Source organism: Podarcis cretensis (assembly GCF_951804945.1).
Source record: "Podarcis cretensis genome assembly, chromosome: Z".
NCBI lineage: Eukaryota > Metazoa > Chordata > Lepidosauria > Squamata > Lacertidae > Podarcis > Podarcis cretensis.
Genome location: NC_137184.1, coordinates 32450304 through 32521464, shown reverse-complemented (window position 1 = coordinate 32521464; position 71161 = coordinate 32450304). Strand labels below are relative to the sequence as shown.

The following is a 71161-nucleotide window of genomic DNA, read 5'->3' as shown; positions in this document are numbered from 1 at the left end:
CTGGACCTAATGGTCAGGGGTCCTTTACCTTTACATTTAGTTCAGGATTGCAGCCAGAGAGAGAGAGAGAGAGAGAGAGTTATTCAACACTTCTGTTTTCTCATAAGTGTTATTAGCACAAAGTGGGGTCAGGAATGCAGCCTGAGAAAGTGTGTGTTTGTTGCTCAATTTTGCTGTTGTTCTTTCATGATTCAATGCCCCATTTACTTTGCAGGAGGCGTTACAGTTGCTGCCATCTGTCTGTCTCGAGGCACAACTGAGTGTGCCTCTGGGGGTGAAGTAGATGGCTGTGTTACCAGCTCCTACTGCAAAAAAAACTTTTGCGCGGACAGGCGGAGACCCCCGACCCTGGGCGACACCTGCATGTGTTATGTACGGAGTTGAATAGGATCCAAAATGCAGCAGTCTGATTGGTCCTAGAGCAATGCAGCAGTATGATTGGTCCGCAGTTCCCAATCCAGCTCCAGGTGGAAGTGAGTCCACAACCTGATTGGCCTACAGGAGAATCCCGGAATTAGCCAATCACGTGCAGCCCATTGTGTAAATAATGTATATAAAGCAAATATTTTGGGGGAACATTCATTTCTCCTCACCACAATAAGCTGAATAAATAGCATGAAATCCACTCTCAACTCCGAGTATATTTCACTGGCGACGAAGGTGGGATCCCGCTGAGCTGACTGCCACACACAGCACCGCAGCCACGCCACCTGCCGCACCGCTGCCTCACACTGTGTATCCAGGCTTTAGCTCTGGGACCCAAGGAACTCAGAATGGCAACTGACAGCAGCTTCTGGCTGTTCAACCCAGCATCAGGAGACTGGGAAGCATGCGCCTCCCATTTCACCTTCCTCCTAGAAGCCAAAGGGGTCACCAACGACACTAAGAAGAGGGCAATATTCTTCAGCGTCTGCGGAGAGGAGGCATTCCAGTGGCTGCTGCTGCCACCGTGAGTGACCGTTGTTTTATTTTGGTTTGGGGTGGGATGGATGTTAAGTGGGGTGGGAATTGGTTTTGTTTTGGTATAATTGTTTTTGGTTTGTTTTGCTTTTCTATTTTGTAAAAGGAGGTTGGTATGAGGCTTGGGATTGCTACCGTGGTGGGGCGAGGGAGGTATGGCAGTGGGGGCAGATGTCATAGGCGAAGGGGATCGAGATACGGATATGCTCGTACCCCTTCCAATCTGTGCCCCATCCCGAGAGACGAGGGTAGGGTGAGCAAGGATTACTCACCTCCGTCACTGGTGTTGTGCAATGCCAGGTCTATAGGCAACAAAACCGCTACCCTGCGAGATTTCTTTACCTCGCAGGGGGTCGACCTGGCTTGTGTGACGGAGACCTGGGTGCGTGAAGGGGAAACTGTTACCTTACGAGAGATGGCGCCCCCGGGTTTCTCCGTCCTCCACCAGTCGCAGACTGTGGGCCAGGGGGGGAGGGGTGGCATTATTAATCTGGTAAGATTGTTCTTTCAGGGCTCTACCATCGCCATCGATCCCTGGCATTGAATGTGTTGGCCTAGTGTGGGGCTCCGAGGTGAGCTTGGCTGTCTGGCTGGTGTACCGGCCACCTGTCAGGCCACCCTGTCAGGCCTGCTGGAGGCGGTGGCCGGCTGGGCCTTGGAGTTCCCTAACCTATTGGTATTGGGGGACTTCAACATCCATGCTGATGCCACTCCCTCCTCACAGGCTCTGGACCTGGTGTCTTCCATGGCGACACTTGGGTTCTCCCAGTTTGTTTCGGGCCCCACCCATCAAGCAGGCCACACACTGGATTTGATCTTTGGCGTCGGTATAGATGTGATCATGTCTCCTTTGATGAAGGTGCCATGGTCTGATCACTACGCTCTGAAAGCCAGGATTGACTTTCCACCCCCACCCTGCTTAGGTGGCAAGCCGATTTGGGCTCGCCCGCAGAGGCTGATGGACCCTGATAGATTCCACCAAGCCTTGTGGGACCTTGCCCCCCCTGGCGACTCATTGACTGAGCTTGTTGAGGGCTGGAATATCCAGCTCCTGGCAGCCATTGATGAGATTGCACCTAAGCGCCCTCTGCGACCCCGCAGAAACCGGGCTCCCTGGTTTACCGAGGAGCTTCGGAAAATGAAGCGGGACCTCAGACGGCTAGAGCGAGTATGGCGGGTGCCCGTGACGGAGCCTCAAGAACATCTTATAGGGTTTTAATGAAAACCTACGAGATGGCAGTGAAGGCCGCTAAGAAGTCTTACTTCTTGGCCTCCATTGCATCCGCTAGCTCTCACCCGGCGCAATTACTTAGTATAATTAGGTCTTTAACGTATCTCGAGGGACAGCCAAATTTAAATAACAATTTGACACACAGCTGTGAGGCATCTGCGAGCTTTTTTGCGGAGAAGTCCTGTTGCTCCGCCATGACCTCCCTGCCAATTTGGATACAATAAAGGAACTGGAGGCCCCTCAACTGTCCTCAGGTCCAGTATTGGACCAGTTTGACCGGATATCCCCAGCCGATGTGGACAGACTCCTCCGAGCTGGAAAGTCCACCACCTGTCCTCTCGACCCGTGCCTGTCTTGGCTGATTAGAGCATGTCCAGATGAGGTGCGGGGCCCCCTGGGGGATATCATCAATTTGTCCCTTGGCACCGGGACATGCCCAGGAGAACTGAAGAAGGCAGTGGTGTGCCTGCTCTTAAAGAAAACATCATTAGATCCCTTAGATCTATCCAATTACCACCCAGTTTCGAATCTTCCATTCCTGGGTAAGGTGATTGAGAGAGTGGTTACTGAACAGCTTGGTGGGTTTCTGGATGAAACATCAGTTCTGGATCCATTCCAGTCTGGCTTCTGCGCTGGTTATGGGACCAAGACGGCTCTGGTTGCCCTAACAGATGATCTCTGCAGGCAGCTGGATCGAGGCGGGTCGGGGCTGCTGATTCTTCTAGATCTGTCAGCAGCCTTCGACATGGTCGATCACGAACTCCTGGACCACCGCCTTGCCGACGTGGGGATCCAGGGCACAGTCCTTCAATGACTGTGCTCATTTCTCTCTGGTCAGGGACAGAGGGTGGTGCTTGGGGGGGGGGAATTGTCATTGCGCCACTCCTTGGTGTGTGGAGTGCCTCAGGGTGCAATACTCTCCCCGATGCTTTTTAACATCTTTATGTGCCCCCTCGCCCAACTTGTCCGGAGTTTTGGGCTGGGCTGCCATCAGTATGCTGATGACACTCAACTCTATCTGTTGATGGATGGCCATCCTGACTTGGCCCCAGACACACTGATCAGATGTTTGGAAGCTGTGGCTGGATGGTTAAGTGGGAGCCGGTTGAAGTTAAATCCTTCGAAGACAGAGGTCCTCTGGCTGGGACGGGACGATATGGGATTGAGGGGGCAACTCCCATCTCTTGCGGGGGTGCAATTAGTGCCAGCACCGTCCGTTAAGAGTTTGGGTGTAATCTTCGATACCTCCCTCTCCATGGAGGTGCAGATTACAGCTATAACAAAGGCGGCATTTTTTCATCTCCGCCAAGCTAAGCAGTTGGCTCCTTACCTCTCTCACCCTGATCTAGCCACTGTGTTCCACGCGACGGTCACCTCCAGACTGGATTATTGTAACTCGCTCTACGTGGGGCTGCCCTTGAGACTAACTCAAAAACTCCAGCGGGTGCAGAATGCCGCGGAGAGACTCCTTATGGCATCTTCGCTGTGAGATCACATTCACTCAGTTCTATACCAGCTGCACTGGCTCCCGGTGGAGTACAGGATCAGGTTTAAGGTGCTGGTTTTAACCTTTAAAGCCCTATATGGCTTAGGACCCTCGTACCTATGGGACCGCCTCTCCTGGTATGTCCCACAGAGGAACTTACGGTCTTCAAATAAAAACATCCTGAAGGTCCCAGGCCTCAGAGAGGTTAGGCTGGCCTCAACTAGAGCCAAGGCTTTTTCGGCTGAGGCTCCAATCTGGTGGAACGCTCTGTCACAAGAGACTAGGGCCCTGCAGGACTTGACATCTTTCCGCAGGGCCTGCAAGACAGAGCTGTTCCACCAGGCCTTTGGTCAGGGCGCAGCCTGACTCCCTCCTTTGGCAGTCTTTACAGAACTTTAGCCTAATGGTAGCCATCAATTTGATTTTAATTAATTTTTACAATGAAATATTTTTAGAATGTTGCACTATTTTATTGTTGTTAGTCGCCCTGAGCCCGACTTCGGCTGGGGAGGGCGGGATATAAATAAAATTTATTATTATCATTATTATTATATTTGAAATCGCCCAGGCTCTCCTTGCACCTGAAGACATTGCTACTGTTCCTTACAAAACAATAATGGAACGGCTGAAGGGGCACTTCTTGCCGCAGCCCTCAGTGATGGCTCGTCGAAATGCCTTCTACGCAAAGCGGCAAGCCCCTGGGGAAACCATAGCTGGGTTTGTGACCTCTCTCCGCCAAGCCGCCCGGTTCTGCAACTTCTCAGAGTTGGAGATCATGCTTCGTGACCGTCTCATCGGTGCCTGAAGGATGAGAAGCTGCAACGACGCCTCTATGCCAAGAAGGACCTAACGTTCCAGGTCGCTCTGGAGGAGGCCCTGGCAACGGAAGCTGCCGAGAGGTCGACGCAAGAGGCACGGCCAAGCCTGCCGTCCTAACTGAGGGTCCACCACGAAGACCTCGCCAACAACTCAGGATCTGACAGGGAGGAGGTGCACCGAGTTCAGTGGCGCACTCAAGCAGCACACACACCATAGCTGCCTCGATGAGAAGCAGGGAACTGCACAAGCTGCGGGGAGAGTCATGAGAGAAGGACCTGCCGTTTCCGCAACGCAGAGTGCAGGCAGTGCAGAAAATCGGGACACATCGTTTGGGTGTGTCGGGCTCAGCCCACCCAACGCCGGGCATCGGGTGACCGATCCAAGAGCCCCAGGTCCCGGGGCCCAACGCACCAAGGCAACTCGACGAAGATCACGGACTCCCAGGTATACCAGTTGCCCCACCCCAACATAGAGAAAATTTATGTAGAGGTACAGATAGAGGGGGCCCCGTGCCGCATGGAGCTGGACACGGGTTCAACTCTATCCATAATCTCGGCAAGGACCTTAAGGAAACTGTGTCCTAGTGGGGGTCTCAAACTCAGGCCGGCCCCATTCACCCTCTGAGACTTCCAGAAACGTAAGGTCCCCACAATGGGGACGTCTCAAACTCAGTCTTGGCACACTTCGACGAGAGACTGCCGGTGGTGCCAGCATGCGACGCCTCGCCCTATGGCATTGGTGCTGTCCTGGGACACCAACTCCCGGATGGAAGAGAGGTGCCGGTGGCATACTTTTCCCAGACACTCAAAGCAACCGAGCGGAACTGCTCGCAAATCGACAAGGAGGGTCTGGCAATTGTGAAGGGAGTAAAAAATATTCCATGATTTCTTGTACGGGCAGCCCTTTACCATGGTGACTGACCACAAGCCGTTGCAGACCCCCCAAGTGCTATCTCCTTGCATCCTCAGATGGTCAATTTTCCTTGCCAGCTACCAGTATGCACTGATTCACCGCCCTGGGAAGGCGATGGGCCACGCGGACGCCCACAGCAGGCTACCACTACCGGAAACAGGCCCCGACCCAGCACCTGCACAAGAGGTTATGAGCCTGGAGCTGCTTCCTGACCGCCCCATACAGGCACAAGAAGTTGCACACCATTCCAAGAAAGATAGGGTCATCTCCCGGGTCCTGGACTGGGTGTGGAGGGGATGGCCCAGCAGCAGCCCTGGGCCAGAATTTGTGTGCTACACAACCCGCAAACATGAACTGTCGGCCCACAAGGGGTGCCTGTTATGGGGAAGCAGGGTCGTTGTTCCCCAGCCCCTCCGCAAAAGGGTCCTCACAGCCCTACACGAGACACACCCAGGGGTAGTGAGAATGAAGGCCCTTGCCAGGAGTTATGTGTGGTGGCTGGGGATCGACGGAGAGATAGAGGCCTGGGTCAAACACTGCCAGGCCTGCCAAGAATCCTGTCCAGATCTCCCAAGGGCCCCAGTCTAGTCCTGGGAGTCTGCCCAAGCACCATGGTCACGCCTGCACGTGGACTTCACTGGCTCCTTTCAGGGGAAAACATTCTTCATAGTGGTGGATTCCTACACCAAATGGCTGGAAGTCACACTGGTACTGTCCACTTCCACATCCGCAGCCATCCGGGTACTATGCAGACTGTTTGCAACCCACGGGCTCTCTGACACTCTCGTCTCAGACAACGGAACCGCATTTACATCAGGAGAATTCAAAACCTTCACAGCACAGACGCCACCCGCCACATCCGCTTGGTGCCATTCCATGGCATGGCCAAGCAGAGCGCATGGAGCGGACCACCAAGGACATCCTCTGCTGCATGACGCAAGGGGATTGGGAGTACCGCCTTGTCACAATCCTTCTAGAACAGCACCCCCAGCTCAACGACTGGCTGGAGCCCCGCTGAACTATTATTATTATTATTATTATTATTATTATTATTATTATTATTATTAATACCCTGCCCATCTGGCTGGGCCTCCCCAGCCACTCTGGATGGCTTCCAAAAAAATATTAAAATACTGTAATACATCAAACATTAAAAGCTTCCCTAAACAGGGCTGCCTTCAGATGTCTACTAAAAGTCTGGTAGTTATTGTTCTCTTTGACATCTGGTGGGAGGGCGTTCCACAGGGAGGGTGCCACTACCGAGAAGGCCCTCTGCCTGGTTCCCTGTAACTTGGCTTCTTGCAGTGAGGGAACCGCCAGAAGGCCCTCGGTGCTGGACCTCAGTGTCCGGGTAGAATGATGGGGGTGGAGACGCTCCTTCAGATATACTGGACCAAGGCCATTTAGGGCTTTAAAGGTCAGCACCAACACTTTGAATTGTGCTCAGAAACGTACTGGGAGCCAATGTAGGTCCTTCAAGACCGGTGTTATATGGTCTCGGCGGCCGCTCCCAGTCACCAGTCTAGCTGCCGCATTCTGGATTAGTTGTAGTTTCCGGGGCACTTTCAAAGGTAGCCCCACGTAGAGCGCATTACAGTAGTCCAAGCAGGAGATAACCAGAGCATGCACCACTCTGGCGAGGCAGTCCGCAGGCAGATAGGGTCTCAGTCTGCTTACCAGATGGAGCTGGTAAACAGCTGCCCTGGACACAGATTTGACCTGTGCCTCCATGGACAGCTGTGAGTCCAAAATGACTCCCAGGCTGTGCACCTGGTCCTTCAGGGACACAGTTACCCCATTCAGGACCAGGGAATTCTCCACACCTGCCCGCCTCCTGTCCCCCCAAAAACAGTACTTCTGTCTTGTCAGGATTCAACCTCAATCTGTTAGCCACCATCCATCCTCCAACCTACTAATGGGCCGGCACCTCGCAATCAGATTGGACCGCCTTCACCCCAACAGAGCTCAGGATGATGTAGTGGGGCGGGGAGGCAGGAACCCCTGGACCTTTGTGGCCCAGGACCCAATGTACACAAAGAATTTTGGGGCAGGCCCGGCATAGGTACCCGCCACAGTTACCAGGGTCCCTGGCCCCATGTCGTACACAGTGCTAATGGATGGGGGGCAATGCTGGCGCTGCCACTGCGACCAGATACGGCGATGATTCCTGGGGGAAAACCAGGAGGAGGACAGGTCAGGGAACAGTGGGGCAGTGAGGCCCATAGAGCAGGCGGGGCCAGCAGGGGAGGCAGAATCAGTAAGTACAGAGATGACCTGCGAGGCTGAAAGGACACCAGAACCAGAGCCACGACTGAGTAAGCTGGTTGAGGCAGACCAAATCACAGCCAGCATCCTCGGAACACGAGCCAGAACCCGGACCCCAGACCAGTGAACACCCCAGGCCGCAACGCACACATAGGCGGCTGGCGTACCTTGAGGACTATGAATGCGACCTCCCGGGCAGGACTGGAACTTGGAGGGGTGTTATGTACGGAGTTGAATAGGGTCCAAAATGCAGCAGTCTGATTGGTCCTAGAACAATAGGATCCAAAATGCAGCAATCTGATTGGTCCTAGAACAATAGGATTCAGAATGCAGCAGTCTGATTGGTCCTAGAACAATAGGATTCAGAATGCAGCAGTCTGATTGGTCCTAGAACAATGCAGCAGTATGATTGGTCCGCAGGAGCCACCCAATCCAGCTCCAGGTGGAAGTGAATCCACAACCTGATTGGCCTACAGGAGCATTCCGGAATTAGCCAATCACGTGAAGCCCATTGTGTAAATAATGTATATAAAGCAGATATTTTGGGGGAACATTCATTCCTCCTCACCACTATGAGCTCAATAAAGAGCATGAAATCCACTCTCGACTCCGAGTATATTTCAGAGTGGAATAATGACTCAAGACAACGTGTTATGGGATTAAAATTTGGCCACAACTTTATTAAAACTTCAGATATAGGGAGACCTTGGCTTAGGCATTGGGTGTTTATCCCTCCCAGTCCCCGGCCAGGGATCTGGGGAACATCAGGGTTATCCAGAATGTGTGGAGATTGGGCTGGCTCTGGAGAACATCTGTTCAAGCAGAGAGCCCGCCCCATGTTTTGCCAATGACAACCTAATGGTGTATGGCCAATGCCTCCCCTCAAAAAAACCCCTTTAATGGGGAACCCTGGGATCACTGCTGCGGGGGGGGGGGATGGGTCACCACTTCAGGCCTCCCCCCCCCCATTTAGGGAACATAGACTAAAGGATTCCGCCCAAGGCCTGAAACTGCCTAAGTTGTGACGTTTTGCTACGGGGAAGGCAAAACATGCCAATGCAGGAAAATTCATTTCCAGCCCTTCAACAGCAACTGTAATGTAGCTGCGCCCGCGTACCTGCGAAGAAGAGGTTAACCTGCAAAAGAAGGCTTAACTGAGGGAGGGCAGGGTGGGAGAAGCTCTGAAGCCAACTGAGAACAAACAAGATGAATTTTAACAGGGAGAAATGTAAAGTATTGCACTTGGGCAAAAAAAATGAGAGGCACAAATACAAGATGGGTGACACCTGGCTTGAGAGCAGTACATGTGAAAAGGATCTAGGAGTCTTGGTTGACCACAAACTTAACATGAGCCAACAGTGTGACGCGGCAGCTAAAAAAGCCAATGCAATTCTGGGCTGCATCAATAGGAGTATAGCATCTAGATCAAGGGAAGTAATAGTGCCACTGTATTCTGCTCTGGTCAGACCTCACCTGGAGTACTGTGTCCAGTTCTGGGCACCACAGTTCAAGAAGGACACTGACAAACTGGAACGTGTCCAGAGGAGGGCAACCAAAATGGTCAAAGGCCTGGAAACGATGCCTTATGAGGAACGGCTAAGGGAGCTGGGCATGTTTAGCCTGGAGAAGAGGAGGTTAAGGGGTGATATGATAGCCATGTTCAAATATATAAAAGGATGTCACATAGAGGAGGGAGAAAGGTTGTTTTCTGCTGCTCCAGAGAAGCGGACACGGAGCAATGGTTCCAAACTACAAGAAAGAAGATTCCACCTAAACATTAGGAAGAACTTCCTGACAGTAAGAGCTGTTCGACAGTGGAATTTGCTGCCAAGGAGTGTAGTGGAGTCTCCTTCTTTGGAGGTCTTTAAGCAGAGGCTTGACAACCATATGTCAGGAGTGCTCTGATGGTGTTTCCTGCTTGGCAGGGGGTTGGACTCGATGGCCCTTGTGGTCTCTTCCAACTCTATGATTCTATGATTCCCAGGTAAGTTCCGCCCACTATTGTGTGAGCTGGGCGATCCCTCCACTTAGCTGGCCAACTCTCTCCTGCCAACACCTCCCCAGCTGGGATTGGGTAACTGGCAGAGGTAGGCGGCTACCTTCAGGTGTCTAGCCTGAGGGGGGGGGGGGGCAAATTCAGGCTGTAGTGCCAGAAGCTGCATGGGATGGGGGGGGGGGGGCTGTGCCTGACCGTGCACAAGGTGCCCCCCCCCCCCCGCTTGATGTGGGGAGCGGTTATTCTCTTCCTCTGTGTGTTTGCATTTGCATGTGCATGTGTGCACACAACGAAGGAACGTACCTCCTGCATCTCCCCACCCCACACCTGTGGTGTCATCTCCTCTGGACTCTACTCAGTGTGCACCCCTGTCTCTGAAAGGACCTCATTTCTTAACTTTTTAAGAGCCAAGTGGCTGACTGAGGAAAAGCTCTTACAAGCAAAAGGAAGCTAAGTCCTCTTGCAAAAATAGGAGACCTAAACCAAGTGTGTGGCCTGCAGACTGCTATGCTGGAACTGACTCTCTGTATCACTAGAACTCAAGACTGAAAATCTGAAAGCCTTTCTGAAGTCTGCAAAGAAGAACAGGGCATTTGACTTCACCTAGCAACATCGTTGCCTGTGTATGATTGGAATCGTAATTGAATTCCTATTGAACTGTGTGTCATATTGATGGCATCAACCAGTTGTGAGTTGTGAAGGCCGCTTCCTGCAAGTCCCTTTCCACCTGGCCTAGGGGGCGGGGCCCAGACTCACCAGCTCTACTAAAGAGGCTCTTGGTGAGACCAGAAGGAGATCGCTAGGCCTGACAACAAACCCTAACTATTGGATTCTCTTTTTTTTTTTTTAATAAATATTTATTAAGATTTTTTTAGAATACAAAATGCAAAAATAATAAACAATGTAACATGAATCATAACACATTTTTCAGAACTTCTTTGGACTCCCTCGCATCTCCCACTCCCACTTACATCGTTATAAATTTTTTCCAGCAATTTATCATCTTGTTTATATTCTTAAATTTTGTTCAGTTAATTTAATCTATTCTCCACAAATTTTATGTTTCCCTCAATCTCGCTTATCGTCAAATTCAATCTAATTCAGTGGTAGGCGATTATTTATGATCTAGCATCCTTCTTAGCATTCAACCAAATTACAATACTTTTGTAGATAAATCTTGAATTTCTTCCAGTCTTCTTCAACCCTCTCTTCTCCCAGGTCTCGGATTCTGCCAGTCATCTCGGCCAGTTGCATATAGTCCATCAGCTGCATCTGCCATTCTTCCAGTGTGGGTAGATCTTGAGTTTTCCAGCTCTTGGCAATGAGTATCCTTGCTGCCGTTGTTGCATACATAAAAAATGTTCGGTCCTTCTTTAACACCTTCTGGCCGACAATGCCCAGAAGGAAGGCCTCTGGTTTCTTAGTAAAGGTATACTTAAATACCTTTTTCAACTCATTATAAATCATTTCCCAGAAGGCCTTCACTCTAGGGCAAGTCCACCAGAGGTGAAAGAATGTTCCTTCATGTTCTTTACATTTCCAACATTTATTATCAGACAAATGGTATATTTTGGCAAGTTTAACTGGGGTCATGTACCATCTATATATCATTTTCATTACATTTTCCTTCAAAGCATTACATGCAGTGAAGTTCAGCCCAGTGGTCCACAACCTTTCCCAGTCCTCAAACATAATATTATGCCCAATATCCTGAGCCCACTTTATCATAACCGATTTAACCATTTCGTCTTGTGTATTCCATTTCAGCAGCAAGTTATACATTCTTGATAAAACCTTAGTTTTTGGCTCTAACAATTCTGTTTCCAACTTCGATTTCTCCACCTGGAACCCTAGCTTTTTGTCATTTTTAAAAACTTCTTTAATCTGAGCGTAATGTAACCAGTCTCGCACTTTATCCTTCATTTTCTCCAAACTCTGCAATTTCCAATTGTCTCCATCTTTTTCTAATATTTCCCAATATTTTGGCCAGTTGGCCTCCATATTGAGTCTTTTTCGGGCCTTAGCTTCCAGAGGTGAAAGCCACCTCGGAGTTTTATTTTCCAATAAGTCTTTGTATTTTGTCCAGACTTTAAAAACTGCTTTCCTGACAATATGGTTCTTAAAGACCTTATTAATCTTAACCTTATCGTACCATAGATATGCATGCCAACCGAAGGCACTAACTATTGGATTCTCTTGCCCCATCTTTTTGTGCCTGCTAAACAGCCGTGTCATGCTTATGATAATATTCTATTCTCTTGTTTTAAATGTGCGTTTTATATTTGATTAGCAATGTTGGTTTTTTGCAGGGGGGGGGGAATGCTTAAGTTTTTTGTTTTGTTTTTGTTAACTCTGTGTTAAATATGTATTCTGTAGTTGACTTCCTTTGTAATGTTTTATTTTGAAATCTTTAATATTTTAGTTTTTTGTTAACTATGTTGCTTTAACTGTATACTCGATATTTGACTTTCTTCAGATTGTTTTATTTCTGTTTTAATATGCTGTAAACTGCTTCGAGATTTTCCTTAAAAATATAAAGTGGTATAGAAATAAATAATAATAATAACAATAATGTTCATTGAAATGTTGTGTCCAAAGACTGCAGCTGATGGAGAGATCACCCATCCCTCAACTTTCTATCAGATTATTTAGATTTGGTAAATAATTCTTATTGCTATTCTTATTGTATTGATTATTATAATTGATTTACGTAGTTCTGACGGTTTAGCTCCCATGAAAATAGAAAGGCAGGATACATCGAATAAAGGACCCTCCTCCTCCTCCTGAGCCTGGGGCCAGGTCTGTAGCCTGTGAGAGAGAGGGGGTTGCACAGTTCCCCAATTATTTTGGAGGAATTCCACACCACACATTTAAAGCTCTTACACCACTTTAAAGAGTCCAGGCTTTCTCTGAAGAATCCTGGGTACTGTAGTTTGCTAAGTGTGCTGAGAGATGTTAGATCTTTAACAAACAGAGGTTCCCAGGATGTGTTGGGTGAATCTGTGACTCTTAGTGCAACGGTTCTTTAAATATGTGGTTGTGACCACTGTCCTCAGAACAGTACTGGGGTTCGGATTGCAGTGTGTGTGTGTGTGTGTGTGTGTGTTGTTGCAGAATGGTTTAATCATCTCATTCTCATCCTAGCACATCGTCTTCATTCAACTCTGGCTGTTGAATGAATGTTTTGTTATAATCATTATTAAGTTTAAGTGGGCTTTGGCCTCCTTCCAGACAGCAGCTTGAAAGGGAAACAGAGGAAAACTCAAATGATGACAGAAGGCAGGGGCATCTAGCAACCAAGAGTTTTGGTTTGGATGTGATACTTTTAAAATTCCCCAAGCCATCCAGAAGCCCCAAAGGCTCGGCCCCATTTCACTCTGGTCCATCTGAGTGTCTCCTTTCCACCTATGCCTCCCCTTCCCAAAAAAATTCCCAATTAAGAAATCAGAAAACAACCCCCACCTCCCTTTTGACAGAACTAGATGGAATGATTAGGCATAGCAACTCCTGCAGAGACCAAAATGTTTTAAAGGGACAATTTATCAAAAAATATATCTGCCCATAGCTCAGTCAGTAGAGTGTGAGACTCTTAATCTCAGGGTCGTGGGTTCAAGCCCCACGTTGGGCAAAATATTCCTGCATTGCAGGGGGTTGGACTAGATGACCCTTGTGGCCCCTTCCAACTCTACAATTCCATGCTCTCCTGTGAGTAGTAGTCAACTGAGTTTTATACAGAACAGATGCATCAAAATCAACACATCCACATAATTTGTGCTCATCAATTTAAATAGGTCTGCTGTGGAAAGGACTAATGTTGACTAATACAACCCTGATGTTTTCTGGTTACCATATTTTATAAAGCGTTTCCCTCGATACCAAAAAATGGAGGCAGAGACAATTTACTGAATTGCAAAATCACCAAAGCTTTATTGAATGAATTGATTTATTACAGTCACAAACCAGAATATGGACTTATACAGAGATAGAGAACATGTAGATATATATGAAGGTTAATACTGAAATCTATAAGCTAAAGGTAAAGGTAAAGGGGCCCCTGACCATTGGATCAAGTCATGGCTGACTCTGGGGTTGCGGCGCTCATCTTGCTTTATTGGCCGAGGGAGCCAGTGTACAGCTTCCGAGTTATGTTGCCAGCATGCCTAAGCCACTTCTGGTGAACCAGAGCAGCACACGGAAACGCCGTTTACCTTCCTGCCGGAGCGGTACCTATTTATCTACTTGCACTTGGTGTGCTTTTGAACTGCTAGGTTGGCAGGAGCTGGGACCGAGCAACGGGAGCTCACCCCGTTGCGGGGATGCGAACTGCCGACCTTCTGATCGGCAAGTCCTAGGCTCTGTGGTTTAACCCACAGCGCTACCCGCGTCCTGATCTATAGAACACAGTAAATAACACAAATGTAAAACAATTAAAATATGTAGTTTAAGACCTTAACCACTAAGTTAAAATATGCATATCAATGCTTTATTATAATTAAGGCAGGTAAAATACTTATTACTCTTAATATTATTCATTGCTATGAGGCTTCTTGAAGCAATTCAGAATACAATCAACATTAGCAGAACACTTTCCTTTACAAGGACAATTTAAAAAGCAACAATTGAAAAGCAATTAAAAAGTGCAGTGGTACCTCATGTTACAGAAGCTTCAGGTTACAGACGCTTCAGGTTACAGACTCCGCTAACCCAGAAATAGTACCTTGGGTTAAGAACTTTATCTCAGGATGAGAACTGCAATCGTGCTGCGGCAGCAGCAGGAGGCCCCATTAGCTAAAGTGATGCTTCTGGTTAAGAACAGATTCAGGTTAAGAACGGACCTCCAGATCGAATTAAATTCTTACCTTATGCATTATATCTTGCACTGTCCGTTATATAATGATGCAAGAAAAAGATTTTTGGTACCTATAATGACAGGGTCCCCTGGCTAGAACCCCCTTGACATGATTTTATATCTCCTTGCAGACACAGATAAGTATGTGACCTGGCGGGTAGCACTTTTTGCAACTGCTGCTAGGAAAATTAGAGCAAATTATATAGCCAAGGTAGCCATTAACTGTAAAGGAGATGAATTTATTTGATCCTATCTATCTACCTCAGGCTATGCTCTATCTTTGTCACCAAACTCTGAGTATAAAGTGTACACTGTATTAATTGATATTGTTTTTAACATTAGTGACCATGTGATGATTTTAGCTTATGAATTTTATTGTTTAATGTTTTTATTTGTACATTGGGGTACTTTTATAGCTTTGTTTAGAGTACGTAATGTTTTAATAATATAAATGTTTTATGTCTTTTTTATCAATTCAGTATATTTTCTTTTAATTGTCAAATAATTTTGTGTACATTGCGGCAGCCTTTCGCTATGTGCAATAAAACTGACTGAGACTGAGAATTAAATACTTAACCTGAGGTACCACTGTACTATTGCATAGGAAATAATTCTAAAACAACAGCAATGATCACAATTAGCAACAACACACACAATTAAACAGTAAGCAAAAATTGCCACTCCATAATTGCTGAGCCTCGAAACTTAGACTTCGGTCTTATCTCCGTAATTGAAATCAACACTAAGCATTATGTCATCTGGAAGAGAATGAAGGAGAAAAGAGATTAATTTATGTCACATTTACTGATTCACCAAATTTACCTGGTACCCATTCAACCATGAAGGGCTGGGGTTCTGTTTATGGATCCTGTCTTTGGTGGCAATGACTCCTTCCAAGCCTGCAGTTTGGCCCTGGAGGGAAATAACCACGTTTGTCCTGTGGCAGAATTTCATAGCCATATGACCCAGGTCTGCATCAAGCAAGGATGCTGCAGCTACTGAGTGGGCCCTCGTTAGTCTGGAAAGGGAGTCCCATGTCCCCAGGCTGTGGGTCTTACCTTCTTTGGGGCAGAAGTGAGCCAGCTCCAGAGGGACGAGAACATTCTGTAGAGAAAAGAAAACACAGTACTGGATCAGATGACTGATCTGATACTAAATGCTCCACAAATAATGGGTACAAGAGAACATGGAAGCAGACCCAAGCCAGGGAAGACTTGCTTCCATCATGGGATGAGTGAGTTCTATTGCCTGGCCCAAATCCCTTGCCCCAGGTGACTTCAATGGGTCCTGCAGCCTACTAGGCAGAGGTGGAAGTGTAACACCAAGGAAGAAGGCAGGAAATGTCTCCAGAATTGTCTGGCATCCCAGGGACACACGTTGTGTTGTGTGCCTGATACCAGACTGTGGGAATCCTTTTGTAAGCCACTCTGGGAGCCTCTTGGGGCTGTTGAGGTGAGATGTAAGTGTGCCAAAGGAATTAATAAATAAAGGTGAGGTACTTACCTTCAGGCGACGGAGCGCCTTGGCATAGGACATCAGCGAGCCAATGCCACTGGCTGCCAGCTGCCTCTCCGCTGCAACTGGACTTTTGGTGTAACCTCTCAGTTCCTGTGGGAGGAAAGAAGACCTCAGAATCAGGGGCTGGTCTAGGTGAAAGAGACAGACCACTGTGAAGCCCCTTACACACTCAGAGAGAGATCCGTTTCTCACTGTCCTCAACTGTTCTAAAATGGCAATGTCGTCCAGCCCCAAATTGTAGCTCTGCGTTAAAGGCCCTCCTTTAGCTGTTTGGGCAAGTGGGCCTTTGCTGGCTATTCCATGTGGCCAGCTTGCCTTCCAAGAGGGGGAAGGGCCCAAGAGGTGCAATGCTGAGAAAGTGTATGCTAGGTGGCGGCTTCTTCATGAAAGCTTTTTAGGTAAAACAGCCACTAATGCCATCAATATACTTACATTCATCAGCAAGTTCAGGAGCTTAGTGCTTGGGGCTTCCCACAGGAGGCCTCCCAGCATCAGAGTATAACGTTCATCCAGCTCCTGTAGACAATGGCAGTTTTCGTTCACGTGGGTCCGTTGAGGGAGGGAGAGGATGCGCCAAGCAGAGGAAAGAGAGATCAGATGTTGAGCAATGGGTGCAATGCGTAAAGTGTGTGAAGAAGAAATAACCATAGAAGTCAAATTTAAAAACTAATAACTTACATGTCTGTCGGCCTCAGTTTTCACCTCAACGACAGCCGCAAAGGCTGCATGCACAATCAGGCTGTGGAGCTTCAGTGGCAATTTGGGCTTCATGAGGCTGGAGAGAAGGAGGGAAACCTTTTAAGACTCTGTCTCCTTGGAGTCTTCCTCATATTGAGGGGTGTGTGCATCAAATACTTTACATTCTCTTGAACTTCTAGTGAATGCATGTGTTAGCTTAAACCACTTTTTACAATCAAGCAGTGTATGAATTTTACAGGATAAAATGAATAAAGGTAAAATTAAAATAAACATACAAGGGCACTGTTTATGTGGCAGTCTACCTGGCACTTTGTATGCAAGCCTCTAGGTCTTAGTTAATTTTCTCTTTCACATCTCCACCCATACTGTAAATAGTTGCTGCATAAATAAAGCTTTTTGAACGCAGAAAACTCAAGAAATTGTAAGCAATTATTCCATCTAATTCCAATCTAAGTGGCAAGGTCTGGTAACACCTTTCCACATTCTCCCCCCCCCCCCCCACCCAGCTCGTTGTCAAGCTCAAAGAACCCAGCATACCTCAGTTGGTAAAGAGCCTCCAGTGCCATAGCAAGAACCAATTCAGGGTGCGTAAAGCACGGAATCCGTCCCATGATTTCCTGATAGAGAACAGAGGGCAGAGTGGGGGGAAGTCAGTTCCCTACGGACATCAGGTGCACCAAACTCAGGGCAGGAATTGGCAATGTAATGCCAAATGCCTGCACAACCCTTCTCTTGGCCTGACCGGGCCAAGCCTTCCTTCTGCCCAACATCCCCCAAATCCCACCCCAGCTCTCCTGCCCACCTCACCCCTGGATACCTCATGCAACCTCTCACTCACCGCAATTGACTTGACGGCCAGATTTTTGGAGTACCTCAACGTGTCCTTTTCTCTCATGCGGGCCTCCGAGCAAGTGGCCAGCACGCAAGAGAGGAACGACTCATCCTTTTCCTGTTGCTGAAAAGGCAAGAGTAAGGCTGTCAATTCATGGCAGGAGGGCTTCTCTGCATCTGAGACCACCTAAATGGGGGTATAAACAGCATTGGTGGATGGGGGTGGGTGGGTGAGGGATTTAGTATGTACTGTGCTGTTTTCTCAAATACTAACCGCACGTGATACCACAGGCCTGACAGTCACTGAATCATCTGCAACAAGAGAAGAAGGAAAGGACATGGGGGCACGTTAGTTCATTTCTACTTATTTTCCACAGTTGAGTATTAAAGCATTAAGGCCACTCCTCCTTATGCTCCAAAATGAAAATGAAGCATTTGTTCACCTGGGCGCACAGCAGCCCTGGACTTCTTGGGCTCAGGCCTCTCGCCGAATACCATGTCCCTCAGTCTCCTGAACCTAGAAGACAAGGAGAGGAGCAGACCTTGTTGTTGTTGTTGTTGTTGTTGTTGTTGTTGTTGTTGTTGCGTGTCAAGGGCCCCCAAGACACCGTTCACACATCATTTTTGTTTTGGTTTTTGGCATAATTTTGGCCACAACGTTATTGAATTACAGTAAGTGAGTGGTTCCTTAGGCATTGGTTGGCTATTATCTGTTCCCACTTGGAGGTAGGAACAGAACTGACAACCACACCTGTACGGAAGTCAGTAATGGTAAACAATTTTGGGGAAAGAATAAAGCTGGGAACCAGGCTCACACCTCTCCCCAAATGCTCCCTGGGGCTCTTGTGTGGCCCTAGACCTTTGTCAGGGATACGGACGAAAGCATGGCAAGCCCCTGAATTCCTTTAACGGAATACCCTTGCTGCAGCAGCATTGGAGGGGCAGGCACAGCCAACCACATCCCCTCCACCAACCAAAAAATTAACAAATGAACAGCCACACCCTAGGCCAACCCCAGCCTCTCTCACCACCAAAGAAATACAAATGAACAGCAGGAGCAACGCTGACATCAAACCCTACATACGTTAAGCAAAATAGAAACATCGCCACTGGACCCCACCCCCACCCATCTTTCCCGCCTCCCCCCTTCCTCCCCCCCAATGTCTCAACAAATGAAACTGATTTGTAAAAATGTTACATGGAAAAATACAAGAGCCATTACACATACTTCTGTAAAACAAGAAAATCTTTAATAAACAAAAAAACACAAAAACACCAATGCCTAACTGCAACCTTACAAGTTGTGACGATTTGCTATGCAGTAGGCAAACCCAAATGGCCCCAGCCAATCAGCCCAATAGCAAAATTCCTACCAGGCCCCTGCTCCAAAGCAGACGACCCCATGACAGGCATAGAAAGGTCAGCGCAAACAAATCCTAATTAAAGGGACAGTGGGCGGGTAATCTGATGTGCGCAGCGAAAAGAGGAAGTTCAACGCTGTGCACAGGGACCTATATAGCACCCCCATCAATCAAATAAAATTGCAACCATCAATTTTCCCAAGCAACATTGGGGTGCCCAATCCAATTTTTGGCCACCCAAACTAGCCCGCCCACAACAGGGGATGTCATGGTTGCTCCCACCGCAACATATGCTCTCCATGAAGGAGAACCCGCTTTGTTATACCGCCCTATACCAGCAGGTCTCAGTTAAAACCAGTGCTTTTTTTCTTGGGGATGCAGGGGTACGCATACCCCTAAACATTTTTTGAATCTTTGCATTTACTGTACTGCATTTATTTCCCCCGATTTGAACTATAAAATGGTGATTTACCCCTAAACATTTTTTTTTTAGAAAAAAAGCACTGGTTGCAATACAAAAATCACAATATAAAAACACAAAATGCATAATAAAGGTTAAAAACAACCCAGTAAACCCCCCTCCCCAACACATCTCAAAAGCTGAGACAGAAGCCTACAACCAAAATGGTGTGTGTGTGTGTGTGTGTGTGTGTAAGAGAAGACCGAGTCTTTGCAGCATAGCAATAACACAAACACGCTACTTCGGCTGCAGGACATCGTATCAACAAGGAAATTTGGTGTTGTAGCATCTCCTCAGGTATTTGTTGATTTGTTACCACGAGGAGTTGTTGTAGGTATAGTTTGAGGAGGTTTCTGGTTATTTGTACCCTAGGTGCCCACTCACGCACAAAAACAAATCTCCCTGCAGCAAACCAAAGACCACCACCAACACCCTAGATCACTCCCCCCAACCTCTCACCACCAAGGAAATGCAACAAGTGAATAATAAGTGAACCCACACATACACAAAGTAGAAGAGAAGCATTGCCATCCGACCCCCCTCTCTTCCCCTCTTCCCCCACCTCTTTTCTTCCTAATCTAACGCTGCATGCAACACTAATGTCTCACAACAAATGAAACTGATCCGTAGAAAACACAACTTGAAAAAAGAGACAATGCCCTTTTTTTTGTAAAATACTCACAACCAAGGAAATGCAACAAGTGAATAGTAAGTGAACCCACAAATACACTAAGCAGAATAGAAGCATTGCCACCCGACCCCCCTCTTCCCCCGACCCCCCCTCTTTTCTTCCAAACCTAACACTGCAGGCAGCACTAATGTCTCACAGCAAATGAAACTGATCCGTAGAAAACACAACTTGAAAAAAGAGACAATCCATTTTTTTTTGTAAACTACTCACAACCAAGGAAATGCGACAAGTGAACCCACAAATACACTAAGCAGAAGAGAAGCGTTGCCACCCGACCCCCCTCTTCCCCGACCCCCTTTTCTTCCAAACCTAACACTGCACGCAACACTAATGTCTCACAACAAATGAAACTGATCCGTAGAAAACACAACTTGAAAAAAGAGACAATCCATATTTTTTTTTTTTGTAAACCAAGAAATATTTAACAATTTATTTATTATTATTTAAAAAACCAACAAGGAAAGGAGCAGGAAGGAGTTATCCAAGATGATCATGGACTCGGAGTGAAAGGAGAGAGAGCGAGAGCTTTGAATCATCTGATTTCAGAACGCTGGTGGGAACTTAATCAGTTTCTGAAATTTGCCGGCACCTGATGCTCAAAGGACAAGTAGCCTGCCGGGCTGGGAAGCAGATTACACCAATTGTTGGAGGAGAAAAACAGCATCTTTTACCATTACCGAACATCGCTATATAGAGCTTCCATGAACAGAGGCACTCTACCTCTGGAGCCAACTGCTAGAGGACAAGCCGCAGGAGCGGGCTACTGCTTGTGAGTTTTACAGGACATATCTGTTTGGACTAGGTGGGCTTTCCCTCTAATCCAGCAACAGGGCTCTCTCCGTGTTTTTACGCACCCACAGACCCCAAACGGCTCTCCACAGGAACACAGTAGTGCACCTCATGTTTTTTTTTTGGGGGGGGGGATTCCAACACTCCCCACCACCACCCCACCACCCCGGCAAAGCAAAGAGAAGGGGAAGATTTCCCGCGTTTAAAAGAACCCTCAGCATAATGCTTTTAGGAAAACCCTGCCCAGCCTGGAGAACTAAGGGGGCTTCTAGGAGGGTCGTCAAAGCATCGAGACATAGACGAGCCGAAGAATGCGATTAAAACTCTCTTAGTGCCAGAGGAAGACTGACAGAGCGTCCGAAGAGTTGAGAAACGGAGAAGGGGTAGAGCGAGGGCGGGGGGTGTATAGTGGTTAGAATTCTGGACTAGGAGATCCGAGTGCAAGTCCCCACTCAGTCACGAAGTGCGCTGTTTGATATTGGGTCCAGTCACTCCCATCCTAGCCTGCCGAACAGGTTTGTTGTGAGGGGGAACACAGGGGGAAAGGCAAGCCATAAAGACCACCTTAAACTGCTTGGATGCAAAGTGGGCTATGAATGTAATAAAAAGCATCCAAAAAAATAATAATCATGGAAGGTACCCTGGGGATCATCTAGTTCAACCCCCTTCAATGCAGGAATATGCAGCTGTACCTTATGGGTATCGAACCTGCATCCTTGGCGCTAACGGCAGCTCACTCTAAGCAGAGGAGCTACAATGAGATTTGACGGGACGGCAGGGAAAGGGGGGGGGGCGCGCGCGAAGAGAAGTTAAGCTCTTCGGGAAAATGTTAAATTCCATGGGGATGCTGGCCGTGTGGGGGACCCCAAGCCCTTGCTCCAGAAGACTAAAAAGAAGAGGCAGAAGAAATCCCACTTACATATTGAGGATGCTGGCCATCTCTTCAGGTAAAATCCCCTCCGGTTTAAAATAAACTCCTTAAAAATCCTCACGCAACAGTAACTCCGAACCTTGCCTCTAACCCTACTGCTACTCCTCTCTGTCAAAAATGTCCAGGAAAATATGTGCACAAAATATCCAAATGAAAAATGAAATGATAAAGTTGAAGCAAATAAAATAAAAGTTGAAGCAAATAAAGGAAAAGTCTACACCTATCTCCCCTGTTGGCCGCTCGCTCGGTAGCTAGCAAGATCGCTTGCTCCTCCGTCCCACTTCTATCTCAGCCAACTCCTCCCAACTAACTCGCGAAGGAGATGTGGAACTGCTGTCTTTTATGCAAGCAGCAATAGATGTCACAGAGATGGGCAGGACACTGTTTCCATGGCAACCCACCCACCTTGACCCTGAACAAATCTCCCCCCTCTTTAGTTCCGATGTTTTCTCCCTCACTTTGGGACACTTGCTGTTTGCAGCTTTACAGATCCCTTTTTATCACAAACCAGCTCATACATTTTCTTGCAACTTTTCTAAAGAGAGCCCAAATATTTTTTGAAATACAGTAGAGAACTCATGCCTCCTGGTCCTAGTGAGGCCTTGGTTTGCATGCAGGAGATCCCAGGTTCACTCCAGGCTCTTCTCCACCAGACAGGGCTGGAAATGCCCCCCTGTTTGAAAACCCTGCAGAGCTGCTGCCAGTCAGTGTAGGCAGTGCTAGGCTAGATTGACTCTGCAAAGTGCAACTTCCCAAGAATGCTCCTCTTATACTATTTATCGAAACACAAGCAAGTTCCCTTATCAACAAGTTGTGAGAGTTCATTCATGACTTTTAACAAACAGCATAAACAATTTTATTATTTTTATATAAGTACAGAAATCCTGAATATTAAAGGAAGGAAACTTTCCGCCTCTGCAATAAAGCTAGCTGCCCTGCCAGTTGAGCTGTCCCGATGTCAATTGAAACAGACCCTCCAAAGTTTCAAAGGTGAAAAGGGAATTTTGAGCATCTGAGCACAACTGTGCCATCTTCTGCATTAACGTGAAGTGCAGAAAGTTGCAAGACGAGGAATCGGACTTCCTGTTTCAAAGGTGAAAAGGGAATTTTGAGCATCTGAGCACAACTGGGCTGTCTTCTGAGTTAATGTGAAGTGCAGAAAGTTATTTCCTTGAGCAGGGGTAGGCAACCTAAGGCCCGGGGGCCGGATCCGGCCCAATTGCCTTCTAAATCCGGTCCGAGGATGGTCAGGGAATCAGTGTGTTTTTACATGGGTAGAATGTGTGCTTTTATTTAAAATGCATCTCTGGGTTATCTGTGGGGCATAGGAATTAGTTCATTCCTCCCCCCTCCAAAATATAGTCCGCCCCCCCACAAGGTCTGAGGGAGAGTGGACCAGCCCCCTGCTGAAAAAGTTTGCTGACCCCTGACTTACATTCTAAGCTTCATGAGTGCAACTTATGCACAAAGTTTAGACATAGGAATATGCCTTACACTGCATCAGACCATTGTGAAAATCCAACTTAGCACTGACTACATTGACTCACTGGCAGAGGAAGAGGAGTGCGGGGGGAGCGCACTGCCCCCGGCAGTGCGATCCTGGTGGGGTTTCATGACGGCTGTCCCCCCCTGCCCGCGCTGGGTGCCCCGCCCCCGCGGGCAACGTGCCCCGCCCCCAGGACGCATGCCCTGAACCCTTGGGGGCATTTGTGGGGCATAGGAATTAGTTCATTCCCCCCCCCCAAAAAAAAATATACAGTCGTACCTCGGGTTAAGAACTTAATTTGTTCCGGAGGTCTGTTCTTAATCTGAAACTGTTCTTAACCTGAAGCACCACTTCAGGTTAACCTGAAGTACCACTGAGGTGCCACTGTAGTCTGCCCCCCCCCCCCACGGCTGAAAAAGGTTGCTGACCTCTGGCCTTGAGCCTCCTCAGTCTTCAGGACTGGTGCAGGGGCTGTGCATTTCAGGGTACCAGCCAAGGACCGTGCCCCAATATTTATTGCTGATTCTATTGAATCCATCAGTATATTGTTGTGAAGTGACCTGGCATTTTTTTAAAAATAATATTTATTCAAATTTTAAAGATTACAAAGAAAAAATTAGAAAAAACAAAAAAAGGAATATAAAAAAATACAAAAAATACAATACAAAAATACAAACAATTCAAAGAAAGAAAAAAAGAGGGGGGGGAAACAGCTCAAACTTTTACATAGCTTTCTTTCCTTTGCTTATTTCCTTGACCTCCTCACACCTTCTTTTTTTGTATTCTAGTTCAATTAGATATTTCAGCAAATCCTTTCTAGCTTTGTTTTTATCCTAATAATTTCTCTTAATGTACTGTAATTTTACATTCTCGTCTTTCTCCAATTAAAAAATCAATTTTTACCTAATCCTTTATATCATTTCTGCTAAAACCACATTACTTCATTCCAACATCCTTCTAACATTCCTTAATTTTGCAATATTTCTGTAAATAAACTTTAAATTTTTTCCAATCTTCTTCCACCAACTCTTCACCTTGGTCTCGGATTCTGCAAGTCATTTCCGCCAGTTCCATATAGTCCATCACTTTCATCTGCCATTCTTCCCGGGTGGGTAAATCTTGTGTCTTCCAATACTTTGCGATAAGTATTCTTGCTGCTGTTGTTGCATACATTAAAAAAGTTCTATCCTTCTTTGGCACCAATTGGCCGACCATGCCCAGGAGAAAGGCCTCTGGTTTCTTCAGAAAGGTATATTTAAATACCTTTTTCATTTCATTATAGATCATCTCCCAGAAGGTCTTAATCCTTGGGCACGTCCACCAAAGGTGAAAGAATGTACCTTCAGTCTCTTTACATTTCCAACATTTATTATCGGGCAAATGATAGATTTTTGCAAGCTTGATTGGTGTTATGTACCACCTGTATATCATTTTCATTATATTCTCTCTTAAGGCATTACATGCCGTGAACTTGATACCTGTGGTCCATAACTGTTCCCAGTCAGCTATCATAATGTTATGTCCAACATATTGTGCCCATTTTATCATAGCAGATTTCACCATTTCATCTTGAGTATTCCATTTCAACAGCAAGTTATACATTCTTGACAAGTTCTTAGTTTTAGGATCTAACAATTCTGTTTCCAATTTTGATTTCTCCACCTGAAAACCAATTTTCTTATCCAAATTATAAGCCTCCATTATTTGGTAATAATGAAGCCAATCCCGTACTTTGTTTTTTAGTTTTTCAAAACTCTGCAGCTTTAATCTGTCTCCTTCTTGTTCCAATATTTCCCAATATTTCGGCCAATTGGCCTCCATATTGAGCTTTTTCTGAGCCTTTGCTTCCATTGGTGATAACCACCATGACCTGGCATTTTTAATGAGGTGCAATATAGGCTCGCCTTACATCTTTACAGTGGTGCCTCGGGTTAAGTACTTAATTCGTTCCAGAGATCTATTCTTAACCTGAAACTGTTCTTAATCTGAAGCACCACTTTAGCTAATGGGGCCTCCTGCTGCTGCCGCGCCGCCAGAGCCTGATTTCTGTTCTTATCCTGAAGCAAAGTTCTTAACTTGAAGCACTATTTCTGGGTTAGCGGAGTGTGTAACCTGAAGCATATGTAACCTGAAGCGTATGTAACCCGAGGTACCACTGTATTATTATTATTATTAACAATAACAATAATAACAATAATAATAATACAGTGGTACCTCAGGTTACAGACGCTTCAGGTTACAGACTCCGCTAACCCAGAAATACAATCATACCTCGGGTTATGGATGCTTCATGTTGCGTTTTTTTGGGTTGTGCACCGCCGAAACCCGGAAGTACAGGAACGGGTTACATCTGAGTTTCAGTGGTTGCGCATGCGCAAAAGTGCCAGGTCGCAACCCGCGCGTGCACAGACACGCCGCTGCGAGTTTTGGCTGCCGCAGGTTGCGAATGTGCATCCCGCACGGATCATGTTTGCAACCTGAGCGTCCACTGTAGTACCTTGGGTTAAGAATTTTGCTTCAGGATGAGAACAGAAATTGTGCGGCGGCGGAGCAGCGGCAGCAGCAGGAGGCCCCATTAGCTAAAGTGGTACTTCAGGTTAAGAACAGTTTCAGGTTAAGAACGGACCTCCGGAACGAATTAAGTTCTTGACCCGAGGTACCACTGTAAATTGCACAGAAGAATTCCATGTTGCCTGTGGGAGCGGCTGGGTAGAACTCTTTGCGGCTGCATGATCCATGCATTTGATCTATAACCAACTGGTAAAGCTTCATAATTGGTTCTGGCTTCGTGTAGGAGATTGAATGCATTCTTCTATTTCTTCAACCCTGTCTTCCACCCCTCACCCCCCTCCTCCTATACTTGGATGGTGCTGACTGCTCATCTCCAAAGAGTGAAATGTTTATGAGTACTGCAGATCTAGTCTCAGATGTCAAACCTTTCCCCAGACAGTGTGCTTAACTGAATAACCCTGAAAGACAATGTGACCCTCTAGATTGGACATTTATTTTGACTAATATGTGCTTTTCATTCACACTCCCTTCTCATACAATTTTTGCTGCACGGCAGAATTCCATTGCTTCTTGTTTGGGGTAGCACAGATTAGGCAAGTTTTCTTTTAAAGACCAACAGAATCAAATCTCTCCTGGATCTCTAGGTTTTTGTAAATAGTTGCTTTCATATTGGCTTCTGAAGTGAAAAAATGTTTTTAGTGCTCAGTTTGTGTGTGAAGAGGCATATTGTTTCAAAATCTGCTCCCCCCTCCCCTTCCCTGTCCTTTTTCATTTTTGTGTGTTGTGTTGTTAACACTGTAAGATTCCAGCAGGTACTGTCTTGTTTTACTTGACAGTATGCAAGCCAGTCTAGGAGCCTTCTTTGACTGACAAGCAGGGTGCAAATGCTCCAAATAAGAAAATAAAATATATAAATACCAATTCGCTTATCAATCTTATTTCAAGACGTAGCAAGAGACTCCTTCTTGGGGTACGCACTTTAATAGTGAGGTTCTGATGGTGCTGGTTCATCTTAACACAGAACTCAACAATGCAGCCTTGGCGAAATACAAGCAGCTCATTAGCAAGGGTACTGGAGATTATCATGGTTTGTAGCAGATTTGGGAAACGGACCTGCAACTGCAAATCGATTTGCGCAAGTGGGATCAAACTCGGACCAAAAAGCTCTGTTGAAAACAATAGCAGCCAGGATTCAGGAGGCTATGCTTAATGTTCTCCTGACACGGCATCGGACAGGACTTTGGCTGCAGAGTCTGGATTTCTGCTCTTGGGTCTTAGTATATTATCTGCTATCAAAGTCGTGTCTTACAGACACCTTTGTCTCTCCTAAGTGCCTTGCATCCTGATATCAAACAAAAAGCATTAGTATCTGATACACACACCCTCACTCTGTGTGTGCTTTTTAAGTAAACCTGTGAGACTGTCTTGTTTTCAAGCCACTTTGTTTTATTCCAAGAGGCAGCAAGGGATGTGCACTCAAAGGTTAAGATGATGGTGATGATGATGATGATAGAATTTATATATCCCTAGTTAAACCAAAGACTGTGCATAGATAAGAAAGAAGGTATTGGAAAAGAAACATCTAAATTTGAAAAAGCGTTAACCCATAATAAAGGAAAACACATATCACGAATTTATGACTATTTATTAGAATGGGAAGTAAAAGAAGAACAAGTTAAAAGTTGTAATGGTAAGATTTGGGATACAATATTTACATGGAACAATGGGAAAGATTATGGAGGACAGATATAAAATTCACGGCATGCTATAACCTCAGATATACAGATGGCATCACACTCCTCTAAAACTTGCAAAAATGTATAAAGTCAGATCGCCAATATGTTGGAGATGTAAAAAAGATACAGAATCATATTTCTATATGTGGTGGAACTGCGAAGCTATCCGTGAATTTTGGAAAAACATTTATAGTGAATTAAAAAAACTATTCAAACTTACATTTCAAAAAAGACCAGAAATTTTTCTGTTAGGTATATTACCAATGGAAATAAAAATATATATATAAGACCATTGTTTATGTATGCAATCACGGCAGCCAGAATAATAGTGGCAAGAAATTGGAAGAATGAAATCTTACCAACGATTACAGAGTGGCAAACTCTTATGATAGAATACCTGCAACTAGCAAAACTGACTGGAAAAATTAAAGGAGTGTCAAACCAGAAGATATATAGGGAATGGAAAATATTTAAGGAATATTTAAAAATGTATTGTACGAACAATAAGATACTTGCAGAAATAGAGTGACACTGGTGACCAAGAATTACATAAAATATAATAGTGGATTATATATACATACACAAGACAAAATAATAGGAATCTGTGCAAGGAATACAGATAATAAAAGTAGTATAATGAGAACTATTGGAAGTTATATATTTTAATCTGTCATGTAAGTGTAATATATTGTATTTGTTTATGTTTGTTCCTTTATCTTTTCTTATTTCATTGTTTCTATTCATTTGTATCATTTTCTGTTTTATATATGTTATGTAACCCATGTATATTTGTCTATGTGAAAATTAATAAAGATTTTTTATATATATATATAAAAGAATTTCTGTATCCCAACCTTCCTCCTGAAGCAGCCCAAAGTGGCACACACACACACTTTTTCTTAAGTAATTCCAAAAGAACCAAAACATTCTAAAAACAGTTAAAAACATCTGTCAGGTCATTTGTCATGGATTATTTTGAGTTGCAATTCCTGCATCGCAGGGGGTTGGAATGGATGACCTTGGGGGGTCCCTTCCAACTCTATAATTCTGTGATTCCATGATCTGAAAAATATTTGTCAAAGTGAATCAGACTTCTGAGTACTTCCTCCTTGCCCCAAAGTGGAACTATGGTAACCACAAAACTCCCCTCTAATTAGTGCTATAAGGGACATAACTCAGGGTCCCATGTTTGTAGAATCATAGAATTTTAGGACTGGAAGGGACCATGAGGGTCATCTAGTCCAGCCCCCTGCAATGCAGGAATCTTTTGGCCATTGAAACCACAACCCTAAGATTTAAGAGTCTCATGCTCTACTGACTGAGCTGTCTAATCTTCCAACATGTCCAAATAGGACTACAGTGGTACCTTGGTTCTCAAACTTAATCCATTCCAGAAGTCTGTTCTAAAACCAAAATGTTCCAAAACCAAATTGCACTTTCCCATAGAAAGTAATGCAAAACGGATTAATCCATTCCAACCCCTAAAACAGCAATTTAACATGAATTTTACCATCTAACGAGACCATTGAGCCATAAAATGAAAGCAATCATCAATGTACTATGCCTATAAAATAAATAAGACAGTATTGTAGATGATAATAAAATTACTTTTATTTCCTTACCTGCACCGATGATAGCCTTTGTTAGGATGGGGGCTTTTATCCATTTCTGCAGCCACACAATCAATCAAGCACTGGGGTCCACACAGTCACAAAAGCAAATTAACCGAAAAAGCATCAAAAACCAAAAATGCAAAATACAGAGCAAAAACAAAAGCACCAAACTTAATCTGCTCTCGAAGTCCATTTGACTTCCAAAATGTTTGAAAATGTTTGAAAACCAAGGTGCAGCTTGATTGGTGCAATGTGAAGCCACACAAACACGGCTTATCTCTACACTATCTTGGGAGAAACTCACGATGCTGAAAAATTCATGTGCTCAATTTCTGCACATTGAGACAGGAGCCGAAGAAAGCAGTTGGCTTAAAGCACACGCAGAGTAGGGGGGCTCATAAAAAAAAATTATTTGGGAGGGGGTGGATTGACGTTTGCTCCGATTTAAAAGCTAAAGAGCAGGCTTTCACAAAGAAAAGAGCAGAGTAAGGCAGAAATTACTCGGACCCGTGCTTCCTAGGCACGTTGACAGGAGGGATGAGTCCAGCATTGCATTGTTTGGTCGTATTTTCAGTAACCACTATTTATTACAGACGTTTACAAAAAAATTAATCTAAAACCTCTGCTTGTAAGAGGCTATGTGCGTTTGAAGAAGCCCGGTATAATCTTTAGATGTTTATTAAAGAAAACCCACATTGCACGAAATGTATCTTTAGAACACAGGTTGCGTCATGTCCCCATTGGTTGCCTTAGTTTCTCCATCAATGCAACACCCACAATTTGCGGACATCACTATGGGCATCAGGTGTTTTCCAGGCCAGTGAATGTCAAGAACCCCTTCTTCTAAAGCCGCTTCCCCAGTTTCATCAAAAATAGAAAGAAATGCCATTTGGTAGCCCATTGGTAAGGTTTGGGAAGTAATGAAATACATTTCTGAAAGTTATTTATGGATGTACAAGGTCACCGCATCTTTGCTTAAGATGAATAGAAAGGAACATTTCCCCATGCGACAAACCACTGTCCCCCCCGAATATCGTCCGCTGCTTAGTCATTTCAACCCGTTGTGCGTCTTAGTAAGATTTTGTACATTTCAGAAAGCTTTCCCTTGCCTACAAATGAATTGCATGATTTTTCAAAAACTTATTAATGCCCCTTGCTTTTACTTCTGGTGTGGTTAAAATTTGTAGAATCTGGTTATCATTTAAAGCAATGTAAGATGCTTGTTTACATTTCCCTCACATTTGGTGACTAGGTAGGGATATGTAGTTTTGTGTTTTGTTTTTTTAAGAGTTCATAAGGAGTCCTGCTGCTTCCGGTTTTATTTTTGGGGTTGTTGTTTTTTTGTTGTTTTTTACAAAAAGGTAATCCAGTTGTAACCTTCTTCTGCACATTCCGTACAGAATTGTACTACCTGTTCATTCATGGTCACTCCAAATCCCTTCGTTTCCTTTAGCAATGTGTCCTTGTGTATCTGCGTAAGCTTTTCAAAGCCTGCTACCTTTGTTTACAGAATTTCCCCTTAGGGGCCCTTTTAACATGTCCCGTAATACATGTGGATAATAGGAATCTCCTTCATTAATTTCAAAAGCCATTTTATTTCTTCCATGATTTTCCTCTGTTGTTAATTTATTTTGTAAAAGCAAGTGGGGTTTAGTCACCAAGGAGGTCTATTCTGTGGTTTTGCTCAATAGGTCATGGTCATCTCAAGAGCCATAGGGCCTGAGATGGTTCCAGCTCTAATTTACATGTAAGATTAGGAGTCAAAGAATGTGAAATAAGTATTGCAGAAGGCCAGTTACCACATACTTCCCCCTAAATAGTGGGTGAAGTCCTTTTGGAAAGAACTAAAAGGTCTCAAAGTGTCAAGTTTTGCTGTACTGAAGGACTGTCCATATCTAATCTATTATAACATTGAACCCTCCTCCCCACCCAAAGAATTTTGCTATCCATTTCATCATCTAATTTCCTTGGAGGACATTCTAAGAAAGAAAAGCGGGTTTGAATTTGTATAATAAAAGTTTCCAGTTGAGTATATTTATATATTTTAGTGAAGGTAAGCAACTTAAAAAGACCACCCAGTAAAACTCATTACAAAGAAACACAACATTTAAAAGCAGATACAAATAATTAGACATTATTCTTTTCTCAAGAAGCCAGGGAAAAAAAATCATTTTTCCTGTTTTATTTTAAGCATGCTTTTTATTAATTTTTAACAAACAAGGTGGTAAGCTGCTGAATATAGGCAGACTATAATTTCTCAAGGGCCATTCCAAATGTGTACAATTGATGGCTCTAAAATAAGCTGCACCCTGTGAGTCCAGGTGCCATTGTCCCTGTTAGCATTTTGTAAGAAAGGGCACCAAGATTTCATAAAGCTGTCTGCCTTGATGATACTTGCAGTGAGGATCCCTTTGATAAACCATCGGCAATGCATAAAGGAGGGCAGGTGGCTTGGTGAGAGCAGGGAAATTCTTGAAAAGATTTGGACCAGCGATGTGCCTTTGCTTCGGGCAAAGGGTGATGGTGGATGGATCATAGCTACCTAACTCAGCACTGTCTGTACTGATTGGCAGTGGCTCTACAAGGTTCCAGGCAGGTGATGTTTTCAGTTTCACCTGGAGATGCTGGAGACTGTTCTGGGACCTGCATCACCAGCGAGCTCTGGTCCTCCCTTAAGGAGTTAGGCGGATCAATGGTCTGACTCTGTGGAAGGCACCATGCTATTCCCCTTTTAATTACCCATTTATACAGAAAACGCGAGAACTGGAATTTTGCTCTTGAATTGATTTTTGGATCGCCTGCATGCCAAGCACATACTTCTACCACTGGGCCAGCACCCTTCCTCAGTGACTGAGGTCTCATTGCACACAGCCATCTAGCAAGCAAAAAAATGTTCTTGTTAGAAGGGCAGAGTGGGGAGCAAGAGATTCATTAGACCCACAGTGCTCTGGTTTATTCTATAACCTGCTTGACATTGTGCCTCCTTTCCCCCTACCTTTTATTCCTATTAAAGTTTCACAATGTCACTGCTTGGGATTCTAGATAATCTATGTGTCTAGATGCTTGTAATGTATGCCAGGCAATCTGGCACAAGCGCATAGGGTTGCCATCCGCCTGGAATTGCCAGGATTTGGCCGTTGGAAACAAGTGTCCTTGAGGGAAACAAATGTCCAGGAAAATCCAAACGTATAGCAATTCTACATGTGGGGAGTAGGGACACAAGTGCAAATCAGAACAAAGCAAAAGCTTTATTCCTCAAGATTTGTGTTTGAGACACAGGATCATAGGATTGTAGAGTTGGAAGGCACACAGAGGACCATCTAGTTCAGTTATTCTGAATCAGGGATCTGTGGCCCCATCCCTTGCCTCCCTCCAACTAATTTTTTGTCATTTTTGCATGGCAATATCATAATTTTTATTGGTGGGTTTTTTTTTTTAGTATACCTAAAATCCTTTGCTTATTACCCCACATTTTGTTCAAAAAATTGCTTTGCAGAGGTAACTACCATAGAGTTATCAAAATTTTCAAAAGTAGGGGGTCTGTGGCTTGGCTTTTGAAAAATAAGAGGTCCTCAGTAATTAGCTAACTGGGAACCACTGATCTACTTCAATCCCCTACAATGCAGGAATAAGGCAGTTGGCCTATACAGGGATCAAACTTATGACCTTGGCATTATCAGCAACCCGCTCTGAACATCTGTGCCATCTTCAGAGCTGTTGTTGTGGGAGATGTAGTTCACCAAAGTAAATATTGAAATAATCCTCTTTTCACACCAAGGACAGACCATTCCAAACATCTACCTTACAGACAAAATTTATTCCCCAAGCTCTTCCTGTGTTTTAAGACACTGGGGTGAGGGGAGCAAAAAATTCCACTGGGCTGGAAGAAGCCCTTTTTGTGAATCAATAGAACTCTGCTTCAATCCCAGTTTTAGTTTGGAAAACTCATTCATTTTGCTTTAACACACTTCCCTCCCCCCACTTTCCTTCATTCCACTCTTTTCCATATCAAAAGCAATTTCTAATGTCCACTCCCAGGACCAGCCCCGGATGTTTTTGCTTGAGGCTCAAACACCCTGAGCCCTGCCTCTGTTTCCTCCTCCAGTCCTTGGCTTCCCCTTCAGGAAAGGAGGCTGGAGAGAAGCAGATTGTGTTGGTGAAACACTCACAAGGGCATGACCGTGGTCATGGTGGTCACAATAATGACATGGCTGCAAGCCTGGTGCTCTATGGACCTGGTTCTGCTGCTTGAGGCAATGGCCTTGCAACGCCTCATGCCAGGTTGGCCCTGCCAATTCCTAGGGTGCCCAGTTGGATTATATCAGTGGGGAAGGAGGAAGTTCCCAATCCTGTTCCACTGCTCTCCACCTGCTTCCCCTCAAAGTGATCCATCTAGTCTCCACCCCACTTTCGTTTGAAGCAAACGAAAATAAATAATAAAAGATCTCCTATCCAGACTCTGCAGTGCAGACTCTGCACTGACAGCTCCAGTCTCCTTTGGCCATTTTTTGGACTCCCTTGAGAAGAACAGCTGGACATCTAGGAGTTGCTGTTGGTGGTGGCGGGAGCAGGGCTCAGCTCCTCCTGCTCTTAAATGTGCTCTGCTCAGTTCTGCAGCCTTATCCTTTAGCACCAGGTGCACATATGCTCTCATAACCCCCCCCCCAATTAAGCCAAGCCCAGTTCTTTTCCTTCCTCTGCTCTCCCTTCTACCACTGAGCCCTGGAGACAAAGGTTAATGGGGAGAGGGGAGGGCAGACCTCCCCTCAAGAGTCTATGCAATAAGTCGAAGCCAGCTGCTGCTGCTGGTGGGCTGAAACTTGCAAGATGCATGCAGAGTCGTCTTTATATAATATATATATATATATGTTTTGTTTGTTTGTTAAAAAGTTGTTCTCAAGCTGAATCAGATTCCATGGTATCTGCACGTCCTGATGCCCCATGCAGCGCCCCCTTCCCACAGCCTCTCTCTCATGTGTGCTGCAAGAGCCCAGGAAGGCTACATTTGGAAGGTCTGGCTGAGCTTCAGAGCAGTGGAGAAACCAGCAAAGGCAAGTGTAGCTCCCCTCCAAACACCAGAACAATCTTTGCACAATGGATATTTTATTTTGAAACAACAGTTTTCCAATAAATTATACAATTTAAAAAAGAGAGAGAGTGCACGAAGTACAGGTATCCAGGACAGAAAACCAAAAAGACAAAAGTTGCAGAACTTGGGTCGGGTGGGGAGCCCAACCCAACCCAGCTGTACCCACTGCCTCAGCTCCCCTCCTGCTGCCCAGCTTGCGCCCTCTCCTCCTCCCTGATCCCTTTAGGCAGTGCTTAGTGTTTCATGAAGAATGAACACCCTAGAACTGGGGGACGGGACGACTGGTAGGACTATGAATATGCGTCACACACTCTACTTGGCAGAATGGGGACAGATATCTGAACTACACAGAGCAGGCTAAGTAGTATGTGGGCCACAGTGGGTGCCCTGCCCCTTCTCGACCAGCATCAACGCTGGGGGAACAAGGACAGAGAAAGATGCCCTGAAACTCCAGGACAGGCTAGGAATCCTTATGCCTTGTACCCGCCAAGAGTATCACATGCTCAGCTGCAGCAGAAGGGAAGGGAGTGGAATACTGCATAGGGACTGAGAGCAGCAGTGGTGGTAGGATGGGCAAGGGAATGACTGTCCTCCAACAAGGTCCCTCCCAAAGCACCCTTAACCTGCCAATGCCCTGGAACCATGTGGAAAACCAAGTGTTCAACTGTGTCAGGAGTCAAGAGGAAAAAGTGGAAAGGGCGAAGCACAGGGAAGGGAGCTGGCACATGGCAAGATGGCACAATGGGAAGGGCAGGAAATCGATTCACCTCCATGGCACCAGAGAACAGAGGCTGAGCCTTGCCTCTTCCCTCCCACTTTCATCTCCAGGCTGCCTCGCGGCTGGCGTGGAGCCAACGCTTGGCACCTTTAGTAGTCATCCGCCCCCAGCAGGAAGCCCAGGAGGAAGCCGATGGCACGCTGGCGCTCCTGTGGGCTCTGCTTCGACAGAACGTTGGGCGGAGGCCGTAGCAGGAGACTGGCGAAGAGGGTGGCTGCAGGGAGGTGAAAACATTAGTGTGAGAGGAGGCGGAAGCAGGAGGAAGACCAGCTCCCATCCAGGACAGGCAGGCCTTACCTAGCATATTGGCACTGACGTTGTTGCTCTCGGAGTATTTCAGCAGCTCCCGCAGGAAGGCCATCACGTAGCGGAAGACGTTCCGGTGCGACCGTGGCAACTGGCAGATCACCTGCAAGACAGGGGAAGTCAGCTCGGAGCTTCCATGCAGAGCTTTGGGTGGAGGAGGGGCGTGGATCACTAGCACAGTGTACTTTTTATGTTTGCAGGTTTAGACCTGGCATTTTAAAAAAAAAGGATTGTAGAGTTGGAAGGGACCATGAGGGTTAACTAATCAACCCCCCCACTGCAATGCCTAACGTGGGGCTCGAACGCATGGTGCTGAGATTAAGAGTCTCATGCTCTACCAACTGAGATATCTTGGAGGAAGGGCCGTAGCTCTGCAGTAAACCACCTGCTTTTCATGCAGAAAGTCTCAGGTTCTACCCCTAGCATCTCCAGGTAGGGTAGGGAACATCCCTTGTCTGAAATCCTGGAGAGCCACTGCTTAGAGCCACTGCCTAAAGGTCCCGGACCTAAGGAAGTCAGATTAGCCTCAAAACCAGAGCCAGGGCCTTCTCAACACTGGCTCCGGCCTGGTGGAATGCTCTGCCTCATGAGACCAGGGCCCTGCAGGATCTGATTTCTTCCTGCAGGGCCTGTAAGACAGAGTTGTTCCGCCTGGCCTTTGGCCTGGAGCCAGTTTGATTCCCTCCCCCCTCTTTCTTTTTCTTTTCTCCTCCTGTGATGAGGCTGCATTTTAATTGTTTTAATGTTGTATTTTAATCTTGTTTTTAAGTTGTATTCATTCAACTCGTTTTTATTATTGGTTGTTGGCCGCCCTGAGCCCGGCCTTGGCTGGGGAGGGCGGGGTAAAAAAATAAAATTTATTATTATTATTATTATTATTATTATTATTATTATTATTATTATTATCAATTTAGACAATACCTAGCTAGATGGGCCAGTGGTATATGGCCACTTCCTGTGTTGGAAATTCAAGCGAGGTTCACTGAAACAGGTGGGTTATGGTTACAACAACTTGTCAGAAAGCAAAAAGGCAACATGTGTGCACCCCCACCCACCCACAACCGAGAGGGATGGTTATCAAAGGAGACATCAACCCCTGTGCTACCATGTTAATCAAAGAGCATCCACTGTCAACACTCAGGAGCCTCTGCAGTTAACAAGGCTTCCCAGACCAGACTAACCCTCCTGCCAGTGTGCCGGTTTACTGGCTTTCAGGGATGCTTCAGTAGACTTCCTGTTACTTGCTGCGGCATCTGGACTAGATGACCTTTGAAATCCCTTCTGATTCTATGCTTCTGTACACACCGCAGACCAGCCAGGAAGAGAAGGGGCCCTGGGGCCTACCTGGCGACAGAGGCGGCTGTCATGTGAGCACTCAAGGCAGCGCTGATACAGTTCATAGCAAATGACCGGTTCTGGCAGTGCCTCCAGGAAGATGAGCAGAGCTTCGGCCACCGAGTGGTTACTGCCAGCTATTGACAGCCTGTCAAGGAAAGTGTTCTGTCCTGTTACCTGCACCCTGCCTCCTTCCCAGGCTGGTCCAAAGCAAGAAGCTTTGTCCTTATACATCTGGGCCCACCTTGAAAGTTCCCCCTTTTTGCACAAGGTGGAACTTGAACCCACAGCCCCGAGATGAAGAGAGTCACGCTCCACCAACTGAAGCCATCCCACTGTAATTTCCCCACACCTCCCCTCTTGACGAAGCTGCCTGCAAAGCTGATCTGCAGAGGAAATGTCCATCTGCAGGCATGGTCTCAATCCGAACAGCGAATAATAGTGGTCAACTTCAAAAGTGTGGTCAACAAACCCTGCTTGCCAAAGAACAATTGAACGCCCCCTTGAAGCTCCTTTGCAGCCATGTCTTTACCTGTCTCCACACCTGATACCACGTATGATGCTAGACATGGGGCCTGCAGGCCTGTCAAGATTCCCCACCTCTGCTCTATCTAGCCAGGCTGATGTTTTCAAATGGGGGTTAAAGCTGTTAAGCTGTTTGGATGCATGACTGGACTTCACTGTGGGCATTCCATTTCGATTGTTTTTACAGTGGTACCTCAGGTTACAGACGCTTCAGGTTACAGACACTTCAGGTTACAGACTCCGTTAACCCAGAAATAGTACCTTGGCTTAAGAACTTTGTTTCAGGATGAAAACAGAAATCGTGTGGTGGCAGCGCGGTGGAAGCAGGAGGCCCCATTAGCTAAAGTGGTACCTCAGGTTAAGAACAGTTTCAGGTTAAGAACGGACCTCCAGAACGAGTTCTTAACCAGAGGTACCACTGTACTGTGATGTGTCCCAGAGTCTTAAGGATGGGGTGGCCTAGGAACCTAAGCCACCAGGTACAGTGATACCTCAGGTTACATACGCATCAGGTTACAGACTCCGCTAACCCAGAATAGTTCCTCGGGTTAAGAACTTTGGTTCAGGATGAGAACAGAAATCTTGCGGCAGCAGCAGGAGGCCCCATTAGCTAAAGTGGTGCTTCAGGTTAAGAACAATTTCAGGTTATGAAAGGACCTCCGGAATGAATTAAGTACTTAACCTGAGGTACCACTGTATATAAAAGTGAGGTCCACTCCAGCCAAGAGCTAAACAAGGATACGGATTGTCTCGGGAATGCTGGTGTCCAGGCACTCAATTATCTCCTGCAGCTCGTCCTGCATGCCCGGGGTCTGGAAGAGGTCTTCCTGCCAGACAGAAGTAGAGTATCACACATGTGTTAGGAAAGGATGGGCTACATCCTGGATAGCATGAAGAACAATCCAGCCCTGAGGTGCATAATGTGAAGTCAAGGAATGCAACAATGGAGAGAAGAAGAAGAGTTTGGATTTGATATCAAGCTTTATCACTACCCGAAGGAGTCTCAAAGCGACAAACATTCTCCTTTCCCTTCCTCTCCCACAACAAACACTCTGTGTGGTAATTGGGACTGAGAGACTTCAAAGACTAGCCCAAGGTCACCCAGCAGCTGCATGTGGAGGAGCGGAGACACGAACCCGGTTCCCGGGGTTACGAGACTACCGCTCTTAACCACTACACCACACTGGCTCTCCCATCACCAAGAAGCCCATCACCAAGAGAACTTGCACAAGGCCTGAGAATTTTATCCCGCCCGATTTCCACAGTAGCATTCCTACTACCCTTCTCATGATTTTGGGCAATGGGAGAGTGAAATCATTCCCTGCTTCTTCTAGTGGCGAGTCTCAGAGGGCCGCTTTACTAGGGATAGACAGACAATGGTTGTGAACACTTGGGTTTTTCTGAGTTGCTCTAAGGAATACTGTACGCTGGATGTCCCACCCGCTGCCGCCTCACCAAGGTGCCACTATACTCACGGCAGTAATTTGTAAGAGTGAGTTGGTAGCTAAGATATAAATAAATTGTGACGTTTGGGACCTGCACACCCCAAAACTGGTACTGGTTCCAGCCAACACCCTGGTACAGTCCCCCTCAGCTCACCTGGTGGCAGGCATTCTTGAAGAGGTGGTCCACCAAGAGCCATATCTCCTTGGGTATGTGCAAAGGCCGCTCAGTGGAGTCATCACCATCCTGGGGTACGATATCCAGAAACTGCTTCTCCTGGAGGTCCAATGACAAGCAGGACTGGCATGAGAGCCTGACGGAATGTGTGCCGCCTGTATGCATTCTTTCCTTGCTCCAGCTGGGTGGACAAGTCTTGCCCTCTGAGGCCACAACTAGGGCTGGGCGATAGCTGGCTTTCAACGTTGTAATATATCACTAGCTAAATATTGCAATATACCAATGTATCAGGATGTCTGAAATAAGGATGGATCTATGTAGAGTCATTGGCTGGCTTCACGGTTTTGTGATTTTTGCTGGCGCCTGCTCTCTTGTGATTTGCTGCCCCCTGCAGGCTTCATGGTTTCCCCCGAATTGTGATTTTTGCTGGCGCCTGCTCTCTTGGTGATTTGCTGCCCCCTGCAGGAGGGCAGGGGAAAGCAGAGCCAGCAGAGTTAAGAGGGGCTGCAGCAATCGAGAGAAGCATTGTCTGGCTTCACAGTTTCCCCCCACATTGTGTTTTTTGCATAGCACACACACACACATCATGATTCGCAATATATTGCCAGGTCAGAAATTATGAAACCAGTATCACTATCTAGACTTCAAGCCGATTTGAAAATATATATATATTGACATATCACCCGGCCCTAGCAACAGCAAGCATCTCAAGTGGGAAAACAAAAAACAAATTCTCGCACCCCAAATCCAAGCTCCCCCTCCCCCTATTAATATACAGCTAGTAATCTTCCCACTCCGGATGTGCAGTTCACCCAGAAGCTTAGTAAATATGCAGCTGTGGACATGCGGTTTGGCTAACATCTTATTTTAATTTTTGTAACCTGTTCCTGGGACCTTAGGGTGAAGGGCAGGAAATAAGTAACAAAAACAGCAGCAGAACATGGACGGGCCTTCATAGGTTGATGGGCTGCAGCCCCAGCCAGCATAATGAAATGGGGTCACATGTTCACCACCCCTTATCTAGAGCACGTTACAGAGGCAGTGGTGGAGACTGAACAACAGCTGGAGCCTGAGCTCACTACTTTGTATGGGCAATGCAGCACACAGCAGCTGCTGAAAAATACCTCCTGCCTCCTTCCTTTCCAGAGATGTTCAGGGTGGTTAGTTTTATCTCAAGCTACCGCAAGGATCGAGAGATCACGCTAAGGGTGGCCAAGTTCTGTGCGACTGCCATAAAACTTAGGGAACAAGCTGTACTACCAAAATGATCAAGGTTTTAAATGGCAATTTTAGTTAAAAATATACATTAAATCTTGATCACTAAAATATTAACTGCCGCTATATCTGAATTGTCTCTGTTATTACCAAATGCAATTCAATGTATTCCTGTTGTGTTTTACGATTTTCCTGATATTGTAAGTGAGCCGGAACTGGTCTGTGACCGTAATAATAAAATTCAAGCTACCACATTCAAGAGAAAGAGAAAGAGAGTGGGGGGGGGGCTGCAAGAGAGCTTTAGGAGCACAGCAATGGCAAGCAGCCCATCCCTAAAAGGAGTTGGCAAGGATGGAGAATTTGATCCCAACTCCACTGCCTTTCATCCCCAGGGAAGCTGTTGATTAGGACCCAGTTCATCCCCCCTGCCCCTGCCAATACTCCCCGCCCCTGTCTCTAGAGAGTGTGTGTATTAGTGTGGGTAATGACACATACTGTATCAGAGTCTTAGTGCAAGAGTAGCAGATACATGCTGAAGAACACAGGAGCCTTGCTGGGTTAGATCAGCATTTTGTTCCCACAGTGGCCAACCACATGCCCTTGGGAAGTCCATAGGGACACGGGGACAAGAGCACTTTGTCCATCATGTTCCCCAGAAACTGGTAATCAAAAGCATGTGGTTTATGATAATAGTGGCAATAAATAGCCCTGACTGGTAGCCACTGATAAACATATCCTCCATGATTCTAAATGTCTACAGCTGTCCAAATTGGCAGTCACCACTGTCTCCAAAGTGGCTATGATAATAGTGTATCTGATTTCGAGAGGAGTATATCTGATTTCGAGAGGAGTGACATTTCCCTGAGCCAATCCAAAGCAGCCGCTACTGCTTCCCAAATGCAAGTGCTCAGGCGGTAAGAGTAAGCAAGAGTGGCATAGCCTGTGCAGCAGTTGCTGAACACAGAGACAAGGAGAAAACTGGCTCTTGGGCCAGAGGGGGCTGGTGCCTGCATAATGAGACTGGGCTTTCTGCCTCCCATGCTGCCCATCGCAAGTGGACCCAGAGTCAAGCAGAGCAAAATCAGTTACAAGCAGTGATGGCAAATTCTGGTTTTGTCTCCGTTATACAAGGGCCACACTGAGACTAGGGAAGAGAAGGAAGCAGATAGCTAGAGTCACCACCTGGACTGGATTTGAGTCAGAAGGCAGGCAGGTGAGGGTTGCCTGAGAGGAAAGTGAGGTTGGTGGGGTAGCGCCTGGTTTGCCCTAATGGACCAGCTGCCACTGCATGGAGCACCTGCTGATCGTTGACAAGCGCCTTCCATTTACGTGCATTCGAGGCATATGCAGACTGCTGCAAACCTGGAAGTGGAACTTGAAGGGGCAAAAATGTCCCCCCAAAGAGCATGAAAGCGGCAAAGCGGCATGGAAACAGCATCTAGACTCCCTCCCGGGAGCCTTTGCACTGACCTTTGAGGCCTGTGGAGAGCTGCAGTTTGAGCAAGGAGTTTTGCAGGGAGTCTGGCAAGCGCTGCTGGTTTTTAAAAGGCTTTTAAAAGGGGTTTCCAGAAGTTTAGAGGGTGTTTGCAGGCTTTTCCAATGCTGTCCCCAATATACGCAATTTCATTTAAACACACAGTACCTCAGAAATCAACCCCCGTGTAAATGGGGAGTTGCCTGTACCTGATTTAAGCCCGCTACAAGAACATCTAGAGAGATATCAAACTAACTGTTACCTTTTCTAGGAAGCTGTCTTCTCCCTGAGATCAGAGGAGGAAGGCATGAGCAAAAGAAAAGTGGAAAAAAGACAACAAAGTATGTTAATGGCACAGGCCCTGAGAAGAGAAAGAAATAGCCGATTCGCTGAACATCGCTGGGCAGATGGCAGGGAAATGCACACGGTTTAGTGGCCCTGCGAAAGGGCATGTGGGACGACTCAGTCAACAGCAAACATGAACAGCACACAGGAAGCGAGTGACCAGCTACATTAATGAAGCGAAGGACCCCCACCACACACATTTCTGAGTGGAAGAGCAGCTGTTTTTCAAGCAGGCAAGCAGAGTGGGAAGGTAAGATATTTAGCAAATGAACCTGCCAGGTAAATCAACCCCTTTCCCTACCAGATCAATAAGTTTGGTGACGGGGACTTCGCGAATTGGCTGCCTCATCCGGCACAAGGCTTCCAAGGAGGTCCCAAAGCAGCTTGGTAGGTAGCTCCCACTGATGGTGAGGAAATAGTCCTTGCCACGGTCAAGGTGAAGGACAAGGATATCCTCAATCTTATCCTCTCCTGAATTGAGAAGCGTCACAGAGTCCTTGCTGACGTACACATCCAGGGAAATGTCCAGCGTCTCATCTAAAATGGGAAGAGGTCAGGTAGATACAATCTTTGGAACAGCCAGGGTTGTTTGTTTGTTTGTATGTAAATTAGATGTTAAGATAGTGAATAATTTAACAGAAGGACACAAGATGAGCCTGCTGGATCAGGCCGATGGCCCATCTAGTACAGCATCCTGTTCTCACAGGTTTATGTGGGAAACCTTAACTTCAAGAATTAGGAACAGAAGCTACAGTGGTGCCCTGCAAGACGAATGCCTCGCAAGACGAAAAACTCGCTAGACGAAAGAGTTTTCCATCTTTTGAGGTGCTTCGCAAGACGAATTTCCCTATGGGCTTGCTTCGCAAGACAAAACGTCTTGCGAGTTCTTGCGAGTTTTTTTCCTCCCCCCCCTTTTTCTAAGCCGCTAAACCGCTAATAGCCGCTAAGCCACTAATAGCCGCTAAGCCGCTAATAGCCGTGCTTCGCAAGACAAAAAAACCGCAAGACGAAGAGACTCGTGGAACGGATTAATTTCGTCTTGCGAGGCACCACTGTACTCAATTCCCACCCCCACCCCACTTTCCTCTCTATTCCTCCAAAGCAGCAGCTGCACAGAATATGGGGACAGGGTACTGGGGGATAAGAGAAAGTGATCCTAACAAAAGAATATAAAAAGGGAAAGCATTTATTTGTCTCCTAAAGGATTTTTGTGCCCCCAATGTAACTTTCTTTTTTAGTTTACATTTCACCGAGTTTTTAAAAGTTTGGCTAGTTCTGTATGCTCCCCAAGATATTTTTGTGCCTCCACAATGTAAAAATACGCAATGCTTTTTTTAAAAGTAATTTTTTGACGGACTGCTCTCACTGGTTCCCTGAGATGCCAAAAGGTTTTTTGGGACCCTCCAGCATTTTTTGCTTGAATTCATTTGTGTGTGTGTGTGTGTGTTTGTTTAAAGCTGGTCACACCCACTTTCACACTTTGGGCTCACCTGCTTTGACGTGTGGCCCTTGGAGGCTTGAGCATGGGGCAATGTAGCCCACAAATGTTAAGCCTCCCCCGCTCTACAAAACTCCCAAGGTTTGATGGAGGAGGGTTGGGAAGAGGAGGAGAAAAGGGGGGATGAAAAGGAAACAAAGGCCTTCCCTAGATGACCCTTGGGGTCCCTTTCCAACTCTACAATTCTATGATTCCAGAGAGAGACTCACTGGGCTCCAAGTATCCCTCGTAGGGCTCAGCGCGAAGCCATGGCTTACAATACTGGCTGTCATTGAGTTTGGGGATGAAGGAGAAATGGAGGGTGACCTGCCCGTTGTTTGTGATCTGGAACTTCTCCTTCTGCAGCTGCCGGAACTTCACATTCTCAAACGAAAACTGCAGAGCAAAATGTGGGGGGGGGGGGGGGGAGGAAAGAGAGTGCTTGCCTTCAGCAGACGGCAAGGAAATGTGCTCCAGGGAGAAGTTTGTCCTTGGCCCCGGGTTCTCATTTAAGGGACTGCACATGCAACAGGTCCAAATGCCACCTCACAGTGGCCACGTTTGCTCTAGAGTGTCCACCTGGGGCTCTCCAGATATTGCTGCACTTGCAACTTCCCATCGCCACAGGCCATGTTGGCTTGGGATGATGGGAGTTGTAGTCCAACATCTGGAGGGCAGCACACTGGCTACCCCTGGAGTATTTGCCTGTGAGGAACAGGAAGAGGCTGCAGCTCAGTGGAAGGGCATCTGCTTTGCATGCAAAGTTCCCAGGTTCTATCCCCAGCTAGGGCTGGGAGAGATCCCCCGGAAATCCTGGAGAACCGCTCCCAGACAGTGTAAACAAGACTGAGCTAGATGGGCCAAGGGCCTGGCATGATAGAAAGCAGGCTTCTTTTCCCCTTGGTCTTTTTGCAGCAAACCCTCTTTAAGGGGTTGGAGAGGATCTTATTCGTCTTTACCTCCCTCCTGCTGAGCTCCAGTGAGGGAAGGAATTCGTTCTCCATCCTGTCCATCAACCGAACAATATCCTCAAACACTTTCCGGTACCGTCGGTCATCCACAACCTTCACCTATAAGGGGGGGGGGGACAGAGCACATTTGTTGGGGCTGTGGACTCAAAAAAAGGGGGGGCATGTGTTAAGAGCAGAAATGCCTGATGCACCACCCTGTTCCCAGCCCTGAAAGAGGCAAGTAACTCAGAACTTCCCCAGGGATGGCAGCAGCTGTGACTTCCAGAGCCAATGGGCAGAAGCCAAATGCTCCAAGCCAAGGACCACAGAAGCTCCATTGCATGAATGGAGCCAACTGTTAAGGTGCACAGTTCAGCCCATGTGGTCTGCCATGCCTGCAGGAGCAGCGTGTACTCAGAACAGTGGAGAATGGAAGCAGAGGGATTTAACAGAGCCAAGACCTGCCCACTCCTTGCACCAGAAGTCATTTGTCAAGGAGGAGCTCTGTGGTCAGGGCCTGCCCATATCTAAGGAGGTCCCACATAGCAGGCAACTAAAAAACCTTAATAGACGATAGCCCTGGCCAAGGCAGGTGTTACCCCTATGAGGAAGAGGGAGCTGACAGGCTTGTGGTCACTTGTTTTCAATTCCATGTGGCTTCGGTAGCTGAGCTGATTCACGCTGCCTCCTCTCCAGAGGATTCGGTCACACCATGCTGGCACACGGCACTTTCCACTGCAAGGAGACAGGAGAGACATCGGGACTGTTGGACTGACCGAGGCAATACACAAGGTTCACACAGTCAAATTTTGGCTCCATACATGGTCTGTGATCTTGACCATGGTCAAGAGCTGGAGATGATGGGACTTGGGAGTCCAGCTTCTGAAGGGGCGGACCTTGCAGGTGTGCAGGTATTTTGCCTCATGGAGAGAGTTGTCAGGAAATCAAAAGCTACCATTCTGACCTACCCCAGTTTTGATTCCTGCATTGCAGGGGGTTGGACTAGATGATCCTCATGATCCCTTCCAACTCCACAATTAAGTAAGTCTACTCTGGCTGGCAGCAACTCTCTGTGGCCCAATCCTTTTTCAGGTGGAGGTGCCATAGAGTTTCAACTTGAGACTCTGCATACAAAGCATATGGCACACCACTGAAGTATGGGAGGCCAAAAGCAATGGTCCTCATTATTTTTGTTCAGACACTATCTTTTCAGTGATCCAAGCTTCAGTAAATGTAAAAATACCCCTTTCTGGCACCTGAAATGCTGCCAAAAGGAGCCTGCCATTTTCCGGCTTCATCACTATATTCCCCCATAACCAAGCAAGAGAAATTAAACTAGCAGGCCTAGGTGGCTTCTTACAGTTTTCAATAACCACAATAATATGCAAATTCATGGATGATGAGGCTCAGTGGCTACTAGCCATAATGGCTACCGAACATACTCCACCAACAGCAGCAGTATGGCTTGCAGGAGGGGAGAGTACTGTTGCACTCAGGTCCTGTTTGTGGGCTCCCCAAGAGGCATCTCATTGGCCAATGTGAGAACAGGATGCTGGGCCAGATGGACCAATGGCCTGATCCAGCAGGGCTGCTCTCATGTTCTTATGCCCTGGTAGACTCATCTTGAGAAAGCACCAAGTCTAATTCTCAGACTTCCTTGACACAAACAGGATTCTCATTCAGCCCCAGTTCACACTTCCTGCTCCACCTTTCAGAAACAGAGGACGCTGGTTATCAGGACAAATGTGGAAAAAAGGCTGCTTGTAGAAAAGGAGCCAAAACATTTCCAGAGACTTTGAGCAGGGATGGGTTGAGCAAGACAACGTATCACAGCCTTGCATTTAACAACTCGCCTAGCAGCCTTTGGCGACCAGGAATTCCATGCAAGCAAAGTGAGCAGGTGAAGGAGAGCTGGATCTCTCTTTTCCTCCTTTGCTTGATATCCATTCTGGCTGCAGAGGAAAGGAAGTCCATCCAGCCCTCAACTCTAGCCCTCCTCCACCAGCTTGCTTAGCAGAAAGCAATTTTTAAACTATATTTTTTTACTAGCCTGCTCAAGAGGATGGAAATGCAGGACACTACTAGCATCTCAGTAGACTCAGAAAAACCAACAAGCCTTGCAGACTAATGATTTTGAGGACTTATTTACAAAGGCTCAACTATCAAGCAGGAGCTTACCTGGAATCCCAGCGATCTGTTTTAGAGTCAAATTTGTACGTCGGGATGAACTTGATCTCCCCCTCTGTGAAATCAGCAAAAGCTGTCTTTTGGGTACGCTGAATGTTCAGCTAAAGCCAAAAAGAAATCGCTTATCAGCAGAGAAGCAGAAAACCCCCTGTTGCCTGACAATGGAGTCTATTAACAGCCACTATTGTGCTGGAAGACCAAGGCAAAGTACTAGTAGAGTAGCCAGGTGCAAGGGGGTATACCTGTTGAAATCCTATCTTATACACAATTATTAAAGGTACAGGATGCTTGTGCAATTTTGTCCCTGGTCACCTTAAGTTACTTTGCTGCATCATACAATAGGAAAATCCTTTAACTCAGGAGTAGCAGACGCATGGCCCTCACAATGCTGCAGAACTACAATTTCCATCATCCCTGATTACTGGCCATGATGGCTGGGGCCAACAGGAACTGCAGCTCAATAACATCTGGCAGACCACAAGTTAGCCATACCTACAATAGACAATGTTATATGTACCAATAATCCATACAAACTGTTAACAACCACCAGAATATACCCCCGACACTATGAACAACTGCAAAACCATCCTTTTGTATCCTACGTTGGCTCTCAGTACGTTTCCAAGCACAATTCAAAGTGTTGGTGCCAACCTTTAAAGTCCTAAACAGCTTTGTTTGAGGACTGGGAAAGATTGTGGAAGAAAGGGGTCAAGTCCACCGCCTGTACTGTGTTAAAGGAAAATATAATGAAAATGATGTACAGATGGTATTTGACTCCTGTAAAGTTAGCAAAGATATATCATAACTGTGACAATCTATGTTGGAAATGTAAAGAAAAGGAAGGAACCTTTTATCATATGTGGTGGACCTGTCCCAAGGTGAAAGACTTCTGGGAAAATATTTATAATGAATTGAAAAAAATGTTGAAATATACATTTATAAAGAAACCAGAGGCCTTTCTTCTTGGAATAACAGGTTTGGAATTGCCCAAGAAAGATGTTAAATTATTTTTGTATGCCACAACTGCTGCTCATATTTTGTTAGCTAAAAAGTGGAAAACCCAAGAATTACCAACAACAGAGGAATGGCAGATGAAGATGATGGATTTTTTGGAGCTAGCCGACCTAACCGGAAGAGTCCGCAACCAGAAGGAGGAGGAGTAATAGGAAGAGTGGATTAAATTTAATGATTACTTAGTTAAATATGTTAAGTTAAATTAACTGAAAACAGCTTGCAGATACTTAATTGGCTTAGGATTTTATTTATGTTAAGTGATGAATTAATATGTTTAATTTCATAATGCGAAGATCTAAGGTTGTTAATGTTTAAGTTAAATTTTATAAGAACTGTGATTTGGAAAACTGTTAAAAGGATATGCAATGAAATTCAACCAAGGGGAAGCGAGGAAGTCACTTAACAATGTTAATAAGTGTAATTTTCAATAAGGCTATGATTTATGTCTGTTTGTCTTATGTGTTTGTTTATAATGTTGTGAAAACCAATAATTTTTTTTTGAAAAAAAGTCCTAAACAGCCTCAGCCCAGTATGTACCTGAAAGAGCATCTCCACCCCCATTGTTCAGCCCAGACACTGAGGTCCAGCACCGAGGTCCTTCTGGCGGTTCCCTCACTGCGAGAAGTGAGGTTACAGGGAACTAGGCAGAGAGCCTTCTGAGTAGTGGCACCTGCCCTGTGGGACGCCCTCCTGTCAGATGTCAAGGAGATAAGTAACTATACAATCTTTAGGGAAGGTATTAATGTTTTATTATGGTTTTGCATATGTTGGAAGTCTGAGGCTGCCCACCCTTGCCTTGTAGCAGTGCAGCATCCTTCTAAAAGGGCTAAGGCATGACTATGCTCACAGGACTTAAATCCACCATAAGATGCAGCAATCAGGCCTCTGTTTCAACACAAAATACCAATGATCCTTATGCCAAGTGGGAGAAAGGTCGTAAGCGTTACGAACACACAAACCTTGGAGGGAAAAATTAAAAACAAAAAGCATCAGCAATTTAATTTGATTTAATGGAAGTAACTGCTGATAAGATGTGAGTAATGCAGATTTTCCAGATAGATGCAAAACCTAGGGCAGGAAACCTTAGACCGTTAGCTATTGCTGGACGGCAGCTATCGCTGTCCCTGACCATTGGCCATGGACATGCTGGAGCTGATGGGAGTCCAACAACATCTGGAGAGAGCGCTGACCTAGGAAAGCCCTATAACTGGGTAATAAGTCCTACTTACGCAAATTCCAAGGCAACCATCCAACTTAATTGGGACTTGCTTCTAATTAAGGTTGCACAGAACTGCAGCCTTACAAAACATTTGTAGAAGTCGCAGTCATTCTATGTTATAGCTACACTTTGCTCCTAACTGTCTGAAAGTGGTTTCTCTAGTCTAGGCTGGGGTATCCCAGACATAGGAAATAAACAGGGCAATATCCTAAACCACCACATATAACACAAATATGTCTCTCACCTGGTCATAGGTCAGAAGTCTCTGAAGCTCATTTTTAGTGATCAGAGTTTTCACTTCGTTGGCATCAGGAAGGCAAAGCCTGTAGTTCAGATCACCCAACCAGATGACAATGCTGGAATAAAGTGAAGAAACCACAGCTATAGGCAAGCTCACGAGGGGGGGGGAGGGGAGAGGGGGCAGCCTGCTGCCAATTCCTGCAATATGAAGTAAGACTGATAACTAGGATTGGGCAGAATGATCATATTAGGCTAGTGCTCTGTGAACTACACTGGCTCTTGAACTGGTTCCAGGCCCAATTCAGAGTATCCCTTTTGGCCTTTAAAGCATTTCAAGGTTTGGGAAAAGGGTACCAGAAGAAGGCCCACTTATTTTTGCACTGCCTCTCCACTGACTAGAATCTTTCCCAGGGAACTCCTGCTCTTTCAAGTATGACAGGGCCTTTTCAGTAATGGCTCCCTGCCTTTTAGAATTATCTTCCCAAAGAGGCTCACCTGGCCCCTGCTTTGATGTCCTTTCAGCAAAGACTTTTAAAATTTCCCCTGGTTCTTTAATTCATGGGTAGGGCGCTTGTGGCCCTCCAAACACTGCTGTAGTACACAGGAACATAGGAAGCTATCATATTGAGGCAGACCATTGACCCATCAAGTTCAGGGCTGACTACATGGACTGGCAGCAGCTTTCAGGCAGAGATCATTCCCAGCCCTATCTGCACACACTGGTGACTGAGCCTGGAACCTTCTCCGTGCAAAATGGCCGCTCTGCTTTTGCGTTACTGCCCTTAACAAACTGCAACTCCCACCCCGATCACTGGACAAGTTGCCCACATTTGCTATAATCTAATCTAATACATCTCTGCCACTCGGTTTATGTTGCTCTCTTTAGATCTGCTGCTATTAAGATACTGTTTATATGCTTTAAATTATCTTGAGGTGCATTTCTGATTATTATTTTAAATAAGCCACTCTGGGGAAGAAATCCCCACGATAAACAGAAATTAATGAATGAAGCCCAGCACTCGCTTCCACAGATGTTTAGTATCTGCCTGCCCTGAATGAAGCAGGAGCCTACAATGCCAGGCACTTCTGTCTGCTCTAGTAGAAACCTTAGTGGTGCAGCGGCAGCAGGGATAGCTGACACTGCACCCTCCTGGTGTTGCTGAAGTGGAACTCTCATGAGCCCCAGTCAGCAAGGACAATTCTTAGCGATTATGGGAGTTGTAGTCCATCAACATTTGGAGAGCACTATGCTGCCTACCCTTGAGCTACACACATGCAGGAAAGTTACAGAAACGTGACTCAATTTGCTTCTCCAGATAGCGGAGACCAACAAGTTACGTCAGCCAAGGCTCTCTCCCTCCAAGCCCTCGAAACGCACTCGTGTTTCATGATTGTCAGCTGCGGCAGACTCTGGTCAGGGGGCAGGAAGCTCATCCGGGCACAGATATCTTTGTAATCCTGGTTTCGGCGCTCGAAGTCTTCCACGTGGGCAGCAAGGTGGGAATTGACAATGCAGAAGCTGGTATTGTGGAAGACAAACCTCACGGCCACACCCCCCTTATTACCCTGCAGGGGCGGAGCAAAGATGGCTGTTAGCGAGCAAGCAGCAAAGAGGGGGAAACTGGTTGGCAGAGATTATAAAAACATATAGACAGATAGAAAGATAGACATAGGGAATTCCGCTGTCAGGGTCTACTCACCATCTTCCCCATGATGCCTGTGCCCACTGTCTCCGTCATCACTTCCTTGATGTGGCTGAGCTGGTCCTTCCTGACAAAGATGAGCAACATCATTCCGACGAGACGCACCAGCTGCACCTAGAAGATGCAAGGTACTGGGATGTCTACCAGATTTGTGCATTGCTTGCTGTCATGGGCTGGCTGGCTGCAGATAGGAGTGGTGGGTGGCAGCAACTGGGGATGCCCCAAGGGAAGAAGGCTCAAAGCCAGGGAACTGGTGGGGGGACGACAATGAGTTGTCAGAGGGAGAAGAGGGAGCAGACTGTGAGCAAGAGGAGGTGTTGGAAACTGAAGAGGCAAGAGGGCAGGAAGATTCTGTGGCAGACAGCAATCCAGAATCAGAGGCAGAAGTGGAGGCTGGAGTCAAGAGGCAGAGATCAGGCAGGCTGCTGAAGAAGCCAGGGGGTCTCCCCATCCTGCTGCGATCAGCTCCCCTCCCTGCTGGTCTCCCAGAACACAGAGAGAAATTAAGAGGATGGAGCAAAGACAGGCAAGGTGTCAAGAGTCTCAGGTTGCTTGGGAAGGACCAGGGGGAGGAGGAGACTTAAGAGAGTGGTGGGAGGGTAGCAACCTTCAGCCTTCACAACTACCTCACTGGGGCAAGACCTGATGGGAAAGGTTTCTGTGATCACGAGGCCTGCATAGTTTTAGTTTCTTTGAATAAAGATTGGCTTCTTTTGAATAAAACACCACTGACACCAGGTGTTTTTTATTCCTGACCTCCTCCTCCTCCTCCTCACTGACAGCTGTCTGGCTGCTGAAGAAATGGGTGGGGTTGGACTTACTTTCTTGTACTTGGATTTGGAATGCAGAGCCTTTTCCACAGCTGTCAGCCACTCTTGCTCCTTTGTCGAGTCAAAGTAGAAGAAAGCCTCTGTGCTCAGGTCCAGCTCCTGGAACCTAATGCCAAAGTGCCATCAGATACAATACACATCCCTAGCACTAAGCCATCCTTCCCCCAGAGCCTCCTAGGCCTCTGGCTACTGTAATCCACTGCCCACAGGGTGAAAGGATGGCACTGCCACGTTCATTATGGCAGAACTTTGCTTCCTGGCTAAAAGATACAAATCCTCAGGATTCTCCTATTTTGTTCCAAGATTAAAGCGAAAGTCTTCCCACAACAGGACCTAGTTTAGAAAGCAACTGTGGGGAAACAAAGACTGAGAGAGGGGTCTCTGAAAAGCTATTATGTCTGCTCACCCAATGCAGTAGATATCTGGGGGTTCAGAGTCACAGTTCAGCCAAGGTTCCAATCCACTGTCTGGAGACTGCCCATTCACATTCCATGTCCCCACAAAAAACCTGCAAGGAAGAGAAGGATGTGGAGCTGCAGGAATAGGACTCCAATCTGAACAGACTTGCTGGTTAAATATGCAAAGACAACAGGAGTGTGTGGCAGGTAGGATTACAAGGGCTGGCAAGATCAGGACCAAGAACAAACAAGTAATACCAGCCACTTCTTCCTCAATTTAGCTATTCTGGGCCCCAAATGAGCTTTGCTAATGAAAGAAAAAAGCTTTTCCCTTGTATTTTTTAAGATGTGTCAGCCAGCCTGATATTTAAGCACTATCCCAGTTGCCACAGGCAACCAGAAATTCTTTGAAGGCAAGTGAGTTGGTTGATCTCTCCATTCTTCCTTCACCTGGCAACCTGGTTTGCAGGCTGGCTTTCAGGGAGCAGAAAACCACCTCTCAGATCTGCTGTGCCAAGCTTGTTTGGTAGAAGATTACCCTGTAACACCCTTTTCCTCTATGCAAACCTCCTAAATGTTTACCAGCTCCATCTGGTACGTAGGCTGAGACCCTATCTGCCTGCGGACTGTCTCGCCAGAGTGGTGCATGCTCTGGTTATCTCCCGCTTGGACTACTGCAATGCACTCTACGTGGGGCTACCTTTGAAGGTGTCTCGGAAACTACAACTAATCCAGAATGCGGTAGCTAGACTGGTGACGGCCACCGAGACCATATAACACCGGTCTTGAAAGACCTGCATTGGCTCCCAGTACGTTTCCGAGCACAATTCAAAGTGTTGGTGCTGACCTTTAAAGCCCTAAACGGCCTCGGTCCAGTATACCTGAAGGAGCGTCTCCACCCCCATCATTCTGCCCGGACGCTGAGGTCCAGCGCCGAGGGCCTTCTGGCGGTTCCCTCATTGCGAGAAGCAAAGCTACAGGGAACCAGGCAGAGGGCCTTCTCGGTAGTGGCACCCGCCCTGTGGAACGCCCTTCCAGCAGATGTCAAAGCAATAAACAACTACCTGACATTCAGAAGACATCTTAAGGCAGCCCTGTTCAGGGAAGTTTTTAACGTGTGATATTTTACTGTGTTTTTGCTTTCTATGGAAGCCGCCCAGAGTGGCTGGGGAGGCCCAGCCAGATGGGTGGGGTATAAATAATAAATTATTATTATTATTATTATTATTATTATTATTACTAAATGGCTAGCAACCTGTGTTTCCATGCTGGCCATGAAGGAATGGGCATTCCCGACTCTAAAGACAGCACAGAAATACAGCCTGTCTAGTAAAGGGAAAAAAAGAGTAAAACAGCCTCTGTAAAACAGTAGGATCTAAAGCTGCTAACCACATACTGATAAACCTATGATAAAAGCAGCCATTAAAAACAAATTGCAGCTGGGTATTACGAACAGTACAAGGAAATAACCGAAGCAAAAACTTTCTTTGAAGTAGTAAGCTTAGCATTATCAGGATGACCAAGTGTTGGGAGTTGGGGTTGGGGTCAAACACCTCCTTGTCCTCGAACACAGCTTTTAGGAAGAGTTCCAAAGGTTTTGCTTCAGTTTTGGATTAACTGCATCTTGTTACAAAGTCTGAAGCTATACAACCGCTTAATTTTAACTATGGCTCATTGAAACAAGCCAACTTCAAATCATGGGTTTACAAAGCTGCTAAATTAACCACCATAGGATCTGGACACACCAAACTGTGGTTAATTTAATATACAAGTGGAAGCTTCCAAATAGGCTCGGGGTGGGGGAGAAGTGTGCAAACCTGGAGGAGAGGCTGCTGGCATGCTCATAATATGAAGCCACGGTTCAGTATGTGGCACCAAGGAAAATTGCCCACCACAACTAATACTTTAAATTACCCACCCATGTGGCCTGAGTGAACAGGACAGACTTTGCCTGGCACCCAACAATAAAGCTGTCATGTAGATGTCGCTTTCTCCAGTCCCAACTATGATAACAGTTTCCACTGGTCTTTGCACTTTTGCATGATCTGACCTGAAATTCTGGATGTTGACATATTCCTTCTCTCTCTTGGCAAGGACGTGCTTGATGAGTCCCTCTCTCTGTCCGGACTGTGTATGTGTGGAAGGCACAAAGAGCTTGCGCATAGTGTTGGTCACTTTGGGTTGCTCCTTGCTCATGCTGTCCTTGTCACGGATACGCCTAAGGGAGATGAGAACAGAACTCAAGTAGCCCTTTAAACCAAGGAGGCGGGCGGGCATAGTACAACTCTAAGGCAACTTACGGCCTGCTTGGTGGCAGTGGTGGGGGTGGAGGCTCCCGGCGGGCGCTCATTTGCTGATTCTGCAGGTTTCTTTTCTTCTCCATACTCATAACACTGAAGTTATCCTCAAATCCCAGAATTCCTGAGAGAAGAAAAGACTTCTGAGGTTAGAGAGGCTTCAAAACCATTTGGGGAAGTTTCGGGAAAGGAACTTAGAAAATACTTAACTGCAGGAAAATGTTCCTGCCTCCCCACAGCACCACATTTGCCGGACAATTGCCTCTCAGCTTATGCATGTTTAGGAAGGGTTGTGGAGGCAACAGGTCCTCCCCTCAAGGCCTTTCCTCTAAAGGAGGCAACAAGTACTTAAAAATTCCAAGCAGAAATCACACAAGTTACATGTTGGTGTGGCTGTACCTGCAGAAGGGGGATCTACTGGCCCTGTGAGACCTTTCACTTGGTGCCAGGAGGTATGATCCACAAGATCAGGGAAAGAAGTGTTTCGCGGGACTACAACAAAAATCAACAACAACACTCATGTGAGAGACTAGGCCATCTCCAACATCAAACATCAGAGACAGGGCATGGGAGTTGCTCACCTTCTTGGATTCTCAGAACCTCAGCGAGGAATCCCAAACACTGCTCCTCATCTGGGATCTCAAAGAGATGTTCTGCTGTCCAATCACCCTGCACTCGGATCTTGCAGCCAGCTTGAAGCACACACAGGAAAAGCACATGTCAGGAAACAGGGCACAACACTGGTAAGGCAGAACACGGAAAATGCCCCCAATGTTTAAAAAGAGGGATGACAATAAACAGACAACAAAAATGAAGAAACAGCTTGAGGAACAATTGTGCTGTAAAGTTTGACTTGTCATATTCATTACTTAATCCAAGGATGAACTTTCAGGCACACACAGTGAATGAGCAGAATATTCTTGCTTTGGCTCATACAGGAAGTGCATTACAAAAGACAAGAGATATAGCGAGACTGCACTGTAATTGAGTGGACTTGAAGCTAAGAAGCAGCCACATCTGAAGATACATGAACTTCTAGACTTTGATCAGGTTCACAGGAACCTGACACACTTCAAGTTACTGCTTTTATACTACAGTAAATGAAAATAAAAACAGCAGCAAAACCTTGAAATGAAACACAATGGAGAGCATTAAACACTCTACTAAGAAGTTATAAAGGAACTGAGGAAGATTGCATTTTGTAGAATAAAAGTTCTGAAATAAGGTACTGTATTTTTCTGTGTATAAGACTAGGTTTTCCCCCTTAAAAAATGTCAAAAATTAGGGGGAGTCTTATACACGGGGCCATCTTGCCCCATTTTCTTAAATCTGAGTCCCCCAAAACAGGGGTGTCCTATACATGGGGGGGGGACGCAGGTGGCGCTGTGGGTTAAACCACAGAGCCTAGGACTTGCCGATCAGAAGGTTGGTGGTTCGAATCCCCTCGATGGGGTGAGCTCCCGTTGCTCGGCCCCTGCTCCTGCCAACCTAGCATTCGAAAGCACGTCAAAGTGCAAGTAGATAAATAGGTACCGCTCCGGCAGGAAGGTAAACAGTGTTTCCGTGCGCTGCTCTGGTTCACCAGAAGCGGCTTAGTCATGCTGGCCACATGACCCAGAAGCTGTACGCCGCCTCCCTCGGCCAATAAAGCGAGATGAGTGCCGCAACCCCAGAGTCGGTCACGACTGGACCTAATGGTCAGGGGTCCCTTTACCTTTTACCTTATACATGGTGGCGTCTTATAGACGGAAAAATATGGTACATTTAAAAATAGTTGCCTACTCCCTGTTGCATTTCCAGGGCAGCGAGGGAGTGGGGAATCTTGATGTGGACAGTGGGAAAGCCAAGAGCCAAAACTGGAAAGGACACCACCTTTCCTCTCTGCCAGCGGAAGCTGCTCCACGAGGGCAAGTGAGGCTGTATCCCACCAACCTCAGTCTGTGCTCAGCCAGCCTCTACCTGCCTGCCTTCTAACTTACAGTCCTGTGAGTGGCCCTGCCTGTTAGATTCCTCCTCCTTAGTCTCAGTGCTCCCTGAGACACAGCACAGAGGAGGATGGGCGTAAAGCTAGAATTAGTTGGCTCAGCCTATTACTGGCTCTGGCTCCACCAATCCCAGTGGGTGCCAGTCACTGCTGCTTTCTGCCATTCTTCACCTCATTGCCCTTTCCTTGTGACCATGGTAGATTTGATTTAAATCAAATCAATTTAAATCACGATTTAAGTCACTAGTCTGTAAGACCTGATTTAAATCATTTTTTTTTACAGAAAGACTCATTCTTGCATATTTACAACCTGATGAAGGTTTCATTTTTGGAACAATAAATTTTCAGAGTAGTTTTTACAGTTATATCAAAAATTACTGATTTGGTTATACTATTAGAAATACATAGACAGATAACTATGAAATTATTGTGAGGTTTAATAAGTTAACTGTTTATATTTGAGCAACTTTTCTGCTGTACTTTATTGGAAGGAGAAAAATAATCATTTCCTTAATAACAATTTAAACAATTTATTTAACTAAAACAGTAACTTTATAGCATATGTATCATGTTTGTTAACTGATGTGCTTAAACGATTTTTTTTTTAAAAAAACCTTAGACTGAGTTTTAGCACACATGAAAAACTTAAAACAAATCCTTATTTCCTGATGAATAGCCTTTGGAATATAATGTAACTTAAATAGAAAACTATCTTTAGAAATATTTTTCCTCCAAAAGCATTTTATTTTAAAAATCTGATTTAAATTTTAAGAAATCCATTTTGTTTGTTTTTTTAAAAAAAACCCCATTGATTTTTACCAACCCTGCTTGTGACTCCTATAAAATCAGGCCAAGGTTACAAGTGGCCCACAGGCTGGAGGTTGCCCAACTCTGCTATAGGCTAACATGAATGTCTGTTGGTTAGAAGGGACCACATTACACACTCTGGAAGCCACTATTAATGGCAGTTAAGTCAATATACAGTGGACAACAAAAAGGAGAAAAGTTGGGACATACTGAAACAAAATGGGGAACCCTTGCACCCCTCTGATGTTGTGGGACCCCAACTCCCATCAGCCCCAGCCAGCATGGACAATGGCCAGGAATTATGGGAGTTGTAGTCCAGCAAGAACTGAAAGACCAGAAGTTCCCCTCCCCTGCTTTAAATGGACAAGGCCAAACCCTCAACCTTCCACTGTCTCCCAGCATCCTAAGCAGTTATCTGCAAGAGAGGCACACTTTTCCTGAAAATGGAGTGGGCAGCAAGCAACACAACCCTCGCCCCAACCCCATGGTCAATAGGAGATGCCACTAGCAACAGGGAGGCAAATAGCTACTGCCTGCATAGTTGGCAGGCTCTTGAGAATTCACCATTAAGATATAGTGATGGGCCAATTTTCCTAGTTACTTTTAAGAGAAGTGGGCACACACTTGTGAGTTATGTACAAGCAACCACTGTGCAAGAACTATGTTATCTATATCTATCTGGAGAGAGATCAAGGAATGCTTTTAACATCTTGGACACCTCACAGAATAGTGTCTATTCTAATTCTCAGTTTCCATGTGCTGGAATCCTTAGAAACAGGTGCGTTTTGTGAATGAACACCTGTGTTTTTTAAGAATTCTGGACCCCAAGGGAAGTGCTGAAGACACTGGCTGCAGTTCTCTAGTGGCTTTCTCAGCCATCTTCAAAACTCTTGTCTCTGATCTCATATCTTGATACATCCCTGCCTGTGACATTCCCTCCTTCAGCTCTACCACTCTTAAACTTCAGAAGGTTTCCAGCAATATTAAATCCTGTGGCTGCATGTGCTTTGCATGCAGAAGATCCCAAGTTCAATCCCCAGCATCTCCAGGAAGTGCTGGGAGAGACTTTTGTCTCAAAATTTTGGAGAGCTGCTGCCAGTCAGCGTGGACATTACCAAGCTAGATGGTCCAATGTTATGACTTTGCATAAGGCAGCTCTGTTCCTTCTCATGCCTGCAACTGTCTCCCAAAGAACTTATCATTGAAAACCCTCATCAAACCCTGTATGTTCCAGGAAGTGTCTAGTACAATCTTTAATTCCCATCCTTTACTAAAACTGTACATGTAACTAGACTGAATGCTTTTCCCCAGCTTTCCTCTTCCTCCACTGTGAGCTTCTCAGGGCACTGATCTAGTCCTGACTCTGTAAAGCAGCATGAAGGCAGAGGATAGAATAAAAAAAGCCTTTCACCCCAGCAGCAGTCTGACTTTTTTTGGGGGGGGGGGCACAACATCCAGACATCAGGGTCAGGAAGGAGAGACAAGCAGGAACAAGAATGATGAGTCAAGAGGGAAAGATGACATGTCAGTGACAGGCAATATCTATTCCTGACAGCACTCTGGTCAAGGGAGACTCACTGTTTGCTGTTATGTCAATCAGTAGAGTTTCTTCAGCCTCTGGAAGAGAATTAGAACGGATCAAGAATTAGAAAGGACCATCCTAGAAGGCCCTCAATAGGAACATCTCTCCTCGCCTAGCCATAAAGAAAAGTCAAGTGCTGTCAGAGGAGCAAAGCACCTCTGATCTGGGCCTCTGTAATGGAGATACCAGAGCACATCTCCTGTTTCATGGAAACCGGAGCTGAGATCTGCAAAGCTTTAGCACCGAGGAACAACATCCAAAGCATGGTCTGAAGTCAATTCCATTATTGGAGACACCTGAACAACACACCACCAGGGGCTGCACAGTTATTCTTATGCACCAACAGGGACCTGCATTCATGCCTGCACTCCAGTCTGGAAAGCGTAGTTACAGAGGCATGGTTTTCTTTTGTGGCTTTGGGGGTGGAGCATTGTTTTCCCACCACCTTGCTACAAGGAAGCAACAAATTCCCACAACAGAAGAGACAAGAGAGGCTGGATACCTTGCACACACTTAAAACGGCTGTTGATGGGAATCCTCTCTTGAACATTGGGGTCTTCCTGGGAACGGATAGTGAAACTGGAACAAGATGAAAGGTGTGTAACAGTGTGTTAATTAAGGGATATGGGGAGGTGCTGTGAGAAATCTCTATTTCTTTATCATTCTGAGAGCCATACTCCTTCCTAGGCAACCTTCCAAGAGCAACATGCCAGTGCTGGGCAGGACCAGAGGCAAAAGAAAGCACAACAATGAAGGTAAATTTCACCTTTGTACATGATAGTTCCCACAAATAACCTTTGTTATCCTCCATCCAGGCAAGCAAGAACTCAAAATACTTGGAGTACACAGCAGGGCCAGTTAGGGAAAGTTCCAAGGGCCAGGCAAAGAAGCCTGGAGGGCCAAATTTGGCCCCTGGGCCTGAGGTTCCACGCTCCTGTGCTGAAAGATCCACCTAGTTATAGCTATCAGAACAAAGGACTAAGTTGGGGTTGAATTTAGGCATGAAATAGCAGCACATGCATCCAAAAGGGTATCCCTTCAAGTACACAGTCAGGGTTTTTTGGGCAGTTGTTTTTTGTTGTTGTTGCTCAGCCAGAAACCCCATAGGGTAGCTCTGAGCAAGCGAATAGGACAGCAAACCTACGCTCCTTCCTGTGGGTAAACGCCAATGAACATTTCAGACTAAATGTGTGTGATTGGGCTGTAAATCTCTCATCTCAACAGGGTTCTGAGAGTCCAGTAATTTTAAGATTGGAGAATTTGTGTCTCTTCACAGTAATTTGGCAAGGAAAAGCCACTGAGCAAGCCCCATAGCTGAATAGGATGTGAGCCAAAGTCTGCCATGTCTGCAACTTTCCCTCTGCCCACTACATTGTCAGAATAAGGATACAGTGGTACCTCGGGTTAAGTACTTAATTCGTTCTGGAGGTCTGTTCTTAACCTGAAACTATTCTTAACCTGAAGCACCACTTTAGCTAATGGGGCCTCCTGCTGCTGCTGCGCTGCTGGAGCACAATTTCTGTTCCCATCCTGAAGCAAAGTTCTTAGCCCGAGGTACTATTTCTGAGTTAGCGGAGTCTGTAACCTGAAGCATCTGTAACCTGAAGCGTACGTAACCCGAGGTACCACTGTATATTATGATTATAGGACTAGGGCAGGAAAGAAACAAGGTAAGCCCATCAGCCCAACGTAAGGAAACATTTTTGCACCGATAATCATAAGCTGCCATCTCCCAAAGTGAAATATAGTGTTGATATGACTTGACTGGCATTTTAGCCATGAAAAGGCCAGGGGGCAATGAACATCTGGAGACACAGGGAGATGTCCAAGACCTGCTCAGAACCTTGTTCTTAAAATATCCAAGGCCAGTCCCAGGAGATTACCAGGGGAGCCATGGAAGGAGTTGCCTCCTGCCCCAGTCTACAGAGTACAAATGAATGTGTGGGGTAGAAATCTTCAAACTCCAGTGGCAACTTACATATATTCTTCACCGCACTGTGACAGGCTCAGTTCGCATGGCACTTTCTGGCCTCCCTTTACCTCCACACCCTGAGAACAAGCTAAGGAAAAGAGGGAAGGTGGTACAGAAAAAAGCCCGTGTAAAATCCTATCGTCCCAAACAATTCAGTGTGCTGCCAGCCACACATTTTCCCATAATCATATTCAATTCATATTCAACCCCATTACCCATCCAAATGAATCCCTCTTTCTGAAGCTGTGATGTTGGTAGCCCTCCGCACTGCTCTGTGCCAGTTTTATCCTTCATCAATGAACCCTCCTCCCACCCAGTTTAATTGCTATGAAAAAGAGGCACAAGAAAGGAGTGTAGCCTAAAGCTTGTCTCAGAGACCAAACCTGTGCTGGCTGGAAAGGATGCCATGCCCATAATTTGTGTCCTACTGCAGATAGCAGGTGATGGTCATTCAATGGCTGAGATAAAACACTCCACACATGTCCTTTATCTCATTTACAACTTTAATAACATCATCCAATTCTGAAAACAACTCCCAGGGCTGAGCCAGAAAACAAACAACAAACCAGTCTGGCCTGCTTCTCTGGGCCTGTCATGTATGATCTGCATTGCAGGGGGTTGGACTAGATGACCCTAGATGGTCCCTTCCAACTTTACAATTCCATGATTAATCAAGATTTGACATGGAGAAAGCAGCAAGTGCAAAAAAAAAGTGTATTTCTGGGTCAAAGCAACCAGCCTGGCATCTAGTTTCCAACCATGACGGTGAGAAGCAAAACAAAACACTTTGGAAGCATCCTACTCTCTAGAGAGATACACTGTCTTGCCACGTGCAGGCTCTAATTCAGCCGAGGGCGGTCAATTTAAGGCTCGCTTCTCCACGAAGCTGCCCTTTAAAGTCATCTCGGGCTAACATGCTAAAAACAAACGTCCGAGGGAACAAGACCCCCCCCCCCGCAGGTCTCCTATCTCCAAGCAGAAACGCAGCGGAGCGAAAAGGCTGCCGGGCAACAAGGGGGAGGGGGCCCTCTCGGGAAGCTCTGAGCTCTAACACTGTGGCTCCCCCTCCCAGCCAAATCCCTCCCACCCACCTACCCCCGTTTCAAAGCCCCTCCCAGGCCCCCATCCCTTGCAACCCCCAGAACCAGCCCCCAAATCTTAACCTGCAAGTCCCCACACAGAATCACAGTAGAGTTAGAAGGGGACCCCAGGGGGTCATCTAGTCCAACCCCCTCCAAAGCGACCCCAACCCTTGTGACATTCGGCCTTGCCCGACGCCTCCAACCCAGCTGGAGAAGGATACGCGAAGGCTCTTCAGCTGCTGCTCCTTCCTCCCAGGCGTGGGCAGCGGAGGAGGCTCCATGCTCCGGTCTAGGCCCCCGTGGCGGGGATTTAAAGGGGAAGATGGACAGGGGAGAAGGAAAGGGAGGGGCCCTTTGCTCGGCCGCTCGGTCCCGTCAAGGCCGTACTAACCCGGTCCGACCGACCGACCGCGCGCTCCCGCCCGCGCGCTCCCGACTCCCGGCGACCTTCGGCCGCGCGCACCGCGGAGAAGAAGGAGGAGACAAGCGCAGCGCCAGAGGGCGGGCAAGAGTGGCGGCGGCGGCGGCGCTTCCGGTTCGTTTCTGCTTCCGATCCCGCCGCCGCTGCCCCCTGGTGGCCTTTTTTTAAAAAAAAGAATAAAGATATATTGTTTTCCTGTTACTAAATAGTACACGCGATTCATAAAGCATTTCCTCTCTCCGCACCCTGTTTTGTTCTCAAGCGGACTTTGCTGAACTACAGTGGCCAGGAGCTCGTTGGCTCTTCCCGAGGAATTCTGGGGACTGTAGTTTACCCCTTGCAGAGGTGCAGGTCCCAGCTGCCCTAAACGCAGCGGTTCTCAACCTGTGGGTCCCCAGATGTTGTTGGACTACAACTCCCATCATCACTAGCTTAGCAAGGCCAGAGCTCAGGGATGATGGGAGTTGTAGTCCAACAACATCTGGGTACCCACAGGTTGAGAACCGCATTGCTGCTCCCAGGAAACTTCGGGGGAAGCACGTGCTCTCAATGTGGCACTTTGGAACACCCTGCCTATTGAGATCAAGCTGCCGCCTTCGCTGTACTCTTTATGGTGCCTGCTAAAAAACACTATTGTTCGGACAAATCTACCTAGCTGCATAGAAAGATGAGGTAAATCTGTTTCAGTATTTCAACTTTTGTATGTTTTAAAGGAAATCAGGAAATCAGCCCTGAGTGCTCACTGGAAGGACAGATTGTGAAGCTGAGGCTCCAGTACTTTGGCCACCTCATGAGAAGAGAAGAGTCCCTGGAGAAGACCCTGATGTTGGGAAAGATGGAGGGCACAAGGAGAAGGGGGCGACAGAGGACGAGATGGTTGGATAGTGTTTTCGAGGTTACCAGCATGAGTCTGACCAAGCTGCGGGGGGTAGTGGAGGACAGGAGTGCCTGGCGTTCTCTGGTCCATGGGGTCACGAAGAGTCGGACACGACTAAACGACTAAACAACAACAACAACAAATGTTTTAAAGTAGGGTTGTGAAGTTTTCTCAATTTTATCGTTTGATCTTTTTGTATACTGCTTTGAGGTTTTGTTTTTGTTTTTTTTTAACAATCAAGTAATAAAAAAGGAAGTGGGAACTAGGGAGAAGCTTCAGCCACTTTACTTATCCAAATGGACAGCTACATAGTTCAGTGGTGCATTTAGGATGTTTTATCAGTTTTATTTCTTAATTGCTTTTCTCACAAATGTGACCCAAAGCACCTTAGAAACACAATATAAACACTAAAGCAGATTACAACAGACACAACCAATAAGCACCTGTTTAAACCTCCCCATACCCACTTTCTGGAATAGTTCAGTTGATAAGAGCATGAGATTCTTAATCTTAGGGTTGTGGGTTTGAGCCCCACATTGGGCAAAAAGATTCCTGTATTGCAGGAGGTTGCAATAGATGACCCTTGTGGTCCCTTTCAACTCTACAATTCTATGATTATGTGAAATAAAAGTCAGGTCTTGCAAATCCTGCACCTCTAAGAGGCTGCACAGAGACACCAGAAGCAGTGATCTTAACAAGGGCCCCCACTGATGATGATTATTATTCTGTTATTTGTACCCCACCCATCTGACGGTTGCTTCAGCAGCTGCTCTGGGTGGCTTCCAGTATATACAAAAACATTATAGAGCATTAAACATTAAGAACATTAAAAACTTCCCTATATGACTCCTTTATGGAGAAGCTACCTCTGGCCTTAAAAGTTGAAACTCCCTACCCTACCTCTAGTGCCCTGATCTGGACTGCCCACCCCATACTTATGGTTTACTTTTAAAATTATTGTGAGTTATTGGTGTCGGTAGGGACACGGGTGGCGCTGTGGGTTAAACCACAGAGCCTAGGACTTGCTGATCAGAAGGTCGGTGGTTCAAATCCCCGCAGTGGGGTGAGCTCCCATTGCTCGGCCCCTGCTCCTGGCAACCTAGCAGTTCGAAAGCACGTCAAAGTGCAAGTAGATAAATAGGTACAGCTCCAGCGGGAAGGTAAATGGCATTTCCATGCACTGCTCTGGTTTGCCAGAAGCGGCTTAGTCATGCTGGCCACATGACCCAGAAGTTGTACGCCGGCTCCCTCAGCCAATAAAGCGAGATGAGTGCCGCAACCCCAGAGTCGGTCACGACTGGACCTAATAGACAGGGGTCCCTTTACCTTTATTGGTGTGAGTGGCTTTAAATAAAGCTCAGACAAATTTGTTGAGGCTGAGGCTACCTGTGGCTACTAGCCACAATGATTATACTCGAACTCCACTGCCAGAAGCAGTATTCGTTGGGGGCTGTTGCATTCATGTTCTGTTTGCGGGCTTCTCATAGGCTATTGAGAGAGCACAATGCTGGATTAGCATTTGGCCTGATCCAATTCATATGATTACAGAAGCAGCCCATGGGGGACAGGCTTAAACACCCCCTCTCCCACTGTTACTTTTGACTTAAAATTTGCAGCCACTCTTACCTTACCTGCATTTCACTTTTTAAAGCAAGTCATGATAATAGATCTGCTATGTGGCATTTGAGCCTGCCTGCCTGTCACATACACAGTTGCCTGGAAAGGGGGGGTGGACGGGCAAGCAAATCTCAGAGGATCACTAAAATGTGTTAAATTCCACTTGAACCACATGCTGGGCTATGTACAGGGACACATCTGATATTCTGCACCTAATGGCTTCCTCTTTTGCATCCTTTAACTTGTAGGAGGTACAATTTATGCCTGAAGAACCCTCCAGAGGCTACTGCCAGAGTTAACATTTTTAATTTCCTGTTTAATTAGAGCTGGTGATGGCTAACCCAGGCGCTCTATCACTGGTGGCAGCCAGTGCTGTAAATTTCAGTTTCATCTGCTCGCTTGAGCGACCCTGGAGATTAGGGCTCCATGAATATGAATGAAGTTCCTCTGTGTTTCATCAAGCACAGAAACGATATCCACTGTGTGGCGTTCTCAGCTTGCTGCTGTAAGGGTTTGCTTCTTTGGCCCATAAGCTGGCTAGTTATGGAATTCCTGCATGTTGCAGGTGACTTCAAATGTTATGCAGAGCGTGCACACAGGACATTATTCAGTCAGTTAATCTTCACTATTGCCTTATGAATAGGAATGGGGAGAAATTGGATCCAGTTCGCATTTAAAGGCAATCTAACCTACCGTAATCCATTCTACACTTCCCAAGACAAGACCTTCTAGTCTAGCATCCTGTTCTCACAGTGGTCAACCAGATGCTTGCAAACAGTACATAAGCACAACAGCACACTACTCAACTCGGATTCTCAGCAGCTTGTATTCAGTGGTGTGTTGCTTCTGGCAGTAGAGGTAGAATATAGACATTGTGGCTAGTAGCCCCATTAATTTGTCCAATCCCTGTTTAAAGCAATCCAACTTGGTTGCTATCACGGCCTCTTGTGGAGGTGAGTTCCATAGTTTAAGTATGCACTACGTGAAGAAGTACTTGCATTTATCTTTCCTGAATCTTCCTGCGTTCAGTTTTCATTGGTTGTTCTAGTGCAGGGGTCGGCAACCCGCGGCTCCGGAGCCGCATGTGGCTCTTTTACACCTTTGCCGCGGCTCCGGGGCGGATACTAGCAAGGGGAGGAGGCGCATTGTGCGCCCCAACACTCCCCACTGTGGCGGGCGCTGTACTGGCTGTGACGTCGCATGGGGGCAGTATGTGCGTTAGTCACGCACCGTCCTGACGTCACCTTCCCGCCCGCCCGCCCGCTACATTGTAAGGGGCATGTACGCTGGTCACTGCATTGAAAGGGGGCATGTACGCTGGTCACTGTTTTGTAGGGGAGTGAAGAACACACACACAAAAAAAGGTAACTTGTTAATTTAACGTTTATTTCTATGAGGAGGAGTAATTCTGAGGGGTCAAACAAAGAAATAATTAAAAAAGTGACAAAAAAGTTATTTTTATAATGACGAGTTTTGCGGCTCCCAGTTTTCTTTCCTTCAGAAACGGGTCCAAGTGGCTCTTTTTGTCTTAAAGGTTGCAGACCCCTGTTCTAGTGTTATGGGAGAGGGACAAAAACTTTTACCTATTTGTTTTCTCCATGCCATGCAGAATTGTATAAACGTCTATTATGTCACCTCTTGTTCACCTTTTGTCTAAACCAAAAGTCCCAATTGCTGCAGCCTCGTAAGGTGAATTAGGGGCTTCCCTTGCATGCGAAGATAGGCTCTGGTGAACTGAGTGGACGAGACCAATAGTGGGTTCAGTGGTCAAGAAGGCAGTTACTGCAAATGCCATAGAGAGAATTGAGGGGCAGGTGGGGCTCGTCAGCCTGGGAAGGGAACCCATCTAGGAGAAGGACAACTCTGATCCTAAACCTCTGCTGTCTTGCAGGATATCTTCAGGAGAAGAAAAGGCTACACAAATCTGGAGTGGAGTCCCTAAGGCGGCTGAATAGCGCCTTGTATGCCTCCTTCCAGCAACTCCTGCAGCCAAGCTGGTGCCAAATGGATTGTTTTCCTTTCCTTTGGACCACATCAGTGAGACCGAGAGGGGGGTCTTGTCGTCTGGGCAGCCCAGGATCTCCATGCACACTGCCCAGTCTTGCACCCCAGGGAAGTCACTTAGCTGCTGCTAGCACAGCGGTTTGGCTTCACCTCTGGAGGCACATTCCATTGTGTCTTGAGACAGACAGATGCCAACAACAATTTCATGTACAGAAAGGATGGGGAGCCTCTGGACCATGGGCCAACTTGGGCTCACCAGCTGTCCAAATTGGCCCACGTGCCATTTCGGCAAGCCTACCTGCCTCACGTGGCTTCAAAGGAGCTATCGGGAGCTTAAAAGTGAGCTCCCAGTTGTTCATTTGTTGCAGTAAGTTCTTCTCCCCCTGACTGTCAGCTGATGGGCCATGGGAGCCTAGATCACAAAGGATCCTGGAGAAACCACGGCATTTTTCCCTGAAGGGGAAAGAAAACTGTTTTAACAGCAGCTTCAATGTAAACACCTTTACAACCCTGGAGCAAGCTTTTTTGAAGGTGTGCTGGAAATGCACTTTCAAAGAGGCTTGTCACTTGATGTCATGGGCAGCCCTACCCGCCTGCCGAATTTGGCCACGTGAGGGGTAGAGCAGATAAGGATCTGGCCCACTGGGAGGAAAAAAACTCTCTCCAGCACATCTATAGCTCTGTCATTTACCACCCTGCCCTGTTTTCTCTTCCTCATTTTGCCAGTCATTACAGTTAGCATGCAGAAGGTGGCGACATTTCCATACACATTGAAATCAAAATGCATACAGTAGTATAAACCCAACTGCCAGGCATAACTCTGCAGCAACTGTTTAAGGAGGGCGGAAGCATTTGGGCAGTGTAGTTGATTCCCTTAATTCCACAAGGCTTCGTCCGTTTTCTGTCCTGCCCATCAGGGGCTGAAACAGATGCAAAGCCAGCAATCTGCTATGAGATCTGTAGACGTAATTGTTATGTACTAAAGTTCTCACCCTGGGCCATCAGGGGGATACTGTAGATAGTTATGCAAATAAGGGATTGAAAGTGACGTTCAGTGATTGGATAGTTACAGAAAGTGGTTGCTGTTGCATTCTAGTGGAGCTCTATATAAGCAGGCTGGCTGAACCCTTCAGTTCAGTTCTGTTCTGGCCTGTGAATAAACAAGAGCTGTTTGAAGAATTGCTGTGTTGTCTGATATGTTCACCCACAACTTAACAGTAATTGTCATAATATATTTTTTATGTCAGCCACCTTGGGCTGCAACTTTTGTCCAGGCAACAGAACTGGGGGGAATTGCTGGCAAAATTCCCCTCATGCCTTTTTCACAACCCAAAATCTCTATTATCCTTGTAGCTAGTTCAGTTGGTTACAGCATGGTGCTGCTAATGCCAAGAGCACAGGTTTGATTCCCTCATGGGCCACCTTCGTGTTCCTGCATTGCAGGGGGTTGAGCTAGATGGCCTCCAGGGTCCCTTCCAACTCTGCAATTCTATTGTTCTGTGAACATATTGGGCCTTTGTCTTTCCCAGGCATGGTAAACAACAACATGAGACCACGGTGATCCAGGAAATGGATAATGTCATGGGGAAGAGTCATTTTTCTGGATCACCCATCCCCTCCCTGAGAGACTGAGAGAATTCATATTCATTTCTCCTTTCCAAGGAATCTGTGTTAAAGTCATATCTGGTATAATTCATCTGAACGTTGAAAAAACCACATATAAGTAAAATAGGAAGTTGGTAAGGGCACCACTCTTTCAACTTCCTCCTTCAGTTCTATGTACTTTTCTATTTTTCCATTTTTTTATTGATTTTCCAAATTTGTAACAAACATAACAACAAACAAGAAAAACGTTACAATATCAACAAACAAACAAACATTTATCCTAACTGTTATATTCCCCGTTTAGTTATCATTATTGAATGACTTCCTTGAATCCCCCTAGCTGAGTTTCCATATGGCTCATTGTAGCAGTTTTCCAGCACTATTTTCATATAAGATTTACTTGTTTCAATTAAATCTTTCTTTCTTTTCATTTTGACTTCTATCCATAAAGGTAAAGAGACCCCTGACCATTAGGTCCAGTCATGGCCGACTCTGGGGTTGCGGCGCTCATCTCGCTTTACTGGCCGAGGGAGCCGGCGTACAGCTTCCAGGTCATGTGGCTAGCATGACTAAGCCACTTCTGGCGAACCAGAGCAGCGCACGGAAACACCCTTTACCTTCCCGCTAGAGCGGTACCTACTTATCTACTTGCACTTTGAACTGCTAGGTTGGCAGGAGCAGGGACCGAGCAACAGGAGCTCACCCCGTCGCGGGGATTCAAACCTCCGACCTTTCGATCGGCAAGCCCTAGGCTCTGTGGTTTAACCCACAGTGCCACCCGCATCCCTTCCTTCTTCTAACATCCCTTCTTTCGTCCTAACACCTTTCTTTCTTTTCATTTTGACTTCTATCCATAGTATTATATAATTTCACATATTTAACTCCTAGTCCTATGTACTTTCTGAGGGGAAAATGTACATAGCGCTTTATGACCAAAGGGGCAATGAGTTGCTGGGTGTGAGGGGAAGCCCGGAAGCTTTGTGGGTGCCACTGTGCCCATGGGCACCATGTTGGAGATTGCTGCTTTCTCTCCTTTTTTTCTGCAAGATCCCTTAGTGACTTTTATGTGCCTTGTCCTTAGTTCTGTCTGGCTCCTTCCCTACAGGAAATCAAGGCTTCTTTCCAGAATTTGGCTCCTCACTGCTTTGCTCTTGCTTTCCCATCCAGCGCATCTTTTTGTCTATTAATTAAATCTCACTCAAACGCCTGCTTCAGGTACTTAAAAAGAGGTGGGATCCAATTAACTTTATGGAGCTTTAACACAGCTTTTTTAAAAAAAAATTTGTCAGTTGATGGCTCAGGCTGGACGGGGAGTTGACTTGTGAGAGGATGTGCTCATGAACTTTTATGGCAAGTGTCTAGACAAGGCCTCTGTTCGTAAACACCTCTGCTAGTGTGTATTGTGGAAGCATCTGGCAAGAAGCTCCAGAACAGATGCCCCGTCATTAAAGCATACAGAAAATGAGGTTACACTATAGTAGTCCCATGGCGGTACAGTCAACAGAATTAAGGAATGGGAAGCATCTCAAAATGCCTGCTGGGACTCCACCAGCAAAAACCTGGGAGTTTTATAATCCTACTGTGCAGACTTAAAATCTAAATAGACTTAGATTTCCTCAAAAATAAAAACAACAGTGTTCTAGCCTTTTTAGTTACTATTAAGCTTAATGCATTAATACATGGGCCAGAGGCCAGAAAGGAACTAAGAGAAGAACTTTTGGTGCTCAGGGGAAAGAGCTTCAGTTTGGTTCCTCCTGAACCAAATGGGCTTAACTTTCACAATTCACTCAAAGTCCAAAATTCAGTTTTTGGGAAGGGGCCATAAATCCAGAACCTGAATTTATGTTGCATGCCTGTAAAGTATGAGTCTCATAGGGTGCTGTAAAAAAGCTTGTTGAGATATTGCAAACAGGTTAGAATCATAGAATCATAGAGTTGGAAGAGACCACAAGGGCCATCGAGTCCAACCCCCTGCCAAGCAGGAAACACCATCAGCACTCCTGACATATAGTTGTCAAGCCTCTGCTTAAAGACCTCCAAAGAAGGAGACTCCACCACACTCCTTGGCAGCAAATTCCACTGTCGAACAGCTCTTACTGTCAGGAAGTTCTTCCTAATGTTTAGGTGGAATCTTCTTTCTTGTAGTTTGTTGGCAGCAGGTTTTTTTAAAAATAATAATAATAATAAAAACCTTACTGGATTCTCCCTTGAAATAGTAAATCCATATTAGATGGGGAGGGAGCGGAACATGGGGGGCATTGTGTGATTTGCTGATTGCACACACAAAAATACCATTATGGAACCACCTACACAAGAGTTGAACAAAAGCACTTTGGAAACACCATGTATCTCTTCCCTGCCACAAGCAAACTGCTGCCCTTTCCTCACACAGCTTCATTTGGGCTGCTACAAAATGAGATGCACCATCCAATGTGGAGAAGCTGAAGGCTGCAGTATATCCGAAATAACAACTCAAGGTCACAACCTTTCGTGTTAGGATATGAACAGATAAGTAAATATGGCGCTTTGGGTGGAATAGTTTGGAGCATCATGAAAATGAAAAGAGGAAAACCAATATTTATGCATAAGACTGTATGCTGGGAATTGCTGGGCACTCCAGAGAGTGAGAGGAATTCATCCTGTAAAGGGAGGATAGTACTTGACAAGTGGCAAAAAAACCCACACACCCTCAAGAGGCTTCTTTGGAGAAGAAGCAATCTGATATTTTGGACCAGCACTTGTGGAACTTTGATTAGAAATACATGTTCTATTCTAACACTGTAGTGTTAAAGGACTGTAAGGCTTTCTAAACCCCCCCCATGTGAATTCAGTGCTGAAAGAAAGGCAGGAGACTGAATAAAGGTCACCTTGTTCTCAGCTATTTAAGAAGTGTATTGGGTTTTCACATACTGCATTCAGTGAGTGTACAGTCTGTGTACCTACGTACACAGTAATGTGCACTTGTAGTTATTCACACGTCACATTCAACATGTGTGCATTCAGTGTGCACACGAGTTGATCTGTATAAACCAAGAAATGTACACTCTTTCGTCCAACTTGAACA

The 71161-nt window shown here is 46.2% G+C and overlaps 2 protein-coding genes across 5 annotated transcripts; both read right to left on the bottom strand.

Annotated features, from left to right (window-relative positions):
• Positions 1-13933: 13933 nt before the first annotated feature.
• On the bottom strand, positions 13934-22265 carry LOC307208038 (uncharacterized protein). Its single transcript, XM_079962349.1, has 10 exons — positions 21787-22265; positions 18010-18083; positions 17841-17878; positions 17574-17690; positions 17273-17352; positions 16715-16811; positions 16469-16552; positions 16022-16126; positions 15577-15622; positions 13934-15276 (listed from the first exon to the last, which is right to left on the bottom strand). The coding sequence occupies exons 1-10, from the start codon at positions 21804-21806 to the stop codon at positions 15224-15226; spliced, it is 714 nt and encodes a 237-aa protein (XP_079818475.1). The 5' UTR covers positions 21807-22265; the 3' UTR covers positions 13934-15223.
• An 11965-nt stretch (positions 22266-34230) lies between these two features.
• Positions 34231-62049, bottom strand: OCRL (OCRL inositol polyphosphate-5-phosphatase). 4 transcript variants are annotated; one of them, XM_079962323.1, is made up of 24 exons: positions 61795-62049; positions 60498-60568; positions 59022-59098; positions 58516-58554; positions 54728-54838; positions 54546-54638; positions 54150-54270; positions 53900-54067; positions 51858-51959; positions 51443-51557; positions 50619-50735; positions 50297-50484; positions 48923-49034; positions 46437-46546; positions 44858-44993; positions 44268-44378; positions 43539-43704; positions 42133-42368; positions 41749-41772; positions 38777-38896; positions 37920-38004; positions 36662-36789; positions 35309-35420; positions 34231-35225 (listed from the first exon to the last, which is right to left on the bottom strand). In XM_079962323.1, the coding sequence occupies exons 1-24, from the start codon at positions 61852-61854 to the stop codon at positions 35101-35103; spliced, it is 2727 nt and encodes a 908-aa protein (XP_079818449.1). In that variant the 5' UTR covers positions 61855-62049; the 3' UTR covers positions 34231-35100. The 4 variants fall into 4 exon arrangements, with proteins under 4 accessions (XP_079818449.1, XP_079818450.1, XP_079818452.1 ...); XM_079962324.1 differs by lacking the exon at positions 61795-62049 and adding an exon at positions 60875-60914 and having other exon boundaries at positions 60498-60579; XM_079962326.1 differs by lacking the exon at positions 54546-54638.
• Positions 62050-71161: the final 9112 nt, after the last annotated feature.

Coding starts and splice junctions, on each gene's coding strand:
- OCRL (XM_079962323.1), bottom strand. CDS start 61,854: ATGGAGCCTCCTCCGCTGCCCACGCCTGGGAGGAAGGAGCAGCAGCTG. Junction 54,271..54,545: donor AGTAGATCCCCCTTCTGCAG/GTACAGCCACAC, acceptor TTCTTCTCTCAG/GAATTCTGGGATTTGAGGAT. Junction 51,558..51,857: donor CCAGATATCTACTGCATTGG/GTGAGCAGACAT, acceptor CTTTGGCATTAG/GTTCCAGGAGCTGGACCTGA.
- LOC307208038 (XM_079962349.1), bottom strand. CDS start 21,806: ATGGCCAGCATCCTCAATAT. Junction 17,691..17,840: donor GGCCTGTGGTATCACGTGCG/GTTAGTATTTGA, acceptor TTGCCTTTTCAG/CAACAGGAAAAGGATGAGTC. Junction 16,812..17,272: donor GAGGCTCTTTACCAACTGAG/GTATGCTGGGTT, acceptor CCTTCTCTCCAG/CCTCATGAAGCCCAAATTGC.